Here is a 72,089-nt window from a genome sequence, read left to right as displayed (position 1 = left end):
TTAATACTATACCCTAATTCTTTCCTGTGGAACAGCTAACCTACAGTGAAAATCGCTTTTAAGGCCTTTTCACTCTAAGACATATTTTACACTAAACTGCCCTACTTTTAATTACCATGCACCCTGTCTTATTGGGCATTAAGACGTGCTTGTGAATATTTAAAAGGAGGATTTAGGCCTGTCAACAAGGAGTTAATTTGACAGATCAGATTTGCAGTTCAAACCTGCACAGCCAGGTTACTGGTGGAAGGCCTGCAGTCTGGTTTTGCATCATCACTCTAGTGGTGCCACAATGTGTGCTACAGTGCACTAGTGATGTTTTATTTACAGGCCCGGTGTACGCTTTGTACCATAAACTTTGAACTTATAGTTGAGTTAAATTTGCTAATTGTGTTATGATTTATGGGCCAGAGCAGATGCACTGGGGCCTGGTTAGCAGAGTCCCAGGGCAGAGAGTCAAAATCCAAGCAGCATCAGTCTAAAAAATGCAGGTGAAAATGCAAAAAAAGGCATTTTCCTCCAACAGTTGACACCTCAATGGGTAAACAGGGCTGACCAAAAGCCACTTTATGGATGCATACAGGACACAAGTAGGAGTTACATGGGGTGGATGATGAACACTCAGTATTTTCACAGCGTGAACAATGTCTGCCCTACCAAGAAATTGGACCCCAATGAAACATGCTGATCTTGTCCCACCAGGACACATTCAGCAGCGTCTGTGTATTTTCTGCTTTCAGTTCCAAGCAGCAACATGCAGACAGCCTGTGGAATTGTGTATTTTACATTCCATCTGTGTCTGTAACAAAGGCAGAAATTGAGGAGCCATCAGCACTACTTTTGTTCAAGTTTGACCCTGACTGGGTGCTATTTGGAGCCTCCCATCTAGATGTCAGTGCAATGGGAACCAAAGGCACACTGCCACATCACTTCATAAATATTGAAGAGAAACTATGATTTAGAGGCAAGCTGTTCACTTTGTTCACTGCCTGTATATAAAAGATATATGTATGCACAGTAAGAATGTCAGATTTGTTTGTCTGCAGTATTTACATGAATAACAATTTACATACCACAGTTTTTTTTTATTTCTTTTGTAGCACTACACATCCCAGTGTAGGCTTTACATCACTTTCACATATTATACACTGACACTAAATCATAAAGTGTGTAAATAAATGGACACCATTGTTCCGTAAGACAGTGAGGGTTACAAAGTGTTGGAGTCAAATATTGTCCTTAATAGTTCACTGTGAGATATTAGAAGGGTTGCAGTTTATGTCCTATGTTAGACCTCACAGCCTTAGGGTAGTAATCCCCAATTTCTTGTTTGCCTCCCTCTACTTTTCACTACTTTTCAGACACTGTTATTGCTGGTTTTAGGACTCTGCGCACTTTACCACTGCTAACCAGTGCTAAAGTGCATATGTTCTCTCCCTTATACATGGTAACATTGTTTTTTCCCCAATTGGCATATTTGATTTACTTATAAGTCCCTAGTAAAGTGTACTACATGTGCCCAGGGCCTGTAAATTAAATGCTACTAGTGGGCCTGCAGCACTGATTGTGCCACCCACATAAGTAGCCCCTTTAACCATGTCTCAGACCTGCCATTGCAAGGCCTGTGTGCGCAGTTTCACTGCCACTTCGACTTGGCATGCAAAAGTACTTGCCACGCCTTAAACACCCCTTTTCTACATATGACACTCCTAAAGTAGGCCCTAGGTAACCCATAGGGCAGGGTGCTATGTGGGTAAAATCCAGGACATGTACATTTGTGTTTTATATAGCCTGGTAGTGAAAAACTCCTAAATTCATTTTCCACTATTGTGAGGCCTGCTCCTTTCATAGCTTAGCATTAGGACTGACCTCGTATACTTTTTGAGTGGTAGATTCTGATCTGAAAGGGGTAACCAGGTCATATTTAGTATGGCCAGAAAGGTAATAGGAAATCTTGCTTATTGGTGAGGTTGAATTTTATATTACTATTTTAGAAAATACACTTTTAGAAAGTGAGCATTTCTCTGCACTTAAAACCATCTGTGCCTAACAGCCTGTCTCCAATCAACTGCGATGGTTGACAGCTCCCTTGTGCATTTCACCCAGACAACCACAAACACAGGACATTCAGTCACATCTGCATTCATCTGCATACTGAATGGGTCTTCCTGGGCTGAAAGGGTGGATGGCCTGACACATTTCAAAGGCCAGTGGCCTGACCCCACACAATGCTCTGATAGCCCCCCACTGGGACCCCAACAGACAGGACTGGGCTGAAAGGGCAACTTGTGCACTTCAAAACCAGTCTTTGAAGTCCCCCCACTTTGAAGGCATTTTGCGTATATAAACTGGGTCTCTAACCCCACACTTCTGGACCTGCACCCTTTGAGACAAGCTGCCTAGCTGCCCAAAGGACTCACTGGACTGCTTTGCTGCAAAAGACTACTGCCTTGCTGTTGCCCTGCTGCCCTGCTGGCCACTGACTGTGCTATACCTCTGCCAACTAAAGAACCCATTTCTAACATCTTACAAGTAACAAAAGGATCTTGGTGTTAAAAGCAGTAACCTACTTACCAATCTGCATACAATACAAATCTGTTATCCGCATGTTTCATGACATGACTTGCAGCAGACACTTTAACACTTTATGCTGTTTGAGTCTAAACTGTAACTGGACAAAAATAAGATATCTCCAGCAAATGCATTAACCAACAGAATTATCTTACCATTATTATTATTCCCTTAGATTCACTGGGCACACAAACATCTCTGCAGCAGATGCCTTAGTAATTTAAAATGCAGTCTTTTCAACCAAGTAAGCCTAAATAGATTAGTGTCACATTTCTCACTGTTGACAATGTCTTTGTGGCAGACGTTTAAAAAAATAAATATATGTTAAGGCTCAGATTTACTAAGTTTGATTTTAAAAAAGTAACACAAGGCAGCACACAGTGCTGCCTTGCGTTACCTTGTGTCAGGTAGGTGCCACAAGGGTGTCCCTATGCATCCACCTATGTATTTTGATGCAAGCCCATATTTACAAAGGCTTGTAAAAATTGGGTTTGAGGCACCTGACCATAATGCAGGTCTCCATGCACCATGACATAAGTGTGCCTGCTTTGGCACTAGGCAGTTACATGTGCTTCAGCGCTCAGAGAGAGCAGGGAGAGTAGAACTGCACACATCTTTGAAAATACAGTGCTGCTCTGCTCTCTTCCTTTCAAGAGATGTAACAGAGCAACTTTACTTGCTGCTCTGTGTTGGGTGAAATTATTGTACATCAGAGTCAAGTTACTATTATATGAATCCACCCACCATGACTCCACTCTCTTTTTGTTACCACACCTTGACCCACACTTTATGTGTTTACAGAGTAAAGTTTTTCCAGTTGCAGTACTGATGTAAGGATCACACACAGGGCAGTAGCAATGCTGGAAAATGGTATCAAGATTGCCTTTTGTCTACCCTATGATGTTTCCCAGTATGCCCTGTGCCACAAGTCTGGAAGAAATCAGCTGAAAGAATGAAGAAAAATGTCCACTTTGCTATTTTCCCAGAATACAGTGCACCAGGGAGCAAGTAGGACAACATTCATTGCACACAATTTAAAACATTCAGTAGTCAGAATCCTGGTCTTTTTTGTTACTAAGCCCTACACCTGCCTTAGCCCCCTGCGTTTTACCTTGCATTGAAGCTGGAGTACTTACTGCACATGGACGGAAGAGGAAGAAAGAAGCTCCATGAAGATTGGTGGTGGCGAGGAGTTGGCAGTATCCAAGGCTTCATTCCAGGACTTGATACGTATTACTCCCCCAGCCATACTTCACTGCCTCCCACTGCAAAATAAATACTCGGTCTTATGCTGTCCCTGTGATGCAGCATATGCTTTGCATGCGGCTGAAATCCAAGTAAATATTTCTGTCTCCAAGGAAATCATTGCAATCTCCCAGGCCCCAGCCTTGTTTTCAAACACTAGCTTCTTCAGAAGCAACGGAATGGTCCTGAGGTGCAGGTAGAGGTTGTTACAAGCCTTGGTTGCTAGGTGTGAGAAGAAGCAACCTCCATTTTTGGCTCAGCGGATCAGTGGGGTTTCTGAGAGGGAGAGGGAGGCTGAACCAAGGTCTGGTTGGTAGGTGAAGGGTCAGGCATTTGTTGATGTATGCTCGTCCTTCGTTGGGCATGACCTTGTAGCTGAGGATCAGCATCTTGAACTGGCATATCTTCTGAATCAGGATCCAGTGTAGTTTCTTGAGAGAGGGTGTGATGTAGGTCCTTCTAGGGTTTAATATGAGTCTTGCATCTGAGTTCTGTAGTGTCTGGAGTCTTTTCAGGAGGCGTGAATGTGCCCCTGTAGTACAGTCTGCTGGTGATGAGACCCTGGGTGACGGTCCTTCTAGTGTTAGCCAGGAGCCATCTGAAGATCTTGCGGATCATGCAAAGGTTATGGAAGGAGGCGGATGAGACTGTGTTGACTCATTTCTTCATGGATAGCTTGCTATCAGGATGATGCAGAGGTTGCGGGCATGGTCTGTTGGCGCGGGCGGTGAGCTGAGCTCCATGGGCCACCATGTGTCATTCCATGGCGAGGTGGTGTTCCCAAAGATGAGGACTTCCGTCTTGTCTGTGTTGAGTTTAAGATAGTTGTCCTTCATCCAGTCTGTGATGTTCCTCATTAATCTTTGTGACGGAGGGGTCTTTGGACAGTGAAAGGATGAGCTGTGTCGGCAGCATAGGAGATGATGTTGAGTCTGCCAGGGGGGTCATGTAGGTGTTGAAGAGGGTTGGGCTGAGGGCCGCTCCTTGGAGGACTCCAAAGATGGTCTTCTTGGGCTTGGAGGTGAACGATCGACAATTACTTTGGGTTCTGCTGTTGAGGTACGAGGTGATCCATTTGAGGGTGTTTCCTTGAATCTTGATGTGGTGGAGTCTGTTGATCAGGATGTGGTGGGAAAGGGTCTCAAATGTGGTGGACAGGTCCAGGAGGATGAGGGCTGCCATTTCCCAGTGGTCCAGGTATAATGTCATCAATGGCTGTGATCTCGGCTGTATCTTTACTGTGGTTAGCATGACATCTGGATTGGGAGGGGTCCTGTGGTTCTGGTCTTCTAGGTGTTGGGTGAGTTGCTGGTTGATTGCTTTCTCAAGGACGTTTGCTGGCTAGGGGAACAGAGAGATGGGCTGGTAGTTATTTAGATCGCCTGGGTTGGTGGAGGGTTTCTTCAGGAGGTGGCCTCACTGCAACATGTTTCCAGCCCTAAGGGAATGAGGCTGCAGTGATGGAGGTGTTCAGGACCTTCCTGAGCTTGTTCCCAATTGCCTTGCTCCAGAGGTTGAAGATATGGTGGGGGAATGGATCCGTGGGTGCTCCAAAGTGCACGGAGTTCATGATGGAGATAGTGTCTTGCATGTTGAGGAGATTCCAGTGGGGGAGACAGTGTTCGGGGTTTGTGTTCGTGGGTGTGAGCTGGTTGATGCTGTCATCGACTGAGGGTTGATCCCCGAAATTCGCATGGATGGCTGAGATCTTGTCATTGAAGAAGTCAGCGAGGTTGTCACACAGTTCCTGGGAGGGAGTGATGTCATTTTCTGTGGCTGCAGCATTAGTAAACTCCTTCACGATGGCAAAGAGTTCTTTGTTGGGGTTAGCGCTGGCTTTGATGAGGACTGCTAGAGAGTTCTATTTAGTTTCTTTCAGTTGGCGGTGGTACTGGTTGAGAGCGGTTCTGAAGGTGGTGCTGTCTTCCATTTTTTTGATGAGGTGCCACTTGCTTTCAAGTTTTCGGCGGTTGCATTTGGCGGAGTGCAGTTCCAGATTGCACTTTTTGTTGTTTTTTTGTCCTTGGTTGCTTTGGTGGGGCATTCTGTGATCCACTGGGAGAAGCTCTTTGCTGCTTGTTCTGGATCATGTGTAGAGTTTCAGAACCACTGTAGAGTCATATTCGATGGTACGCATGTTTGAGGTCTAGCTTTGAAAAGAATGTCCCTCCCTTTGTGCAATAAAATGAGTTTATTGATATGTGGCAACAGGAAATTATCCGTCACAATCTCTTAAATCAACACAGAATCTTAATTTACCTTTTTTTCGTAATAAACATAAGAGAGATCCAATTTTATGTCTCAATGTATTCTATCGTCCCACTCTCAAGCATTTCACCCAACACAATTTTAACCTCCTCCCTCCCCAAGATGGCCTTTCTTTTGACTTTGTTCTGCATGGGCACTGCTCCTTACTTTAATTTTATTTCATGTACATACCCCTTCAATTCTCCCATCTCCTTTCTGAAGACCTTTTTTGCCCCCAGTAGTATGTCTTCTAGTGTAGTATCCTCAACAACCATAAGCTAGACAGGTGCTTGTGGATTTATTATGCTATGGAGATTGTACAGATGAAACCATCCTAGAATTGGCGGTCCCAATTCAGCCACATAGACCTTACCTCTTATGTGCCTGGCCTTAAAAATTATGTTTGTGTTCATGTAACCAATTATGTCAATTTGTTCCAATTTGCTCTTCTTGGTACCCACCCAGGTTGATATATTTTGATTGTAAGCACACTGATGACCACTCCTTTGTAAACATTTTCTTAGGTATAACAGTGTATAATGAATTAGAATCAACCATTAATTCAACAGTTTTTCCCTTGATAGTAAATTCTGCTTTGGTTCTATAAAACCTGACAGCTAAAGCATGTTTGTCCAGCCCATCACCTACACACAAAATACTGTCTGCATTGTACTATGAGCTATAATCAACTAATCTGTCATGGCCCCAAAGTTGAGTCTCACTTCTTAACCTCATTATAAACTCATCTACAGATTCACCAGATCTTTCCTTACTTGTTACTAAATGTGGGTTCTCAACATCCACACTTGTAGAGAATCCTGTTGTATCCTACTGTGCTGGCTCTTAGTCATCACCGAAATCTTGTAATGATACCGCACAAAGGTACAGCACACGAAGGTGAAGGTTTAAGGCCTTTATTAGTAATGCCAGAGACTCTCTGCCAGTGAATGGAGCACCTGCACAGATGACAGTGCACTTGGTATGCTATGCGTTAAAGGGATTCTGATCTTTAAGGAGCAGGTAATTACATGTAAATGAAATAACAACACAGAGCAACACAATTAGTACATCCTTCCATACTTATGTGACCCACGGGTTGTCCAGGTACTCGCAACAATCTGTAATTCACCAGTTTTAAAATGTATTTAAAAATGTCTATCTTCAGGGTTCTAAATTTGAGCATTTGTAATTCTATATAATAGCAGTTTTGTCAACCTACACGTCGATTCTAGCTAATCTGTTTAATGCAATCCATACAGTCACATTTACAACTTTTTGTTATCATTAGCCTTTGTAATCAAATCTTAAAGTCATAATTTGACCTCATCCAAGTTCCTCATTTTCACTTCCCAGCCTGGACATCGTACATCCCACATTTTCTGAAAATTTTTAAAAGGAGGTTAGTTCAGAATATGATACATATTTCAGCATTGCTTTTTTTGAATGGACTTTTATGATACATTTGTAAAATTTGGGCTATACCCCAATAAGCTATGCTGACCATCTATGAATCCAAAGGGACTGACTCTATAGAGAGGGAACTTTTCACCATGAAGAAAACCTTCCCAAAATGATCTTCAACTTTGTCTAGCAACAATGAATGATACATTCTCAGTACCATAGATAAAATAATTTTTTTGTCATCCAACTGCTGCAAGGAATCTCAGCAAAACCAAATATATTGATGTAGCTTTATGCTTTTCGACAGAAGCATGTGTACTTGTAGGATGCGTTACAGTTTCAGTACATACAATAACTATTGAAGAACAACATTTTAATATGTGCGCTTTTCCAAACAATCATAGTCTTGTTTCACTCAAATTAATATGAAGATACGCCTGGAGTGAAAATCCGGGCAAAGCCATGAAATTCCTTTCAAATTGGATCAACGTCAGATAGAACAATTCCATCAGTATTTACAATAACTTGGCCATTTTTCTTCCCATCCTGAGTGGGAAGGAGCAAGACCAAGAGTGCGTTTGCCAGATATACTGAAAACACTAAGAATGTGAGCACCCATCCTGCACTGCCCCTTTTCACCAAAGTTTTAGCAAATGGCACAACTGGGTCCAATTAAGCCATGTCTGCCCTGTGCCCTCCCAGCCAGTTGCCACACAAGCTATGAAAACGTGTGAAATGGCCACCTCACCAATTTCCCATCACATGTGGATTTGTGGTAATTTTCAGGGCTATATTCATTCAATCACATATCGATTAGAAACGGAACAGATATACCACCTAAACTAAAGTTATAATAGAAATAAACCCTCTTATAGTTTGTCAAGGGCTTTTGACAGGTGCTAGCTGCAAAGACAGCTGTGAAAGGACAACAACGGCAATTTGCCTATGGTGGCAACAATTTTTGCACCAACATTGGCTGATGAAAAGCTCACTGAATACTAATGACGTGCTGCAGAAGAGGAGGAAATGAATACTGTAGGAAAGTAGCCTCTTTTTGGCATGGTTACCCCAACTTTGTGCCTAATGTCAGTAGGTTTTGACTGTGTTCACTGGGATCCTGCTAAACAGGACCCTAGTGACTGTGCTCTCTCCCTCCATATTTGGTTGTTAGGACTTCACCCCCCCCCCCACATTTGGCATACTGGTGCCCCCATATAAGTCCCTAGTATATGGCACGTAGGTACCCAGAGCATTGGGGCACAAGGGGTTCCCCATGGGCTGCAGCATGTATTATGCAACCATGGGGGCCCATATAACATGTGTCTGCAAGCATGCCATTGCAACTTCAGGTCACTGCACCTGGTCACTATAAGTCCCCCTATGGTAGGCCCTCCTAGCCCAGAGGGCAGGGTGCAGGTGCCTGTGTGAGCAGAGATGCCCCCACAAACTCTAGCTATATTTTCCTGGAATTCAGGAGTACGGGTGTAGGAAGGTAGCCTCTTTCTAGCCTTGTTACCCCCACTTTTGGCCTGTTTGTGAGTCTATGTCAAGGTGTTTTTACTGTCTCACTAGGATCCTGCTAGCCAGGGCCCCAGTGCTCATAGTGGAAACCCTATGTTGTCAGTGTGTTTGATATGTATCACTGGGATCCTGCTAGCCAGGATCCCAGTGCTCATAACTTTGTGGCCTATATGTGTTCCCTGTGTAGTGCCTAACTGTATCACTGAGTCTCTGCTAACCATAACCTCAGTGTTTATGCTCTCTCTGCTTTTAAAATTGTCACTGCAGGCTAGTGACTAATTTTACCAATTCGGATTAGCACACTGGAACACCCTTATAATTTCCTAGTATATGGTACCAGGGTATTGGGGTTCCAGGAGATCCCTATGAGCTGCAGCAATTCTTACACATGACTACCACTGCAGCCTGAGTGAAATAACGTCCACGTTATTTCACAGCCATTTTACACTGCACTTAAATAACTTATAAGTCACCTATATGTCTAACCCAACACTTAGTGAAGGTTAGGTGCAAAGTTACTAAGTGTGAGAGAACCCTGGCACTAGCCAAGGTGCCCCCACATTGTTCAGGGCAATTTCCCCGGACTTTGTGAGTGCCGGTACACCATTACACGTGTGAACTACATATAGGTCAATACCTATGTGTAGCGTCACAAAGGTAACTCCGAACATGGCCATGTAACATGTCTAAGATCATGGAATTGTTCCCCCAATACCATTCTGGTATTGGGGGACAATCCCATGCATCCCCGAGGCTCTAGCCTGGACCCCGGGTACTGCCAAACTAGCTCTCTGGGGTTTTCTCTGCAGCTACCGCTGCTGCCAACCTTCAGACAGGTTTCTGCCACCCTAGTGCCTTGGCAGCCCAGTCCCAGGAAGGCAGAAAAAAGGATTTCCTCTGAGAGAGGGTGTTACACCCTCTCTCTTTGGAAATAGGTGTTTATTTGTTAAGGGCCTGAGAGGAGTAGCCTCTCCTGGCCTCTGGAAATGCATTGAAGGGCACAGATGGTGCCCTCCCTACATACACCAGTCTACACCGGTTCAGGGATCCACCAGCCCCTGCTCTGGCACTAAACTGGACAAAGGAAAGGGGATTGGCCACTCCCCTGTCCATCACCACCCCAGGGGTGGTGCCCAGACCTCCTCCAGTGTGTCTCATCTTGAATGCAGAGGTGTGAGGGCACAATGGAGACCTCTGAGTGGCCAGTGCCAGCAGGTGACGTCAGAGACCCCTCCTGATAGGCTCTTACCTGGTTAGGTAGCCAATCCTCCTCCGATGGCTATTTAGGGTCTCTCCTGTGGGTTTCTCTTGAGATAATGAATGCAAGAGCTCACAAAAGTTCCTCTGCACTTCTCTCTTCGACTTCTGCCAAGGATCGACCGCTGACTGCTCCAGGATGCCTGCAAAACCACACCAAAGTAGCAAGACGACTACCAGCAACATTGTAGTGCCTCATCCTGCTGGCTTTCTCGACTGTTTCCTGGTGGTGCATGCTCTGAGGGCTGTCTGCCTTCACACTGCACTGGAAGCCAAGAAGAAATCTCCGGTGGGTCGATGGAATCTTCCCCCTGCTAGCGCAGGCATCAAACTTCTGCATCACCGGTCCTCTGGGTCCCCTCTCATCTTGATGAGCGTGGTCCCTGGAACACAGGAGCTGGATCCAAGTGTCCCCGACAGTCCAGTGGCCCTTCTGTCCAAATTTGGTGGAGGTAAGTCTTTGCTTCCCCACGCCAGACAGTAATTCTGTGTACTGTGTGAACTGCAGCTGCTAGGGCTTCTGTGCACTTTTGCAAGACTTCCTTTGTGCACAGCACAGCCCAGGTCCCCAGCACACCGTTCTGCATTGCCCAACTCACTGAGTTGGACTCCGACTTCGTGGGACAATCTTTTGTTGGGCTGAGATGACTGCCATGCTCAGATCTTCTGAACGCCTGTTCAGGTGCTTCTGCGGTTGCTGCCTGCTTCTGCATGGGCTCTCTTTGTTGCTGATTGCCCCCTCTGTCTCCTCCTCCAAGGGTCCTTCCTGGGCACTGGCAGCTCCCAAAATCCTTAACCACGACTCTTGCACCTAGCAAGTCTCGTTTGCGGTCTTTCTGCGTGGAAACAACTCTACATCCTCCAGCACGCCGTGGGACATCATCTGACCAAAGGAGAAGTTCCTGGCACCTTCCGTTGTTGCAGAGTCTTTGGCTTCTTCCACCCGGAGGCAGCCCTTTTGCACCTTCATCCGGGGTTTAGTGGGCTCCTGCCCCCCCTGGACACTTGCATGACTCTTGGACTTGGTCCCCTTCCTTTGCATGTCCTCAGGTCCAGAAATCCGTCTTCAGTGCTTTGCAGTCAGTTGTTGTCTTTGCAGAATCCCCTATCTCGACTTTACTGTCTTTCTGGGGTAGTAGGGTAACTGTAATCCTACTTTTCAGGGTCTTGGGGTGGGGTATCTTCGACACCCTTAGTGTTTTCTTACACTCCCAGTGACCCTCTACACACTATACTAGGCCTGGGGACCTTTCGTGGTTCGCATTCCACTTTTGGAGTATATGGTTTGTGTTGCCCCTAGGCCTATTTTCTCCTATTGCATTCTATTGTGTACTACAGTGTTTGCACTACTTTTCTAAGTGTTTTACTTACCTGATTTTGGTTTGTGTGTATATTTTGTGTATATTACTTACCTCCTAAGGGAGTATATCCTCTGAGATACTTTTGGCATATTGTCACAAAAATAAAGTACCTTTATTTTTAGTAACTCTGAGTATTGTTTTTTCTTATGATATAGTGCTATGATATGAGTGGTATAGTAGGAGATTTGCATGTCTCCTAGTTCAGCCTAAGCTGCTCTGGTATAGCTACCTCTATCAGCCTAAGCTGCTAGAACACTTCTAATCTACTAATAAGGGATAACTGGACCTGGCACAAGGTGTAACTACCACAAGGTACCCACTATAAGCCAGGCCAGCCTCCTACAATGGGGAAGCCATTTTACCTGTGTATTGGACATATGTCACTGCCTATGTCCAGCTACATAATGTTAACTCCGAACCTGGGCATGTTTGGTATCAAACATGTCAGAATCATACCCCAATACTGTTGCCAGTATTGGTTGTATGCTTTCATGCACTCTGGGGGCTCCTTAGAGGACCCTCAGCATTGCTCCTACTAGTTTTCTGGGGTTTTCCGGGAAGCCCACGCTACTGCTACTGCGCATACGGGTTTCTGCCTTCCTACTGCTTGACCAGCTCAAGGCCAGGAAGGCAGAACAAAGGATTTCCTCTGGGAGAGGGAGGTAACATCCTCTCTCTTTGGAAATGGGTGTTACATGGCTTGGGAAGGGTAGCCTCCCCAAGGCCCTGGTATGTTTTGAAGGGCACATTTGGTGCATTCCTTGCATAAACCAGTCTGCACTGTTTCAGGGACCTCCAGTCCCCGCTCTGGCATGAAACTGGACAATGGGAAGGGGAGTTACCACTCCCCTGTCCATCACCACCTCATGGGTGGTGCCCACTGCTCCTCCAGCTGGCCACTTGATTCTGCCATCTTGAATCCAAGGTGGGCAGAGGCCTCTGGGAGCATCTGAGTGGCCAGATCAGGCAGGTGACGTCACAGCTCCCTCCTGATAGGTAGTCATCTCAGATTCAACATGCAAGACTGCAGCAGGACTCCCCTGCAATGTTTACATCGATTTCTGGCCACTGGAACTGCCACTGGACTCCACAGGAACTTAAAATCTGCAGCTACAGTGACGACTCCGCTCTGCAACATTGTTTCTCTAGATCCTTCTAGCAACTGCAACATTTCCCCGGCGGTGAATCCTCTGAAGGCAACGAGTCTTCAGCCTACACAAGAAGCAAGAAGGAATCTCCCATGGAGTGAGCGTCACTCCCCTGCACCCGCAGGCACCAACTGCAACGACGACTGGCTGCATGTATCTCCTCTCCTCCAGAGCTGCGTGGATCCTGCATCAGGGTTGGTGGTCTGGAGTGGTCCCCTTGGTCCTCTCTACCGGCTGTCCAACTTAGGAGACGGTAAGCCCTTGCCTCTCCATGCAGGACAGTACCCCCATGCACCACATCTCTTGCAGCTATCAAGGCTTGTTGGCATCACCTCCAAGGGATCTTCAGGCTCTGTGTAGCCCCAGCCCCCAGCACTCTTCCCTGAAATGCACAGCCCTATGCGTGCTTCTCTCTGCGATGTGGGACTCCTTTCTAGGTATGCTGCATGGGCCTCTCTGTGACTCCTGTGCTTGTTGCCTGTGGATCACTTGTGGGGGCTGTCTCCTCTTTCTGTGACTCTCCTCACTGCTGAGGTTCACTCGGGACTCCACTCCATTGTTGAGTCCTCCTGGACCTTGCTGGTTCCCAGCAGCCCCACATTTCTTCTCCAAAGACATTTGTCTTTGCCAATGCTTGCTGGTGGATTTCCCACACCCCTGGCTGACTGTAATCCTACTTCAAGCATGAGACATCGACTGAATCACTCCAGGACCTCTTCAGCTGCTCCAGGGCTGCACTGCTGACTGTGTTCATCCATCGTCGACCTGCCTTGCATCCACAGATGGGTGGGTAGTGGCTCCTGCCACCACCGGACACTCCAACGTGAACTGGACTTTGTCCCCTTCTTCCTCTTCTGGGATCCACCTTTGGTTTCTTGCAGTCTTGCCTAGGTCTTCCAATATCCTTCTCTGTAGTCATTTTGGTGGGTTTGGGGAGAATCAGGTATTGCCTCTCTTCTCTTGGTCGCTGGGGGGCACTCTGGTATTTACCTTCTAGGTTTCCTAGTTCCTCCAGCTCCCCTCTACCAATTCCACTTCCTTGGGTGGGTGTCCAACTTCCGCATTCCACTTTCTTACAGTCTGTACATATATTATTGTGTTTTACTTACCTCCAGTTGGGGTATTGCCTAGTTAGTATTTTAGTATGTGTGTCACTAAAATAAAGTACCTTCATTTTTGTAACACTGTATGGTTCTTTCATGTGTGTAAGTGCTGCGCGGCAACAGTGGCATTGCATTATCTTTGCATGTCTCCTATATATGTCTTGGCTGCTCATCCACAGCTACCTCTAGAGAGCTCTGGCTTCCTAGACACTGCCTACACTTCACTAATGGGGGATACCTGGACCTGGTATAATGTGATAATGCCTTGGGTACTCACCACACATCAGGCCAGCTTCCTACAGATACCCATACTAAACATCAGGCTCTTGCTTATGAGGCCATGTGTCACCTCACAAATCTCGTGATTGACATCTCAAGCGTCACTTTTTTCTGCCTGTTGGGAAACCTCTATATGGAAATAAAATGTTTGCTGAATAGTTGCCAACCATAATTTTATAGCATGATGACAGTGCCAATAAATTATGGCGAGTCTTCATCACCATTCCAAGTAGATAATTGAAAAACATGTTAAGTCACAACGCTCAGAACTTTACAGTAGCCCTTCCATTGCCTTATGTCAATAAATGCACTGAAACTACAAATGTTTCTGCTGATTTTTCATATACAACGTGCCATGGCTACTGTGAAGTTCCTTACGTGTAGAAGCAATTAAATACGTGGGGGCTGCACTCCCTGTATAAAAGCCTGTTAGTAATGTGCTTATTACAGGCGACCTGTGACGTCCCTAGTCGTCTATAATAAGCAGAAAGGGGATATTTATGGCTACATGTGTATGTTTTTTTCCCACGCTTCAGGTAATTATAGGAAATATAGAATCTATGTGTGTGAATCTACACATTATGAGCTGAAGTGTTTTTTTTTTCTATTATGACTTCTATTAAACTAATTTTAAAATATTTTTGCAACACATAACTAACTTGTTTTGGTGTCTTTAATTTTCCATTAGACGATCTAATTGTTTTTTTTGTTTGTTTGTTTTTATTTCCACAAACAATGGACCTGATTACAACTTTGGAGGAGGTGTTAATCCGTCCCAAAGTGACGGATATACCACCAGCCCTATTACGAGTTCCATAGGATATAATGGACCCTTAATACGGCTGGTGGTATATCTGTCACTTTACCGTCACTTTTGGGACGGATTAACACCTCCTCCAAAGTTGTAATCAGGCCCAATATCTCTTTTCATATGAAAGATAGATCCCGGCTTTTAATGTTTTCTCTATTTTCCTGCAAAATCCCTAACGGTGCGTCATGCCCGCGATTTCGATTATGAGAGCCGCTAAAAAAATACCTTTCCAAAGAGTGTTCACCGTTTCTCCTGTTGTTGTGTCTTTTTCAGTGATTCATGTATATTGGCTTTTGGCACAAAGAGCGTCATAACTTACAAACCTGGATGATGTCGACCAAAGAGCAGTTTTGTTATTATTATTCCCTGCGGGAGCAGGTCAACGTGCAGTGTGGCATGGCTGCAGCTATGCCCATACTTACATAAGGACTCGCTTCTCCCTGTGTGCAGGCCTGGCAGGTGAGACATGGCCTCCCTCTGTTCCTCCTCCTTGCTAAATTATCAGTAGGCAGAGCATGATGACTCGGGACCTGCACCTTCTTATCAGAGTAGCATGTCTCTGTGATTTGCTGGGATAAGCTGAACACAAGGTAACTAGGGCTATTTTTCCTTAATGCGCCAGAGGTCTACTAACATCGGAGAAGTGGTCAGTGTATAAACAAAAGTATGACAGCCCTGGGCCTGAGAACACCGAAGGTGGGGGTTATACACATAACCAAAATGAAGAAAATATTCGGGAACTATTTTGTTGGCTTTTCACATACAAGTGCATGTAACCTGTAATACACACGCATGAATGGCGAAGAATTGCAGGTTACTCTTATCTATGGAAAATGCACTGCTCTGCTAGGAAAGCTCGGTTGGTTAATGCAATCACTTCAGCTATGTGTATTGAGCTATAAGGGTGCAGTCTGTGACAAAAAACAATGTGCATATACAAAAAGTATATTGCACGCAATATAGGACAGGCTGCATGCAGTATAAGATAGGCTGCCACAAAATGTCAAAAAGATTGTGTTTTAAGCTCCGTGGACGACCGGATGGCCGAAGAAGAGAAAGTGGAAGCAGGATGAGCCTAAACCAATGAGAAGCAAGGAAATAAGAGCGACATGGGAGCCAACTAATGGTAAGTAACGGTAAGTATGCGGGTGGGCTCTAAGCTTTTTTTTATTCACAATAGCTTTCACTGACAGCGCACGCACGCAGTAGGCAAATCCTAAAAGGCACTAAATTGTTGAATGAAATGCAATTTCATGTCACACAATTTCCATTTTGGTGCCACAAAATTTCCATTCTTATGTTGTAAAATCCTTGTGGTCTGGAAAGAGCACCACACCAAGGAGTTAAGGCAAAGGGTTATGGTCTGACTATGTATTATAAGGAATACTGTACCCCATGATGTACATGATAAGGATGTTGCAAGTCACGTAGAAGTTCTATGACCTTATAAAGGCTTTCTACCTTCGACCTCATGCCTCTATACATGCCTTACAATGTACATAAGGGGTACTTTATCCTATTTATATTTACCGTGCGCTGTTTCAGACGGATACACTAATACAGTGAAACGTGCAATTTGCTAGAGTCTCTTAGGCCGGAGGAGGGATAGACTTTTTGAGAGGGAGCGTTCTCGCTTAATAGAATGGAGCACTAGAAAAGCAAACTCACCTTGACGTCAAAGTCACCAGTGGCCGGCTCGGATCACCGAGTATCATTTCACGCGTGACCTTTGCAGTTGTCACATGAGATGACTTTTTCTTACCCCGTACATCGGGCTTTGCTTCTATTCCCCGGCACAGAATGCAAACCACTGTCCCAGAAGTGAAACCGAGCTCCGCATTAATCATTCCTGCTTGCCAGAGCTTACTCGCCCCTCTTCTGAAACTCTGAAAACACCAATTTAAACATGGGAGCGCGAGGCGCTTTCAGATCCCTCTACATTCTCTCCTTGACGTCCACAATGGCGAATCGCGTCAGGATGAGAGAGACAGATCTTGTTTTGGTGCAACCTAATGGCGTCTCCCGCGCTTGCAGGATTCCATTAAAGGTTTAAGCTTTTTGCGGTATGTAGAATTGATGTGGCACATGAGTCGCGCGATCAATGCCTTTGTGCTATATTGTTTCAAAATTGCTTGTCCGACAACTACTCCGTTCCACAGCGAGCAAAAAAAAAAAAAAAAAAAATAGATAAGAAACAGGCCTCGTGGATTACAGCAGGAGAAAGACTGAAGTGGCATTTCTAAAGATTATATATCTATACAAACGAAAGAGAGGAAACAAGTGAAATAACAAAAAAATGAACGACTTGCTAGAAAAACTGTCTGCTTTACGCCTTCTGGGACTCTATGTAGAGCTTGCTGTGTAGAAAGACTACATTTAAAGCACAACATTTTATAAATCATACTTCACCTTGTGTTGCATGTGAGTATTCCAATAGCATTTTGTCTTTTTTCCGTCATTATTTGCTGTAAACCAAGGAGAATCATTAGTTAGACGACCACCTACAAGACTGGGAGCATCCATTTTCAGCGCCAATCTTCCACCGCACTCGGGTTACAAGCGCGTGGAAATTCAGCACTGAAAATGTGATTATGAAGAAAACATATGTGTAATCTTCGCCATAATTATTTAGCTCCTAACAGATGGCGACCTTGAAGTCCCTCCAAAGGAGCGGTGTTGGCACACATACAGTAATTACACTGCTTTGATGAGATTTAGAGTCACTTGATTTAATTATGATTTTTTTTCGCTGTAAACCTAAGAAATAATCAATGGAGAAGAATACCAAGCGCTAATCTTCGCACGGAATCGCCTAGCGATGGTCAACCCTTACCACGTCTGAGCACAGCGTGACTGAATTATGATAAGGGGAAACAGCACCCCCGGCACCTGGACGCGCGCTGATTCAAAGCCACCTGCCAAACAACCGAGCCCAGAAAGTGACACCTATGCAGACACCTTACTCAAGCTAAACAGATCAGCAACTTCATTCCACAAGCGTCACCTCGGTAACTCATCGTTCCAGTTTTCTACAGCATGTTTGCACCATTTTGTCCAGTTACCAGTACAGCTTCTGTAGCATTATTAGATTATACGTGTAGTGAATTGGCCTCTTGGCGCTGGGGAAGACGATGAACCCAAACTATGCTTGCAACAGATAGGTTTCAGAGAGTGACAGGAGAGATGACTATTTCATTACGTATCTGACTCGAAGAGGAAGTGAGCTTAATAAAAATGTGCCACAAGCCCTGCCACTATGTTCTTATTACCACTACTGAGTACAAGGGTCTGTGAGTTTGCAGTGTGAACTTATGTGCTTTAGGAAAGCCATTCTTTGCTACCATATAACTTTATGAGAAATGCTAAATATTCTCCGCTCCACAATGTGCAAAAGCAGAGGGTGGGAAGCCCCATCTGCACAGTAGGTGGTCTGCAAGTGAGAAATAATTGATAGTCATGTGGTCCACGCATTTGCACTGCCCATCACTCATTTACTTTTCAACACTGCAGCTGATGATGCTGCAGCTCTAGGTCCCGTACCTTAAGAGCAAACAATGCACTGGCCACATTTCCTTTTGTGCTCTATTCATGGCCCACAAGTTTCATGCTTCCTTTGGTCCAGAGTAGGCTCTGTGGGCCCAATTCACAAAGGTAAACTTAAACGTTTGGTCTAAAATTTACGAGTAGTATCTTTAGGTCCGCAATCGGGTCCCCCAAAGATAGCACTCGTAAATGCACTTTGTGAATTGCCAAATTTGTAAAATTAGACATTTGGTCTATGTTTAGACCAAACATCTAAGTTTATCTTTGTGAATCAGACTGAGAGACTGGGAAATTTAGAAATTTACTTAGCTGTGACCAAGTGAATCAGAGTCACATTCAAAATATTGCTATGTTTGCTGGGTAAGGTATTTACAAGGCATTCAAAGCTCTATCTCTCACTGGCAAAGTCTCCGGCTATTCAGCACTCCATCCATCATCCTTTTGTGTTGCAAAAGTTGCCCTAAGTGGGAAAGGTATGCCCAGATGTGGGTCCCGTGCTCACTGTGCCACTAGATTCAAGCTAGCTTGGCTGATTAAGAGTGATACCCTGAAACCGGTCCCAGGATGCTTGTTTCTGGTATAGGGGGACCTGGCCTGGCAGTTCGGGCTGGACTGTTCTCATGAAGAACAGGGTCAAGACTGATTTGCATATGACTGGGTCCAAACTAGGGTGGCATGGTAAGCAAAAGAACAATGGATTAAACCCAGATCTGTGACTGGGGGTGCATGTTTGCATTGTCCAGCACTGCGTCCATCATCCTTTTCAGCTGCTAATGTTGCCCTAAGTGAGAAGGGTATGCCCAAACATGGGTAGCATGCTCACTGTGTCTCTAGATTCAAGCTAGCCTGGTTGATGAAGGGTGATACCCTGAAACCGGTCCCAGGATGCTTGTTTCTGGTCTAGGGAGGACCTGGCCTGGCAGTTCAGGCTGGACTGTTCCCATGAGGAACAAGGTCAAGACTGATTTACATATGGCTGGGTCCAAACTGGCATGGTGAGCAAAAGAACAGTGGATTAAACCCAGATCTGTGACTGAGGGTGAGTGTTTGTACTGTTCAGCACTCAGTCCATCATCCTTTTGTGTTGCTAAATAAGCCTTAAGTGGGAAGGGTATGCCCAGATGTGGGTCCTGAGCTCACTGTGGCACTAGTTTCAAGCTAACCTGGCTGATGAAGGGTGATACCCTGAAACTGGTCCCAGGATGCTTGTTTCTGGTCTTGGAGAACCTGGCCTGGCAGTTCGGGCTGGACTGTTCCAATGAGGAACAAAGTCAAGACTGATTTGCATATGGCTGGGTCCAAACTGGGGTGGCATGGTGAGCAAAGGAACAGTGGATTAAACCCAGATCTGTGACTGGGGGTGAATGTTTGATTTGTTCAGCACTCAGTCCATCATCCTTTTGTGATGCTAAAGTCTCAGGCTCCACATCAGCAACCATCACACCAACAACATTCTTTCAACCTTAAGTTGATGTAGACTTTAAATAATTTAACATTCAATTGACAGACAGAAACAATATGGGCCCCTTTTTTTCTTCCTAGGATGCATCTTCACACTTGCACATGCAACCAACATGAAAGAAATTACAAACGTAATCATTTAGGGTTGCTACTTCTCTAACCTCGGGCATCAGATGCTGAGACAACCCAACTTATCACTGCCTCCTCTATGTAGCAAAGGTGAATGAGCTGGAAAATACATGCAATACCACAAAGGAGGATGCTTTGACTAACAAAGCTTGTGCATGAGCCACCTTAATTACAATGTACATGTCCATGGCAGCCATGGGTGCTAAAGACAGGACACCTCCCACCCTCCCTAGAACAAGGCTGTAGTATGGAAAAACATGGAAAGGAAATCATGCCATGAAGGTAGTGATGATCTCCCACACACCACTAACCTATTGTAGCCCTCATGTGCTTGTACCATAGGAAACTGAATCTTTTGCATGAGTCCGGTAGTCCTATCACCTACCTTTATTTGTTAGGCAAACAGAAGTATTCTTGCTGCAAAATCTGTACTTCATAGAATGAGATGTGTACTTTTAGCACCACGACTAAGCTCTTTGGTGGGAGTAAAATAGAGTTCTCGTAGCTCAATAGCACATGATGATTTGAGAACCCCAAAACAACATGACCATTCAAAATCTTATCAGCAAGGTATACGCATGTCATAGAACAGTGATTGTAGAAGGTGCATGCTTGCTTATAAAATCTATGATTCTCCAATGTCATCTCTGTGGGCTTCAGAACAACTGATTGCCACCTTCAAGCAATGATTTGTCAGAGTGTGACCACAACTCTGTGTGTGTGTCCACATGGGCATGGGAATTTATTTCAAATGTGCTGTAGTCTTGTGCATTAGTCATTTAAAGTTACATTCAGCAGGTGCCTTGGACTGGAGTTTATGGGTGTGTATTGAACCTTTTGCACACAGAATGACCACAACACAAACTTAAGTAAAAAGTACCATAGATAAGTGATCCTTATGGGCAGATGACATTTTACTGACAACAAAAAACACTTTTGTTTCTCTACTACCCTTATGTAACTGCTGTAATTGTTCCATATATTAGCTATAATATGGTAAATGTGCTGGATGACAACTCATCACAGGGAAAGGATAGGGAGCAGGCACTCCTCACTTTTTTAGGGAGCCAAAATATTAAGGCGCTCATTATGACATTGGCGGTAAATTCCGAATACCGCCCTGGTGACTGCCGCCAACATACCGCAGCAGAGGCGAACATCTGTCTGCCAGATTATGACATACCCCCACAAAACCGACAGAAATCAGCCACAACCACAAATCCATCAGACCCAATGAACGCAACAAACTGTCGAAACTAGCACCCATACCGTTACACCACCAAAACTACGCCCTCCAAATAATGACCCACAAATCACCACAGCAGACATTAAACGGTGGTAAACCACTGGTGGTTCACACCGCCAAGACATAAATGGCCATCTAAAACAAGACCACATTGGCCAGAACACAAAAATCCAAACCTGACACAAATACACACACCCACCAACAGCACTATAAAACACACCCCACAACACCCACAAATCTTTACAAACACGAGAAGACTGCTACACCTCGTGTTGTGTTTCCGCCAAGCTTTTGGTGGTGTAGCTAACGCCCCGGAAATCCTGGTGGCCTGCTATGTCATGATATGGTGGGCAGCTCCTTGTCTTCCGCCTGCCTGGACATGGCTACCGCCGTGTTCAGTGGTTGCACGGCACTCGCGGTTGGGGTGGTACATTGGCTGTCTATGGGAGGTGTCACCACCATGGTCATAATTTGGTGGTCATTACTGCCGGCCTGGTGATGGTACTACCGCCATCACCAGCGTGGTGGTTAGCTGACCACCAATGTCATAATTACCACCTAAATACGTAGATGTTCACTTTACAGAAATGGGAAAATTTTGGAGACTATCCAGCTTGAACTGGTTGATGAAATCAGAACATGCATTGCATCATGGTATTACCTGTTGAAATCATGGATGGGAAGAGCTCCAATCCATAATAGAAATATAACAGGTTGTCATGCCTCTGTATACAGACCTCGCTAAGACTCAGGGGTGAGACTATGAGGTAAACCCTGAAAAACAGAAAACCCACAAAATCAAAAGTGCTGCCAAAAAGCCAAAGATTCATGGTGGTCTAACTTGCCAATCTATGCATAAGTACTATCAAGAGGGCATTCTTGCATTTTGAATAAATCAGTCAGTCCAAGTGCTCAAAGGATTTGGTGGCATTGACACTTTAATTAAAAAATTAAAGGTCATCATGCTGGAAAGGGACTACCTGAGTCTCTCACAGACTTAGTCCAAGGCGCTTAATAAAGCCTGCACATGAAAAGATTCTACAGTTAATAACTTCCTGGGTTTATTAAAAAATGTATTATTACAGAAAACAAAAATAATTGGTTAATAACTCAAAACAATTAGGAAGTAAACTGATATAAGGTCTGTCTGAAAAAAAAAAAGAAAGCCCAAAATATAAAAGATCACTGCTCACTGTTCTGAGGCTAGTAGTAAAATGAACAAAAAGTTGGTTGTTCCTTTAAAAGCACTTCTTTTATAGTGTTTCAACACAAAGCACAGGCATTGATAGCATGACATTACATAGAAGGGTTGGATTAAAAATGTTTCATTCATGACAACCATTAAATATATTATTTGGTACAACACCACTAGCAACTCCTACTTCCGAAAGCATCTTAATGATTAATGCTATTCATATTTAACTAAGGAGATGAAATCTACATTATGAAACATAGGAATGCAATAGTTTGTTCAACTATCAGAAGAGCTCGACTTAAACTTGTAACAGAAACACACCCTTTCCCCTTCCCTTAGGAGAGCAGAACAAAGTATTATATATTTCTTTAACGCAGAGACCATGTTGAAGGTGTGTTTTTGTTGATGTACTGAAAGAGAAAAGACACACACACATGGAATGCTCGTACACATAAAATAAACACGCACTTTTCTGCAGCATTTATTAATAATTGTCGGTGCAGCCTGGTGCAGCCTAGTTATGGTGACTGAAGTATAACTAAACTAATCATTATTTTCTAGCAAATGAAAGCTTGCCTACAATGTCACCCTCTGATAGTTATTTACGAATTATGACCCTACATTACCCTATATTACTATAACATTTCTTTCAACATTTAGTCAATTTCTTCTCATGCAGGGCCTTCAGCTCATCATACATTCTGGCTTTCATCGTATCAAGAACAATCTCCTCTTTGTGCATCCATACTTTGGTTTTCTTCTTCTTGTCTCATTATAACTAAAACCCTTAATGCAAATCACTTGTAAAAGCTTAAATATTAGAACACGCATTATAACCAGGATTATTACTACAATGATTATTTTTAATAGTATACCCTTACCAATCTCATCAAACCATGAACTTATTTTTTCCAGTATTCCAGGTTCTCCCATTGAACCACATTCACAATGTTAGATATGCTACCAAGTTATCTGTCAATACTCTCACTGTTTTCAAATGAATATGTGCAATACTGACTACCTACACATGACACACCACCTTCTCTAGCCTGAAGCATTTCTAAAGCAAGACAATTTTGGATAACCACAGATCTTATTGTAAACATCTTTTCACTAATTGCTTGTTAGCTGCTAATCTTTCTACTAAAGTAGACACATTTCTAATGTTAGCACCATTTAAAGGCTATTTGTATAGGAAGATTCAGAACACTAAACAAATCTAGTACTGGTTGACCTACTCTTTCTCTCTTCACTTTTCCATGACGTGCTTCTCTCAAACTATTCACATGACAAACTCTACGAAGCATAAAATCCAAATAATGTATCCAACCATGTGGAAGAGTAAAATAAGCAGTCTCATTGCAAAAGTAATGCATGCCTTTATACATAATATTTATACTACACTAAAATGTAGAACCTATCAATAATATACTCAAGAGCACACAATATTTTTTACTTCAATTGATTTGTCATATTCACTCATCTTCATTCACATTACACACAATGGCCCTCACTCCAACCCTGGCGGTCGGTGTTAAAGCCGCGACCATACCGCCGACAGGCTGGCGGTCCAAAAAATGGAATTCTGACCCTGGCGGTTAACGCCAACAGAGACCGCCGCTTCAACACTCCGACCGCCACGGCGGTACAAACAAACAGCCTGGCGGTCACCGCCAACAGCCCGGCGGGAGACAATGTACCGCCTACCCGATAACGACCCACCAATCCGCCACCTTTTCCGGGGCGGGAGCCCCGCCGATAAAAACACGGCGGAAACAGACTACGAACGGGAAAACGCTCACCTCCACATACTCCACGCGAGATTCCGGCAGTATGGAACCCGAGTTACAGGTCATCCCCGCACTCCTATACCTGCTCCTGTACCAGGAGCACGCCCGGCGGCGCGGAAGACATCGGTGAGTACTGCACCTACGACACAGGGGAGGGAAAAGATTACCGGCACACACCCACCCACCCACACCCACTACAACACACACATCAATGCATTCCCACAGATCACTGTCACAACCCACAAACCCCCCCCTCCGAAATAATGCAAAGACCAAAAGAAGAGATCTTAAACGGGCAGATATATTGAAAAATGGACAGCAGTAATCCAAATAAATAAATAAACTATGTACAAAATATATACATCTACTATATGTAGTCCAACCACTGTCCGTGGACCACAGGGGTCCTGAGCAAAGGGGCAAGGCCCAGTCCCACGACAAGAACTCCACGGAGAGAACACTGCAGGGGCATCAGAAAGAAAAAAGGACAGGCACCTCAGGGGGAAGGGAAGGGGGGCACCTCAGCCACTTGAGTACACGACGCCAAATCCACGAGGGGACTCCATGACCACTGGCCCATCCTGGGGAGAGCAAAGCCACAGTCCATACAATCCATACAGTGGGTGGCCTGCCCACTGGGCCATCCTGGGGAGTGCAAAGCCACAGTCCATACAGTGGGTGGCCTGCCCACTGGGCCATCCTGGGGAGAGCAAAGCCACAGTCCATACAGTCCATACAGTGGGTGGCCTGCCCACTGGGCCATCCTGGGGAGAGCAAAGCCACAGTCCATACAGTCCATACAGTGGGTGGCCTGCCCACTGGGCCATCGTGGGGAGAGCAAAGCCACAGTCCATACAGTCCATACAGTGGGTGGCCTGCCCACTGGGCCATCCTGGGGAGAGCAAAGCCACAGTCCATACAGTGGGTGGCCTGCCCACTGGGCCATCCTGGGGAGAGCAAAGCCACAGTCCATACAGTCCATACAGTGGGTGGCCTGCCCACTGGGCCATCCTGGGGAGAGCAAAGCCACAGTCCATACAGTCCATACAGTGGGTGGCCTGACCACTGGGCCATCCTGGGGAGAGCAAAGCCACAGTCCATACAGTCCATACAGTGGGTGGCCTGCCCACTGGGCCATCCTGGGGAGAGCAAAGCCACAGTCCATACAGTCCATACAGTGGGTGGCCTGCCCACTGGGCCATCCTGGGGAGAGCAAAGCCACAGTCCATACAGTCCATACAGTCCATACAGTGGGTGGCCTGCCCACTGGGCCATCCTGGGGAGTGCAAAGCCACAGTCCAAACAGTCCATAACAGACTCCACTGCCACTGGAGGAGGCATGTTGGCCAGAGGACATCCTGCAGCCCTGCCCGAGACAGATCCTGCCCTGCCACGTCTGCCAAAGGGCCAGCGGTTCTTGCCTGGAAGGGCCCAGTTCAGCGGTTCTTGCCTTGAAGGGCCCAGTTCAGCGGTTCTTGCCTTGAAGGGCCCAGTTCAGCGGTTCTTGCCTTGAAGGGCCCAGTTCAGCGGTTCTTGAGACGGCGGTCCCCAGCGGAGCGGTGCTGGAGACGGCGGCCATTCTATGGCCAACTGCTCATTGCCTGGTGGTGCCCTCCTGGGCAGCGGGGATGGTGCTCCTTCAATGCCCACCTGGGCTGTGGGTGGTGGGGCCCTCCTGGCCAGCTGGGCTGGGTCCTCCCTGGGCAGCGGCTATGGGGGTGGTGGGCTCTCCCTGGGCAGCTGTGACGGTTCCTCCCTGGGCAGCGGCTATGGGGGTGGTGGGCTCTCCCTGGGCAGCTGTGACGGTTCCTCCCTGGGCAGCGGCTATGGGGGTTGTGGGCTCCTCCTGGGCAGCTGTGACGGGTCCTCCATGGGCAGCGGCTATGGGGGTTGTGGGCTCCTCCTGGGCAGCTGTGACGGGTCCTCCATGGGCAGCAGGCCTGCTGCCTGACTTCTCCGCCTTGCTGCCCTTGCCCTCCTTAGTCGGGAGTCTGTGGCCCTTTCCTCCCTTTGGAGCTGTGGCTGTTGACGGTGGCTGGCTAGTGTCCTGGGGGGATATAGAACCCGGGCTCCTGCGGCGGCCCTTCCGCCTTCTGCTCCTCTTCCCAGGGGGTGGGCCGCCTGTCCCCTTGCTGCTGGGCGAAGATCCAGACATGCGGGCTGGTGGGCTCCAATACCCCTGCACCCTTGTCAAGGGGGCTGCAGGGCTGGTGGTGGCTGAGGTGCTCTTCTTACCCCGACGAGAAGGAGGTGGGGGGCTCAGGGTCAGGAAAGAAGTTAGCAGTAGCGAGAAAGATTTTCTTGGGACAATGGAGAGTGGTAGGTACAGTGGGAATGGGAGTGGAGGGAGAGGATGTGGTTGTAGGTGAGACACGTTTGCTGTCTTTGGGTGCAGGTGCAGGAGGGATAGGCTGTCGTGAGGTGGATGGCTGTTGGGTGGGTGGGTGGCTGCGTTTGTGTGGTGTGGAAGAGGGGGTGACAGACACAGTGGGAGAGGACACAGGGGACGTGTAAATGGCAGTGGGGGTGGTGACTGCACGTGTGCGGACTGTACTGGAGGGTGTGCTGGTGATGGAAACACTTGCTGATGGTGAGGTGAATGAAGGTGTGAGTGTAGACGTCACAGGGAGGGAGGAGGGAGACGAGGAGGTGGGGGTCACAGAGGTGGTAGTGACTGTTGGCATGTCTGCATCAGAATGTTGCTTGTGTGAATGTCTGCGTGATCTGTGGTGCTTATGTTTGGATGAGCTGCTCTTGGGTGTTGAGGTGTGTGCAGGCTGGTCTGATGGTGTGGGTGGGACAGGCAGAGGAACAGGAGACTGGGAGGAGGGAGTTAGTAGAGGGAGGCAGGAGACAGGGACAATGGCTGCCGTCAGTGCTGAGGCCAGAGCCTGGAACGATCGCTGATGGGCAGCCTGACCCGAATGAATGCCCTCCAGGTACGCATTGCTGCGATGAACCTCCCTCTCCACCCCCTGGATGGCATTCAAAAGGGTAGACTGCCCAACAATGAGCGTTCGGAGGTCAATGACCTCCTCACTGAGGGCAGCGGGGGTAACAGGGGCAGGGCCTGAGGTGCCTGGGGCGAAGGAGATGCCCGGCTTCCTGGCAGAGCGGGCACGGGGCGAACGCTGAGGGGCTGCTGGGAGGGCGGAGATGGTGCGCTGGGTGGCGGCTGTACCTGTAATGGCGGGGGGCACGGATGTTGCCGCCACCACAAGGGAGCTCCCTTCCGAGGACGTGTCCGTGTCGCTGCAGGCTCCAGTCGTCCCCGCTGTGGAGCTCCCCTCGCCCTCCGTCTCACTGGTCCAGTCAGACTCTGTGGCATGGCCCTCCTGGGCCAAGTGAGATGCAGCTCCCTCCTGCCCCGATGCCACTTCTCCTCCGCCTGATGATGCTGATGCACACAAGCACAGAAAGACAAACAAAAAGGGGGGGGGGGGGGAGAGAGAAATAAAGAGATTTTGAGTACATGGATCACCGGTACAGTTACCGGACATGACAGACACAGATGCCCCCTGCACTAAGTTGCGCACTTGGGGTCCGCTACGCATTCCGTGGAACATGCCCTACACGCCTAGAGTTGACAACTGCACCCATGGATGACACGGCCCAGGGATGGCTGTACTGGCACACTACTGAGGGTGGTGGCTGGGGACACAGGGGCTTACGGGGGTGCCCAGCCTACAGATATCGCCCTGGCCTAGGGGGACCCACAGCCCTCCTCCCCCACCCAGACACCTCCACTGCGCGACAACAGAGTAGATTATGCTTGTACTCACCCCCTTGTGTCTGCTGTGCTGCCCTCACACGCCCATCCAAATCAGGGTAGGCCACCGCCAGGATCCGGAACATCAGGGGGGTCAGTTGACGGCAGGCACCCCGCCTTCGTTGGGAGGCCATCCCCAGCAGAGACTCGGCGGTCTTCTTGGTCCCGCGGCGGATGTCCTCCCACCTCTTGCGGCAGTGGGTGCCCAGTCGATGGTGGACCCCCAGGGTCCGGACTTCCTTGGCGATGGCACGCCAAATCCCGATCTTCTCATGGGCGCGGACCTATGTGACACGTACAGGGAGGGAGAAATACCACGTTCAAGTTTGTCTGCATTTTCGTTGCCAGTGGCCCAACGCCCCCCATCCCCGCCAGGCCCCCCGCCAGGCCCCCCGCCAGGCCCAACATGCCCCCCATCCCCGCCAGGCCCCCTGCCAGGCCCAACATGCCCCCCATCCCCGCCATGCCCCCCGCCAGGCCCCCGCCAGGCCCCCCGCCAGGCCCAACATGCACCCCATCCCCGCCAGGCCCCCCGCCAGGCCCCCCGCCAGGCCCAACATGCCCCCCATCCCCGCCAGGCCCCCCGCCAGGCCCAACATGCCCCCCATCCCCGCCAGGCCCCCCGCCATGCCCCCCGCCAGGCCCAACATGCCCCCCATCCCCGCCATGCCCCCGCCAGGCCCAACATGCCCCCCATCCCCGCCAGGCCCCCTGCCAGGCCCAACATGCCCCCCATCCCCGCCAGGCCCCCTGCCAGGCCCCCCGCCAGGCCCAACATGCCCCCCATCCCCGCCAGGCCCCCCGCCAGGCCCCCCGCCAGGCCCAACATGCCCCCCATCCCCGCCAGGCCCCCCGCCAGGCCCAACATGCCCCCCATCCCCGCCAGGCCCCCGCCAGGCCCAACATGCCCCCCATCCCCGCCATGCCCCCGCCAGGCCCAACATGCCCCCCGCCATGCCCCCCGCCAGGCCCAACATGCCCCCCATCCCCAACATGCCCCCCATCCCCGCCAGGCCCCCCGCCAGGCCCAACATGCCCCCCATCCCCGCCAGGCCCCCCGCCAGGCCCAACATGCCCCCCATCCCCGCCAGGCCCCCGCCAGGCCCCCCGCCAGGCCCTACATGCCCCCCATCCCCGCCAGGCCCCCGCCATGCCCCCCGCCAGGCCCAACATGCCCCCCATCCCCGCCATGCCCCACGCCAGGCCCAACATGCCCCCCAATCCCCGCCAGGCCCCCCGCCAGGCCCAACATGCCCCCCATCCCCGCCAGGCCCCCCGCCAGGCCCAACATGCCCCCCATCCCCGCCAGGCCCCCCGCCAGGCCCAATCATTGCACAGTACTTCCAATAGGACACAGGTAACAATTCAAACATAATTTAGTAAATGTAAACTACTCTCCTGCATCTCTGCTGCCTGTCTATTTGCCCCAGTGTATGATGACTGAGTTGTGGCTTTTCCCTCCCTATTTCAGATCTGGGGTCCCCACTACGAGTCCTGTGCTTCGTTTCCCCATGGACTACAGCTTTGTGGCAGCGGTTTGTTGACTTCATTATGTACAAGGACATATTTGCACTGTCATGTCAATTACAATATTTTGAAATCACAGCCAGACTCCAGATAGTTTTGTGCAAAATAGGTGTTTATTTCAGTGCTCAAAATGGGATGGGTGGTTTCAAGTGGGTGGGGGCTATGGTGAAGGAATGTCCATGGCAGAGTCCAGAGTAACAGTCACACAGGTGCATTGTCCATAGGCCTGTGGAGAGATGGAGCATGGGCAGTTCAAGGATGGACAGGGTGACAATGTGGGACAGTGGGATGACATCAGGTGGTATCCTTTGCTGGCGGGGGTCTTGACATCCTACTCTGTCTTCTTGCGAGATCTCAGGGCCCTCTTGCGGGGTGGTTCTTCTCCTGCAGGAGGTGGGGGTCTGGTGGGCTGCTGTTGTGCGGGGGCCTCCTGTCCACTAGCGCCGGCGGAGGTGGTTGGCTGTTCTTGGTCCAGGCTAGTGGCAGGGGCCCTTTGTTGTTGTTGAGTGTCCGTCCTGGTGTTGATGAGTTCCTGCAGCAGCCCTACCATGGTAACCAGGGTGGAGGTGAGGGCTCTGATGTCCTCCCTGTACCCCCGATAGTGTTCCTCCTGCAGTACCTGGATCTCCTGGAACCTGGCCAGTACCGTTGCCATCGTCTCCTGGGAGCGGTTGTATGCTCCCATGATGGTGGTGAGGGCCTCGTGGAGAGTGGGTTCCCTGGGCCCGTCCCCCCCCTGTCGCACAGCTGCCCTCCCAGTTCCCCTGTTTCCCTGGGCCTCTGCCCCCTGGCCGGTGTGCCCACTACCACTGCCCCCAGGTCCCTGTTGTTGTTGGGGTGGTGGGTTATCCTGGGTGCCCTGTAGTGGTAGACACACCGCTGATTGACGCGCCCTGGAGACAGAGGCATGGGCCCGCTGGGTGGGAGCTGTGCTGGTGTTCCCAGAGGGGTTTGGGTCTGTAGTGGCCTGTGGCTGTCTGAGGGGAACAGACTGTCCAGAGGTCCCCGATGGTCCGGGCTGGTCATCAGTGTCCAGGTCAACAGAGCTGCTGTCATCGCTGACGGCCTCTTGGGTGGGGGGTGTGGAGAATTCTGGGCCCTCCGTGGCGGTGTGTTGGCGGTCGGGTCCTGCAGGGGTATAGAGGTATGGTTATAGTTTCAATGTGTGCCATATGGGTGTATCTGTGGGTTCCCGTGTCCCCAAGTGCTGGCATTCGTATGTGGGGGCTTTGGTGAGGGTGGCTTGGGGGGGGGATGTGTATATGCATTGGGCATGCTTTGGTGATGGGTGTCCATGCTTAGTGGACGCATGCAGGCCTAGGTTTTGGGATGTGTGGGTTGTGATGGTGAGACATTGGCAGGGAATAGGTGTGCTGGGGGTGGGGGTGAGGATGGTGGTGGGGGTGAGGATGGTGGTGGGGGTGAGGGTGGGGGTGAGGATGGGGGTGGGGGTGAGGGTGGGGTTCGAGGATGGGGGTGAGGGTTGGGGTATGATTTGGCATGCAGGTGGGGGGGAAGCAGTATTGAAGCTTCAACTTACCAGAATCCATTCCTCCGCCGACTCCTGCGAGGCCGTCAGGATGCAGGATGTTCAAGACTTCCTCCTCCCATGTTGTAAATTGTGGGGGTTGAGGTGGGGGTCCTCCGCCAGTCTTCTGCACGGCGATGTTGTGCCTGGATACCATGGAACGCACCTTCCCCCGTAGGTCGTTCCATCGCTTCCTGATGTCTTCCCGATTTCTGGGGTGCTGTCCCACAGCGTTGACCCTGTCGACAATCCTCTGCCATAGCTCCGTCCTCCGGGCAATGCTGGTGTATTGGACCTGTGTGCCGAAGAGCTGGGGCTCTACCCGAACGATTTCCTCCACCATGACCCGGAGTTCTTCGTCTGAGAAGCGGGGGTGTCTTTGGGGTGCCATGGAGTGGTGTGTATGATGTGTGGGGTGGAGTATGTGTAGTTAAGTGTGTTGAGAGTGGTGGTGTGTGTTGTTTTGTGTGTGATGGTGTAGTGTGCCTCTGTGTGATGGTGTTCTATGATCGCTGCTGTGTCTCTCAGTGCTTCTTTTTGGATTTTGGTCGAAGGGGTTTGTGGGTGATGTGGGTGTGTGTTTTATATTGTATTGTGTGTGTGGGAGTGGTGTGTGTATGTGTATCAGGTGTGTGGAATTCAAATCGTCCAATGTTGCTGAGTTTTGTTCGTTTGTGTGTATTCTGACCGCGGCGGTGTGTACCGCCAATGGAAAACCGCGTTTGAAAGACCACCGCGTGGATTCGTGGGTCAGAATGGCATGGGCGTATTTCTGTTGGCGTGACGGTGGAGGTTTGGTCACCTCCACTTTTCCGCCGACCGCTGGTCTGGCGGTCTGTTGTGGCTGTCGGATTTTCGGCGGTTTGGCTGCTGCGGGTCAGAATGACCGTGGCGGATTACCGCGACCGCGGCGGAATTATGGAGGATTTCTGACCGGCGGTAAGCGCCTTTTACCGCCGAGGTCAGAATGACCACCAATGTCTTGTTTCTCTTTCCTAATTCTACAACTAGGATGTGTCTGTGAGGTGTTTTTATCAGTATCTCTTCTTTCAAATTGAACTCCTTTCTTTTGAAACTCTCTCGGGATCTCTTCTTGTCATATTCTCGAATAAAATTCATGTTCAACTTCAGTAAGTTTACATACATTCCATACATTATTACTTTCATTGTTAGTACTATGAAATACTATAACACCAGCGTAAGGTCCAGTTGCCACAAGATTTGCAAGGACACGTAATTTATTAATTGGGAGATTATAATCTATGTTATTTTCTTCTAAATAATCCTGGCGCAGGCTGCAAACCATCTTTGCATCACACTTCCATACACAGTTTCATTTGTTTGATCTGCATTACTTTCATCTATTTCTTGATTTGCACAATTTGCAAGTGTTGCACATTGATTTCCTTTTTTTCCAGAGTTATTTTTTCTTCTTCTTCTTGTACCCAAACTTTTTGTTCTCCGTGCTCTGGATCCATGAAGAAAACTTGAGTTTGGTTTTGTGAGTTGAAGGTTTATGCCACTCTCTCCTTCTCTGCAACACACACTATTTTCATGTGAGATGTGTGGATCCAATAAGGTAAATCTCCACACTTTACAGCTGTGTTTGTCGAACAAGTTACTTACCTTCAGTAAAGCCTTATCTTTTAGAGACTCTATATAGCAGTAGATTCCTTACCGTACAATTATCCCAGGAGTCAGACTGGATCCGGAAGATGTTTTATGAGCAATACCACTTCGTGCCAGTAGGTGGTGGCATTCAGCGCCACGTGAATCTTCATGGGCATCTGCACCTGAAGTGATGTCCGCGGCATCTATGTAGGCACCACACAGGTGCTCTGACATCAGTTTCTTTTCACGACTTTCCACACCAGAAGCGTGCAGCCATGAAGAACACTGAACACTGGTGTGGATAACTAGGGTCCTGAAAAAGATACAGCCCTGTCCCTGGAAATCTGTTCGCAGAACGGGGAGGAAGGGTGGGTTGATAGGGATTCTGCAGTTAGATGTAGTCTCCACTAGATAAGGCATTACTGAAGTAAGTAACTTGTTCATCTGATAGTCTTCTAGTTGCAGATTCATTACCTTAGAATAAATACCAAGCAATACTGTCTCCGGAGGTGGGTCTGTGCACCAATTTCAGAAGAGGATGTCCTCTAGGACCGAACCAGCAAAATGCCCATTACAACGGACCTGACAATTTAGGTAGTAATATTTGGTAAACATGCGCAGGGAGGCTCAAGTGTTGCCTGGCAGATATCCAGGACTGGAAATCCACGTGCTAACACAGTGGTTGCAGCTTTGGTGGAATGAGCACGCAAGCCCTCAGGAGGTTGCTTCTTTGCCAATGCATAACAGATTTTAATGCAGAGCACAACTGTGATGCTTTGGCAGCGCTTCTTAGGAATTAGTCACACTCTAATTAGGGACTGCCCAGCAATTGGGCAGTCGCTGACAGCAACCCATCTAGAAATGGTCCTTTTCTGCACAGCACAACCCTTTTCAGGTCCGACATACCACAAGAAAAGTTGATCATCCACCCGGAATCCCCATGTGCGGTCAAGGTAGAACAACAACATTCACTTGTGGTCTAGACGTCAGAGACGCTCCTCTTGCTTGGAAGGGTGAGATGATCCATTGACGTATATCAATGGTGTGACCACCTTTGGAAGAAAGGAGGCCCGTGCGCGAAGCACCACTTTGCCAGGATGGATGGATAATTAGGGCATCTTAGATGACAATACCTGCAGCTCGCTAACCCATGGGGCAGATGTGATGACCCTAAGGAAAGCCGTTTTGATGGTGAGCAACCACGGAGGACTGTAATTAAGTGGCCCAAAAGGAGCTCACATCAAGAATGTGAGAACCAGATTCAAGTCCCACTGGGGCAAGATAAAAGGAGATGGAGGAAAAAGATGAACCAAACCTTTCAAGAATCTATGCACAATAAGAGATTTGAAAAAAGAGGGTTGATCAGGCAATCGAATAAATGCAGAGATTGCAGAAAGATAGCCCTTAGGACAGCTCAGAGCAGAGCCATGCTGGGCAAGAGATAAAATACAGAGAAGAACCTGAGAAAGCGGGGAAGAAAGGGGATTGACATTTCTGTCAGAACACCAAGCCACACATTTTTTCCAATGGCACCATCTTGGTAGACGAATGCCTGGCTGCCAAGATAACATCACCAACTTCGGGAGGAAGGTCAAAGGCTGTAAAATGTCACAGCTTAACCTGTACGCAAGAAGATGGAGACTGGACAGGTTTGGGTAGAGCACCCTCCGTTCCTGTTGTGATAGATGATCCTCCTGAAGGAGCAGTCTGATCGGAGGATCAATTGCCATACTCAGTAGCTCAGGATTCCAGACTCTCAGTGCCCAGACCACAGTCACAAGAACAACTTCGGTCCAGTCGTTCTTGATCTTCTTGAGAACTCTGAACAGGAGTGGTATGAGCAAAAGGGCGTACAGGAGGTCTCAGCTCCACTTGAAACAAAAAGCATCTCCAAGCGAGAGCCACCTTGGAAACTCCAGCAGGCAAAACTGTTGACTTTGCACATTCTCAGTGGTAGCGATTGGATCTAACCAATGCTCTCCCTACTGCTGAAAGAAACCTTGCACCACACCTCCAGATGGAGACGCCATTCATGATTCGTTAGGCATCTTCAGCTGAGTTCATCTGCCCTGGCATTCAGAGATCCTTCCAGGTGTTGGACCACTAGTGCTATGGCCTGATGTGCAAGCCATGTCCAGAGACTCAGAGCCTCTTGACAAAGGGTCCATGGCCACACCCTGCACTTTGTTGCAGTATCACATGGCGATGGTGTTGTTTGTGAACACTTGGACCAGCCTTCCCTTGATGGAGGGTAGAAAGGCTTTCAGTGCCAGTTGGATTGCTCAGCACTCCAGCATGTTCATGTGGAGTCTGGATTCCACCGGAGAACAGAGTCCTCTGATCTCCACCTCTCACAGATGATTGCCTCATCCCAGGAGTGACACATCTGTCAATACTGTGAGACCTGGCTGGTGAAGGCAGAGGGGTCTGCCCCTGATCCAATCACGATTTGTTAGCCAACACTGCAGATCTTTCACAGTTCCATCTGGGATCTGGGCCATGTTAGAAAGATTCCGCTGATGCGGTACCCATTAGAACTTCAGGTCCCATTGTAGTGCCCACTTGTGCCAACGTGCATTTGTTACCAGCAGGATACAGGAGGCCACAAACCCCAGCAGCCTCAGAGTCTGTCTCACCAAAACCCAGAATAGAGGATGAAACATCTGTATCACTGCCTGAATATTCTGGACTCGCCGCTTGGGAGGATAAGCCTAAAACTGCAGTGTGTCCAGAACAGCTGTGATGAAAGGCAGTGTCTGAGAAGGAGTCAGGTATGACTTTGGCATGTTTATAGTGAACCCAAGCAAATGCAGATGGTTTGCCGTACTCTGGAGGTGGGAGACTACAGCCTTGGGCAAGTCTACCTTCAACAGCCAGTCATTGAGATAGGGGAAAACCAACCCCGCTGATATCTGCAAATTAGGTGCAACTACAGCCATCATTTGGGTGAACACCCGGGCGCTTGTCAGGCCAAAGGGGAACATGCAAACTGGAAATGCTTGAGGCCAACCATGAACCACAGGCAACAGCTGTGAGCAGACAGGATAGGGATGTGAAAATATGCATCATGCTAGTCAAATGCTACCATCCAGTCTCCCGTGTCCAGGGCAGACAGAACCTGAATCAATGTGAGCATCTTGAATTTCTCCCTCCTGAGGAAGTAGTTGAGGGGTCGCAGTTTGAGAACAGGACATAGCCCTCCATCCGTCTTTGGCCCGAAGAAGTAGCGAGAATAACAACCACAACCTATGTCTGGCATCAGGAGCATCTCTCTATGGCCCCCCCCTTGGCCCAGAGATCCACAACATCCTTGCGGAGAAGTCTGTCTTGAGATGATGGCATGGGTGAGGGGTTGCCACAAAGGGGAGTGAGTAGCACCTTCAGACTATCTGCAAAATCCACCTGTTGATGTTAATGGCTGCTAGTGGGGCAGGTTATGGCATATCCTGCTGCCAACTGGATGCCCGTGATGATATGAGGGCAGATTAGGAGGGTTTGGAGGCTGCAGCTGCAGAGAAAGGGGGGTGGACTGACCTGACCTCTAGCTGCCTGATCCACAAGGCCTGTGGATACCATGCCCTCGACCACGCAGAGGCTGTGAAGTGTGCATGTCACGGTGGTTGGGTGGGTATTGGCACAGTAGTAGTCCCTTTCGTAGCCACGAAAGGTGGGCTGGGAGTGGATTGGGGCAGAAGATAAGCTTAAGGACCAAGTCATAACCCGACTGTCCTTAAACATTTTGAGAACCAAGTCCACTTTGTCTCTGAAGAGATGGGAGCCCACGAAAGGCATGTCCATCAAAGAAGATGTGACACCTCTCTAAAAGGCAGTATAACGAATCCAGGCATAGTGCCTAAGGGCTACTGTCAACAAAACTGCTCTGTCCAGTGAGTTGGTCATGTCGAGTCCATGGCAAATTGTGAACTGTATCTTTCCTACCTGCTACAGCTTGATGGAGCAAGTCCGGGGCCTCCTCCAAGACTGTAGGCAGCACTTGCACAACTGTGTTGCACAGAGCGTGGGAGTAATGGCCCAAAAGGCATGCAGTGTTCATGGACTGCACCAGAGAACAGAGTCCTTTGATCTCCACCTCTCACAGATGATCGTCTCATCCCAGGAGTGACACATCTGTCAATACTGTGAGATCTGGCTGGTGAAGGCAGAGGGGTCTGCCCTTGATCCAATCACGATTCGTAGAATAAAACCTCTTCTTCTGAGTGTCTCCAGCCTCTTGGATTTCCTATCTGGGGGAGCCATAGAAAACATGGCTGGGTTAACATGGGAGGTGAAAGGACCATAAAACCCTCAGAGAAGGGGTGTTGAGAGAGGAAATTTGGATCCCCTGGGGTGGGGGGGTTGTGAAAGTTGACTGTTGCAATCACAGGAGCCCCTGTGTTGGGTTTGGACCAGGTACCCAAAAGGACATCTGTGAAGGCCTCATTAAATGTAAAGAGCAGTTCATATGGGGAGACTCCCAGCTGAAGCACCTCTGTCAAGACACTGGTCTTGATCGCGACCACAGGCAACTAAAGGTTGCGGACCTTCACAGCCCTCCACACCACTATGGCAAAAGACTATCACTCCTCCATAGCCACAGTGTTGCGGGAGAAAGCATGCCAGAATTTGGGTAAATATCTAGGCCACTAGCTATACCCAGGTCCTCTCACCAGTCCATATCTTGATCATAAGGCTGGACTTCTTCAAGGTCCAGTAACCCCCCATTTCTCCCTGAGGCCAAGCCCATAGGAGTAGGGTTCAGGATGCAATCTGGTATTCATAGTTCCCAATGGAGCCAGATACAGTGTCGAGCAATGCTCCTCTGGCTCCATATCAGAGTTGGGGATTAAAATAGGGATGGCACCACCTGTGGGCGCTGGTGGCTGGAAATGTCACGACTGGCGCCAGGGAAAGTTGAGGTGGTACAACCAGCATCGATCTGGATCCAGAAGTGGATCTTTGGGGCTCCACTAGCACCAGGGCCAGGGCCACGGGCAGAGAACCAGCAGGGGCCCCTGCTGATCCCTCGGGGCCCAGAGGTCCACCTGAAGGGTTGGCCCACCCAAATATAAGGCATTTGGTACCATAGAATTACTTTAGTTGGGCAGGTGTCACTTAGTTTTTGGACAATGTTGCTAATATGAGTGCACATTACTTGGCAACCTGGTCTAATAAATTATTTCCTAATGAAATCATGTCATTCCAGCACCGAACTCAGCACATTTGACAACTACTATTTTCTTTGGTAATTTCAACACATGTAACAAAAAAGAATGCATAGAACCATTGCAAGTTGGAGTCCCAGCAGAGGTTAAGAAGCCTTGCTGTGACAACATTTGGCCAAAATCCTGTACCACTCTAAAACAATACAAACTATTCGTATACATCGTAACACTCAACTAATTGGCTATGCAGCAAGCTCTGGCAATGATAATCAATTGAGTAAATTCTGCTGAGGCTACATTACGCAAGTATGATGCCTGCACAATGTAAGTTAACATACACCCTGCATATGTTGCTCTTAAACTTCAGTAGGCATGAGCTATCCACAATTAAAATCAAATCAGCTAACTTAAGTGGTGCATTTTGAATATCTTGTCTTGGTTCAGTTAAACATTCTGTTACATCAATGCAGTCATGATCAAACTCATTTATTTCCTCATCAGTTTAATATTGTTGCAACAGTAAAATTGTAGAAGGAATCAAAATCTCACACCTTTCAAACGATATATTTTCAGGTGCCAAAGTAATTTCCTCATACTTAGTCAATGTGGTACTGGTTAAACACTGTGTTCTGAATTGAGTTAACAGTATTGCCACTGAATGAGGCACTAAATTGACAATCAAATAACACATGACTTTTTTCACTCTGCAACACGGATGCAGAGCTCCTGTGACTGGATCTAATGTGCTTGACAAATATGCAACAGGTCTCTTTGCATTGCCATGCTGCTGACAGAACAGCAAGTGAGCACCCTTCTTTTTCCAATACATAATAATTAACACAGTGCTATACACAAAGCATGTCTTAGTACCATGAAAGCTTGCATACTTTGTTCATCCAAAAATGCTGGATAATGTTATTGTTCGTGAGTCTCCGTGAGGCTTTACAAATAAGAAAAAGTTTGGAATCCACTTGTGACCGTAGCCTACCATACCCAGAAACATCCTCACGTCTCTATATTGTTGGTAGGTTCATTCTCAAAATTGCAGAGATGAGCTCTTTGGATACCTTTCTCAGTCCCTTCTAAATTTGATGTCCCAAATAAAAAAAAAATCTTTCTGACTATATAGCTTTTTGGTAGGGGAAACATTATTACAATTTTCAGCCAAATAATTCAATAATGTAATGGTACCCAACTTATATCCTTCTTTTTTTTTGCTGCAATCATCAATATATTGCATTAACATTGATTTTGAAGAGTCTGGATCTTTTTTTGAGTGTTTGGGAGAAAATGACATTCTGTATACCCTTAAGAGATTCTAGCCCAAACCAGAACACAATTTGTTAACTTAAAATACAAAAAGAATATTGACTATCTTTATAAAGAGGAATGGAGAATATTTGGAGCATAAATTACTCACTGGCAACCATTCAGCATCTACTGGAATTTACTACACCAATATCTCGTCTCACTACTCCACAAAAGCAAAACATAACACACACACCAGCACATCAAAATGTCACAAACAATTTCATAGTTCATTCCATCACAAAATAGAAATAAACACCCACTTCCACCCTTATGACTACACAAATAATACCGATTCTAAACCAACTTTACTCCCAAATTTTCTATCTTCACCAACCACAGTCCTGCTCTTTGCTGGCCAGCAGATGCAGCATGTGCTGTCCTTGTCAGTGCAGTCCTTGTCAGTGCAGCCTCTCCTTGCTGGTCCCTCGGTGCAGCATGGCAGTCCTTCTTCCAAATCAGTCAAGATCTGAGGTATGGGTGCCAGGTGTGCCACCTTCATGCTTGGAAAGTGCTCTCAGGGCATGATTCAGTTGGTAGCCAATGAGCCAATGTGCTACTAGGTTTCCTCCCACCTGGTGACCACTTCCTTTGGAGTGTGACATCTGGCTATCCCAAGATGCACGAGTCTGTCTACTCCCAAGAAGGTGAGACCCCTCTCTGTGTGTACAGACCTCCTAGCCCATCCCCAGGGTATGGCTACCTCAGGGCTACATGCCGCCGGGGAAATTGGTTTGGCAACTGGTTCCCCGCTCTGCCTCCCATGTCAGCCTGTCTACCTCAACAATGGGCTAGCTCCCCCCAGTGTTATACATCTGCCCTTCAAATGCAGCTTCACCTTTAAAGCCTGCCTTTTGGGGCTAACACCGAGTGACTTCCTGCAGGAGGGAGGTGGTACCTCCCTGGCTTGCAATCCCTCATTGTTCTCTGTCCAAGGAGTCATTAACATGTCTCTCCAGCAGGGCAGAAAGCTGTCTCGTGAGCAGGCTCCATGTGTGCCCGGGAAGGCACAGGAGCTTTAAAGGCAACAAAGTGTCAGCTGTGCAAATGCTGCTTACTGTAACAAGTTACATTAATTTAGATTTGAGATATAAGTCAGGCTTAAGGTAACAAGTTGTTTGAAACCTTGAGGTGCCCACTTCGGTTGCACCATTTAGGAGTCAGCACAGCTAAGGGGTCAGCAGGTAACCCTGCATTCACTAATTGGGTAACAAGGGCCTGATTGCTAGTCTGGCGGTCCTAAGACCGCCAGATTTGTGGTGGCTGCCAGACTGCCACTTTGAGGTTGGCAGGCAGACCAGCTAACCTACCGCCGTCCCCGCCAGGATCTCAGATCCCTACGAACTGACGGTGGTGCAGGTTGTAATCAGCTGGGGCGGTGCTGAACTCAGTGCTGCCTTGCTAATTACAAACTTGTTCTCCGCCAGCCTTTTCATGGCGGTTACACCCCCATGAAAAGGTTGGCAGAGAACAAGTGCAAGGGGCCTCAGGGGGACCCCGCACTGCCTATGGCCTGGGCAGTGCGGGATTCCTCCTGCCCAATACCCTCAATATGTGCACTGTCTGTTGTGCAGACAGTATGCATTTTGAGGAAGCTGGTGCCCCCTGCGTTGACAGCATTGCTGCCGGCTCTATTATGAGCTGATGACAATGCTGCATCACCTTTCCCACTGTGCTGACGGGTGCGAGCCTTCCTTTCCGCCCGTCAGCCCAATGGGAAAGTTGTGATAGTGCTAATGGTTAGGTCACCGGTATGGTGGTGGCCACCCCGTCAGGAGTTTGCGGAAAGGTGTTCCCATCCGCCAAACTCATAATCGGCCCCAAGTCTTTCCACAGTAAAATAGTAGTATTGCTTGTTTTACTGCCAGGACATGTAAATCACATGTCCTACCTGGGTTCCACCCTGCCTTTAGGGCTCAGTAGGCCTGCCACAGGGGTGACTTACACACATATCCAGGGGAGTGGTGACTTTGCCATTGCTTTCAATGGCAGAATCAGGCTAGCAGTGCACAACTGCTCTAACAGTGTGCAGTGGCAGACTGTGGGACTTGTTTTAAATGGGGACCTCCAGGTTGGCACAATCAGTGCTGCAAGACCTGGGGTACCCCTCTAGCTTACATGCCCTTGGTACCAGTGTACCATTTACTAGGGAATTATAGGTAAGTTAGCCATTTCCCATTAGTTACAGCCAATTCAACAAACATTTTAGGGTCAGGGACCTGGCACTGAGGTTTGGTTAGCAGGCCTCAGTGCCCTCTCCAGACCAAAAGACTAGCAGCATCAGTCAAAAAACATGGGGGTGATCATACAAAAAGAAACATTTCCTTACAAACACCTACCACAAGGACCCCAACACAACAACATTATTTGCCCACCTCTCATCTGTTGCACAATTTAGAGCTTTAAAGCATGACCACAATCACCCCTAACCAATATACCTTCCAACCTTACCAGGCGCAAACAAAATAAGCAACATACCACTCTTGACAATTTTGTATCTCCTTGTCTATCACACAACAAGGCTACTCTACAAAACAACAGACCACAAACTAACTTTCAACCACCATCTCTACCACATGCACACACAAACCCGACAAAATGCCTTACTAGTCTGCTGGATGAGGATCATAATATATACAGACAACCCTATTGCTATCCTGATACAGTTAAAGCCAACACTAATAATATACCTGCTACTAGTTCAAATAATACTACACTCTCCTCTAGAAAAGAAAATCACACCATCACCAAAACACTATCTCTAGGCTGCCTTCAAATAAATGCTAAATCACTCTCTAAAAACAAGCACCATACCTGTGTCTTACTCACTGACACACAACCTGACTTACTCTTCATAAATGAATCATGGTTGAGAGATGACATGGCTCCAGTGTTGCATGAAGCTGTTCTTCCAGGCTGTCAAACTGTCACGCAAAACCACACAGGCAAATGAGGAGGCAGACAGGCTATTATATGCAAAGAAATAATAAATCTCACCAAAGCTGACAATGCTTCCATACAATGTTGTGATGAACTCATCGCAAGATGCAACCCTACACCAACTTTCTCCTGTAACTTCTTCCATCTTTACAGACCACCATCTAGCACTGCAGCATTCCCAGGCATGTTTCTAGACACAGTTTTAATTATTTATTTTTTTATAAACCATTTTTATCAGTTTTACATAGAAAGGCCTATAAACCCAGCAGGTGACTGGTACAACCAGGACAGGTAAAATAATGCTCCATGTAGATCCAATGCGTGACACACCGATGCGCACACAAGAATCACCTCCCCACTCATTAGACTGCACACCCCCCATGCTAAAACTAGGCTCCTTGCCCCGTCCCAACTCCCCCACACCTTTGTATATTTGGCTGGGCACCTCGTGCTTCATAGACCAATTTCTCCTGCTGAGCACACCAGTCCACCACACGACGCCACTTTACAATCGCAGGGGCGGTCTCGGCCTTCCAGTTCACTGCAATGTCTCATTTGGCCACCAAGCAGGCTGCCCCCATGAATGTCCGATGTGCTCTGCTAGAAACCACCCCTTCAAGCACCCTTAGGAGAACTAGCAGTGGAGCAACTTCAACTTCCACCTAGATAACTCCCGAAATCTCTACGAGCACCGCCCTCCAATAACAGGTTATGTCAGGACAAGTCCACACCATATGAAAAAAGTCTGCATTGGGGCTAGCACAACGAGGACATTCCGCCTGGGGACATAGGCACACTCTATGTAACTTGTCAGGTGTGAGGTATGCCGTATGAAGGAAGTATGTCTGCACCACTCGGAGCCGGGAGGTCATGATTACAGACCGCGGGGCCATCTACACCTCCCTCCAGTCTCCATTAACGATCGGGCCCACCCACAGCTCCCATCGCTCTTGGAGCTTGTCAAGTGTTTGGGTTATGTTAGTAACTAATGAGCGATAGATGCATGACACTCCTCCTTTACCTACAGCGCCCATCATAATTTTGGTCTCTACAGGGCTGAATTCTGGGAGTTCTGTCCCCACCCAAATATGTGCCTGCAATGCATGCCTGAGCTGCAGATATTTGTGAAATTGGGACTTATTAAGTTCAAATTGCTCCTGGAGCTCCTGAATTGATCTCATGTGGGAGCCAGTCCTAACATCATCCAGCTGGAAACTACCTATGAGGGCCCATTTGTGGTACCACTGAAGCGCAGAGACCTCCCCCAGCCAAAGTCCCTGCAACAGCGGTGTCTGCTGGGTGAGACGGCGCCACCACCCCGTCATTCGCTACGTGTCCCTCCACCCCACCAACTCTACCCAAGTCACTTTCAGAACATTACACAGCAGGGGGTCACTGTACAGCATCCCAAGCAAGCCAGAAAAGCCCATCGTCAAGAGTTCTAACTGATACACCGGATCCGACCAGCCCCTCCCAACCAGTCATGGATGACCAATAAATGTATAGCTAAATAGTATAGGTGTAGGTTGGACAACCCCAATCTTCCTTTGTCGACATCTCCCTGACAGGTACGGAGTGCAGGCCGGGAGCGCGAACCATGCCAGAGGAACCGCTGTGCCATCGCCTCCATCTCAGTAAACCACTTCCTAGGAATATGGTGCAGAAACTTTTTAAGCACACAGAGGAGCTGAGGAAGCACCATTATTTTACAGAGCGCAATTCAACCCAGAATGTTGAGGGGGAGTGACTGCCAGCGCTGGAGGTCTTCCTTGACTCTCTGAGTCAAGGGTGCCACATTGAGGGACCAAGCCAACTCAGGCTCCCAAGGTACTGGAAACTATTACGGCGGAGGGGGATATCCGGTTGCCAATCATAGCTATCCCTGGACAGTTTCAAATCCTATGACACTACATTCCACCACATGCTTCCATGGTGACCTAAACATATGTTTGACAAACCCAATATGCCCCATCCAAGATCTATCATCACTGGCCTAGACACACTGAACCTACATCAAATCGCCCACAAACCCACACATATCACTGAACATGTCCTAGATGTCATTTTTGCAAATCAAGAACTAGTTATCCTGGATTACCCCAATCACATGGTCAAACCATCCACTGGTTGCTTTCTAACACAAAATACCACAAAACATCACACTCAAGGCCACCTTACATGCAACCACATATCGACCATGGAACAAACTCAATTTTGAATACTTATAAACGCAACTAATGTCCAACAGAGATCTAGACACAATAAACTCTTTAAAAAAAAACTCCATCAGTGGCTCCATCAAGTGTTTGATATCCTAATACCACTAAAAACAAAAACACAAGACAAAAGAAAGCAAGCACCTTGGATGAGTACAGAACGAAAAAAGATAAACCAACAAACTGCAAAGTTGCAACACACCTGGCTCAAAACAAATAACAATTAAGATAAACTTCACTTACACAAACTTAGCAGAATATACAAATCATAAATCAAAAAAGCTAGAAAATGTACTATTCAAACAGAATTCAAAACACTAAACATGCAAATAAAGAATTTTATAAAATCCTCACTGAATTGCATTAACCTAAATGCACAGAAGGAACTCCTCCCATATCTCAATTTACTGACAACCTAACCATTACACAACTAAACCAGACATGTTGGACCCCTATTTAAAACAAAGGAAAACCACCAGCCCCAACCCATTTCCAACAATCTCCTCCATGAGTAGGCTAACCCAATCTCTAAATCCCTGCAAACAACTGTCAGAAACTGAATTTATGGATCTTGTCAAAGAAAACAAGAAAGCCGGCTGCCCTTCTGACCCTTGTTCATCGCAAATCTTCAAGAACATTCTTTTAACCACCTCTGCTTCCACACCAAACAGAACTATCATTAATAATTCTTTAACTACAGTAGTCTTTTCCTAAGAATTAAAAAAGGCATACATATGACACACACTCCATTTCTATTGTTAGAAATGGGGTCTGTAGTTGGCAGAGGTAGTCCAAGTAGGGGCCCCAATCCTAGTCAGGGTAAGTCACACACAATCCAAATTATCCTGTGCCCACCCTCTGGTAGCTTGTCACTGAGCAGTCAGGCTTAACGTAGAAGGCAATGTGTAAATTGTTTGTGCAATAAATCATACAGCAACACAATGAAAACACCACAAAAATACACCACACAGGTTTAGAAAAATAAATAACATTTATCTGAATAAGGTAATATTTTGCTTTCACTAATGACCGAGCTGACAAAAATCTCTGGAATGCACTTCCCAGTTCAAAGAAGACATTTATTATTATTTCACCACAAGGTTCCTAAAAAAGGAGGTTAACAGATTGAAAGCACACGTTCAAAAATAGTCACAACAATGAAATGAAAATATACCAAAATGATTCTCAACTGGAATGTACACAGCAAATATATGTGGTTATATTATATCATAATTGCAAAGCAAAGAATAAAGTAAACATTCATCACCGTTGGGCCTGCCAAGCTCTTCATCTTTCTCATGCCAGCAAGAAGATGACCCCGTTCAACTGCGAGAAAGAGATCGCCACCCTCACGGGACAGATATGTCAGGCATTCAACGTCTAATCCGGACCGAGGTCTTGGAAATTCCACCGCTACTGAGCAGGGCCACCTTTTTATATCTTAAAGAACCGGAGAGGGCTTTCTGGAAACACCCCTCCCATAAAAAAGAAATATTCAAACATGCTGGCTAATGTACGTCAGAGTTGAAAGAAACAGGTTGGAGCTGCCCAGTCTCCCAAATTGTCTCTCTCAAGGCCAAACCGTTCCCTGCTTGCACAAAAAACAGAAGTCTGGTACATTCTTATCGTGCTGACTAACTGTTTGGTGATAATATGTCCTAGCTCTTCGGTGAGAAAGAATATGAAAACAAGCACAGTTTACAATGTGGAATATTCCTAACACATTTAACATGGCAGTGTCTGACACTACTATAAAGTCAATAGGCAGCTAAACTGAATACATCGTAATCTGCAATTGGTCAACACTAGACAACTAATCCAGGTGCAAAGCCAGTGGTCAAAAACACATATTTCACTACAGGTAAAAAAGACAAAGATTCAATAAGCACAAGTTGAAATATCACTTTTGAAAGCTTTAAAAGAGTCTTAAACCTTAGAAATCAACAGTTGACATTTTGTTACACACAGTACCTGGTATGCTTCAAAAATAATGACGTGCAGAGGCTGCAGAGGAGGAAATCCGTGGAAAAATAAAGGTGTGTATCGGATTTTCCAGAGCGGCACAGACAATGTGTTGTTTCTTTCGAACGCTACAAAGCATTTGCGCCATCTTTTGTTGTGCAGTCTTGGTTCCTCACTGCGATGCAGGGTATTTGGACGCCCAGGGATGATGTGAGGGAAAATCCTTGACGCACTGGAAGAAGGCACAGGTGCTGTGCTGATCCAGTAGGTGACACGTCAAGTTTTCCTTCGCAAGGCAGGCTCTGCGTCGAATTTCCACTCGGGAAGTCAGGCTGTGTCATTCCAGTAGGCTGTGCGGCAATTTCTCGGTCGCAATACAGGCTTAGCGTTGATGCCAGTCAGTTCATCTTGACAGGGTGCTGGTGTAGGTCCTGAAGTGTCTGAGTTGGTGGGGTCAGAGACCCAGTTTATATACCCACAAATGTCTTTGAAGAGTGGTTTTGAAGTGCACAAGTTCCCTTTTCAGTACAGTCCTGTTTGCCAGGGTCCCAGTAGGGGGTTTGGCAGTCCATTGTGTGAGGGAAGGCCAGTGGTCTTTGAAATGTAAGTGTCAGGTCCTCTACCCTTCCAACCCAGGACGACCCATTCAATATGCAGATGAGAGCAGGTGTCCTGTGTTTGTGGTTGTCTGGGTGAAATGTGCAAGGGAGCTGTCAACCAGCCCAGCCCAGACATTGATTGGAGACAGGCTGTAAGGCAAAGATGGTTTTTAAGTGCAGAGAAATGCTCAGTTTCTAAAAGTGGCATTTCTAAAATAGTAATATAAAACCGAACCTCACCAATAAACAGGATTTTCTATTACCATTCTGGCCATACTAAATATGACCTGGTTACCCCTTTCTGATCAGAATCCACCACTCAAAAAGTACATGAGGGCAGTCCTAATGCTAGTCTATGAAAGGAGCAGTCCTCATAGAAGTGGCAAATTAATTAAGGAGTTTTTCTCTGCCGAGACACATAAAACACATATGTACATGTCCTGCAATTTACTTACATAGCATCCTGCCCTATGGGTTGCCTAGAGTCTACTTTAAGGGTGACTTATATGTAGAAAAAGGGGAGTTTAAGGCTTGACAAGTACCTTTAAAGGCCAATTCGAAGTGGCAGTGAAACTGCGCACACAGGCCTCGCAATGGCAGACCTGGGACATGGTTAAGTGGCTACTTAGGTGGGTGGCACAATGAGTGCTGCAGTCCCACCAGTAGCATTTAATTTACAGGTCCTGGGCACATGTAGTGGAATTAACTAGGGACTTGTAAGTAAATCAAATATGCCAATTGGGTATGAACCAATGTTACAATTTTTAAGGGAGAAAGCATATGCCCTTTAGCACTGGTTAGAAGTGGTAAAGTGTGCTGAGTCCTAAAACCAGCAACAAGAGTGTCAGAAAAGTGGAGGGAGGCAGGCAAAATGTTGGGGTATGACCACCCATCATTAAAGAAAACAAACATGGGCCCACATCACCCTAGCTACTACACACCAATTAGAAATGGACCTTTCCTGAACAAACTCATAAAAAGGGCAGCATTTACCCAGAAGTCATAGTTGAAGACAACTTTATACTTTCTGACTTTCAAACAGGATTACATCTAGGAACAGTCAGAGACTCTGCTCTCATTGCCAGTGGGATGGCCTTAAGAGCCCAGCAGACCAGAACGGGGGTCACTGTATTACTTCTCCAGTACTTTCAGCTGCCTTTTGCACAGTTGATCATAATACTCTAATCAAAAGACTCTACAAAGCCAGCATAGAGGGAATTGCTTTCGACTAGATGACATACTACCTTTAAAACAGAACAAATGCTATACATACTTTCCCCTTTCTCATCCAAACTGTGTTTCACAAAAGCAGGGATCCCTCAAAGTTCTATAGTCTCACCCATGATTTTCAACATCTACAAGAATTCATTACTGGCAATGATCAATGAATGTCAGCTCACATGCTATAACTACGCAGATGACACACAAATACTTCTTAACTTAGAAAGCTCCAAAGATAGTGGAACCTCAAAAAACTTCACTTGCCTCACAGTCATTGATCAGTGAATGACATGGCCATCTCAAATTGAATGTGTCCCAAACTTAAATACTCACATGTGGCGATTGTAAAAATTATGAACCACTCTGAGTCTTGCCTGATGATCTGGGACCACCTCCTAAAGTATCCAAAGAAATAAGAAACCTTGGAATTACCATGGACTTAAAGCTATTGATGAATGCTCAAGTGGATAAGTTAGCCCCTACAATGCAGGCGTCAGCCACTGGCTGATGCCCACACTACCTCCCTGGTGTGGATCATAACCAGTGGCTGACACCAGGGAGAGGGTTAAAAAATCCTTGGGTGAGTGGCACAGGAGACACAGATGATCTTCCGTGGCTCCCGCCGCCCCCAACCCGCCCCTTTGTGATTTCTTTACTGTTTTGTTCTCTCCATGGGAGCAGGAAGCGGCCTTGCAACCGCTTCTTGCTCCAATGGGGGAAAACAGCCCCAAACGGACCTCCCGACGTTCGCACAGCTGCGATCGTGGGCCGGGAAAACCCACTGGACACCAGGGATTTGACTTGGAGGGTGGTTGGCCCCCACGGCTAACGAGCTGGCCCTCCCCCCAGGGACATTTTTATTTTATTTTTTTAAAGGTAGGTGTGCCCTGGGGCTAAATTTTAAAAAAAAGAAATTGACAGGGGGTCGCCCATGAGCAGGGTGACCCTCTGTGGGGGCAATCATTTTTTTAGTAGTTGTATGGTTTCCCTAGGGGCCACTATGGCCCCCAAGGAAACCATACAACTACTAAAAAATATATAGATCCATCCATATATATATATATATATATATATATATATATATATATATAGAGAGAGAGAGAGAGAGAGAGAGAGAGAGAGATCACTTTTGTAAATGCATGTGTGCTTTCCCTGGGAGCTGCGATCAGCCCCCAGGAAAACTGGACCCACATATAACTCACTTGGGTTTTAGTAGGATCAGAGACTGAGACACCAGTTACTGAGACAGCATCTGAGGGATAGGACAATGGCGCAGACTCTGGGAGTGATTTTTCAGTCGGAGGAGTACCATTCGATATCTCCTCTTCCAGTAATTATGGGGGAGGTGATGAGGAGAGTCCTGCTGTTCCTTTGCAAGCACGGACTGTGCAATGGGACAACAGTGGGTTAGCCCAACCCAGAGAGCAGGTGCACACAGCGGCAAGCACAGAGAGAGAGTGCTCTCTTGGGAGCTCCCCAATTTAGTTCAGCCCCAAATTCCACCGCCCAACTCGTATTGTGATGACATCAAAATTCTCTGTCACAAAACAAACTGGTTTTTTGAGGCAGGCACCTGTGTGTTTGGTCCTGGGCTTGGCAGCCATATAGGGAAACAAACTAAATCCAGACATTTTTGGAAACTAGACATCGGGGGAGTCCACAGAGGTGTGACTTGTGTGGATTCCCCAAAGTTTTCTTACCCAGAATACCCTGCAAAGCTGAAATGTTGAATAAAAACTCAATTTTTTCTTGCATTTCTGTCACACAAACTACAAGAATATGCTGGGATCCACAAAATTCCTACCACCCTGTGTTTCCCCACCTGTCCTTATAAAAACACTACGCCACTTGAGTGCCTGTACCAAGTGCCTGCGTCAGGAATGGATCACCCAGGGTTCGCCTCATGTAAGTACCAACATTGACCGTTGTGTGATCTATTCCTGTCGCGGGCACTAGGCCTACCCACACAAGTGAGGTACCATTTTTATTGGGCGACTTGGGGAAATGCTGGCTGTAAAGAGATTTGTGGCTCCTCTCAAATTCCAGAACTTTCTATCACCGAAATGTGAGGAAAAAGTGTTTGTTTTGCCAAATATTGAGGTTGGCAAATGATTCTGGGTAACAGAACCTGGTGAGAGCCCCACAAGCCCCCCCATCTTGGATTCCCCTAGGTGTCTAGTTTTTAAAAATGCACAGGCTTGGTAGGTTTCCCTAGGTGCCGCCTGAGCTAGAGGCCAAAATCCACAGCTAGGCACTTTGCAAAAAATAGCTCTGTTTTCTTTGGGAAAATGTAATGTGTCCACGTTGTGTTTTGGGGCATTTCCTGTCACGGGCAATAGGCCTACCCACACAAGTGAGGTACCATTGTTATCAGGAGACTTGGGGGAACACTGGGTGGAAGGAAATGTGTGGTTCCTCTCAGATTCCAGAACTTTCGGTCACCGAAATATGAGGAAAAAGTGTTTTCTTGGCCAGATTTTGAGGTTTGCAAAGGATTCTGGGTAACAGAACCTGACGAGAGCCCCACAAGTCACCCCATCTTTGATTGAACTAGGTGCCTAGTTTTAAAAAATGCACAGGTTTGGTAGGTTTCCATAGGTGCCGGCTGAGCTAGAGACCAAAATCAACAGCTAGGCACTTTGCAAAAAAACAGCTCTATTTTCTTTCGGAAAATGTGATGTGTCTATGTTGTGTTTTGGGGCATTTCCTGTCACTGGCACTAGGCCTACCCACACAAGTGAGGTACCATTTCTGTCAGGAGACTTGAGGGAACGCTGGGAGGAAGGAAATTCATGGCTCCTCTCAGATTCCAGAACTTTCTGTCACCGAAATGTGAGGCAAAAGTGTGTTTTTTTGCCAAATATTGAGGTTTGCAAAGATTTCTGGCTAACAGCACATGATGAGATCCCCACAAGTCACCCCATCTTGGATTCCCCTAGGTGTCTAGTTTTAAAAAATGTACAGGTTTGGTATGTTTCCTTAGGTCCTGGCTGAGCTAGAGGCAAAAATCCACAGCTAGGCACTTTCCCAAAAACAAGTCAGTTTTCAATGTAAAAATGTGATGTGTCCATGTTGCGTTACCTGTGCGGGCATTAGGCCTACCCGAGCAAGCGAGGTACCATTTTTTATTGGGAGACTTGGGGGAACACAGAATAGCAGAACAAGTGTCATTGCCCCTTGTCTTTCTCCACATTTTTGCTTCCAAATGTAAGCCAGTGTGTAAAAAAAGACGTCTATTTGAGAAATGCCCTGTACTTCACATGCTAGTATGGGCACCCCGGAATTCAGAGATGTGCAAATAACCACAGCTTCTCAACACCTTATTTTGTGCCCATTTTGGAAATACAAAGGTTTTTTTCTTGATACCTTTTTTTTTTACTTTTTATATTTCAGCAAATGAATTGCTGTATACCTGGTATAGAATGAAAACCCTTTGCAAGGTGCAGCTCATTTTTTGGCTCTGAGTACCTAGGGATCTTGATGAACATACAAGCCCTATGTATACCTGCAACTAGAAGAGTCCAGCAGACGTAACGGTATATTGGTTTCAAAAATCTGACATTGCAGGGAAAAGTTACAGAGTAAAACATGGAGAAAAATGGTTGTTTTTTTCAGCTCAATTTCAATATTTGTTTTTATTTCAGCTGTTATTTTCTGTAAAAAAAACCTTGTAGCATCTATACAAATGACCCCTTGCTGAATTCAGAATTTTGTCTATTTTTCAGAAATGTTTAGCTTTCTGGGATCCAGCATTGGTTTCACACCTATTTCTGTCACTAACTGGAAAGAGACTGAAAGCACAAAAAATAGTAAAAATGGGGTATGTCCCAGTAAAATGCCAAAATTGGTTCGAAAATGTGGTTTTCTGATTCAAGTCTGCCTGTTCCTGAAAGATGGGAAGAGGTGATTTTAGCACTGCACACCCTTTGTTGATGCCATTTTCAGGAAAAAACCACAAGCCTTCTTCGGCAGCCCTTTTTTCCCTTTTTAAAAAAAAAAAGAAAAACGTATTTTGGCAAATTTCTTGGTCTCCTCCAGGGGAACCCACAAACTCTGGGTACCTTTAGAATCCCTATGATGTTGGGGAAAAAAGGATGCAAATTTAGCATGGATAGCTTATGTGGATAAAACGTTATGAAGGCGTTAGTGCGAACTACCCCAAATAGCCAAAAAAGGGCTCAGCACGATGGGGGTGGGGGTTGTGAGACCCAGCAGCTAAGTGGTTAACAAGATCACTCTTCATTACTATGTAATCTCTGAGACACATCTTCCACCACCCTGGATTGCCACACAAGGTCCAAGCTATTATCTCTCTTGTACTGTCTAAACTGGATTATGCCAATGGCCTCCACCATGGATCATCCTTATCTACTATGAAAAGACTTCAGTGGATTCAGAACTATTCTGCCAGACTACTCCTACATGTAAAGCCACAAGCCCACATCTCCTCTGCCTTGAGGGCCCTACATTGGTTACCAGTTGCCAGAAGATTGCCCTTCAAGCTGCTTTGTATCACCCACAAAGCAATACATGGAACAGGAACATTTTTTATCAGGAATAAAGGAGAGGGATAGGTTTAGAACTATCACTGGGCTAAACAGGAATGGGTAGCACCTGTATCAACCAAAAGTGTTAAGGATGGCCATTCACTTCTTCTTTTAATGGACCATTTTGGACTACGTCTCGGACAGCACTAAGCATATAATCCTCCTCCCCCTCAGATACCATCCTTGTGTGATACACGGTCCATCAGGAAACCAGAGTGCAGTTGTAAATTGTGGAAAAGTGTTACTAATTTCTGATTGTTTCATTTGAGGGTGAGCTCAATGTTGCTGATATTTTACATCATGTGGCAATCCCATTACATTATTCTGCATTTGAGGTTGTAAAGCTGGAGCTGAAGGCATAGTTCATTTAAACTGCCTTGTATTCTGCATGTTCTGCACAGGAGCCAGTAGGGCTGGGCCCATTGATAAGTCATACCATTCTGTGGCATTGGAGTCATGTTTTGCTGCATGGGATTCATTAATGTATCATTTGTATTCCTTTTGCAAATTGTTTTACAGTAATAAACATCTTTTACAATAGCCATCTTTATCACAAATTCAACAAGCTCCATATTTCATCTGAACATTGTTACATTGTTATTAATACCTTGATATCTACATGGAAATAATTCCCTCAACCTCCTAGAGGAACCTGACATTGCACACCAGGAGCTTGAAAACACACTGAGCACCATTCTGAAAAAACTGAATTTGAACCAGCATCAACTTCGCTTTAGTAGAGTTCCTTTTCAACTTAACTCACAATAATTACTGCAATATTTTGCATAAAAAAGAATCTTATCCAATGATTTCACTTGCCAACACATCACATTCTACTGAATCTGTGACCTAAACTCTGGATGCAAACCTAAAACAAAAGCTGAAACAAATCCTGGTGTACCTTCCTTTGTTGCATCATTCATTCCACTGTGTTGCCTGTAAATCTGCATTAATCTCTCATAATATGCACAAACTTAGTCATCTACATTTTGAGTTTGTCTAACAATTTTACCCAATTAACCTGTTTTGTTGGAACCTTTTGTTTTAAATGCTCAATTACATGAGCACATGTTTGCTTGGCAATTGGTGAGGGCTTGTAACTAGACATCTCTATGTGCTTCTTCATCTGGCCCCAATATTCTTACACTCATTCCATAAATCCTTAGGCACGATAACTGAAAACAATGCACCCAAATCTTCCCAAGGCACTTTTGAACCAGACACAATTCTGTACACCTCTGTATACTACCTTTTCAGCTTCTGTCTACATTTTGGAAAACCCTCAGTGAATGTCCAAAATTCTGTCTACTCCAAGGGGCATGCGCATGAGCTACTCCAGTCACTCCCCTCAGTGCGAATTCTCTTTTAACTACATAACATTAAAAATCACTCATAACGTTTTTAATTTGCATTTCTGTGGCTTTTCAGTCTAGTCATCTTGGTGCCTTTTCACATTCTCTTCTTCTCTAACTAAATCTCCAATTTCTTTGAAATTTTCTTTCAAGTGTACAATAGTTTATTTTTATAATTCAGATTCTGTCATTCCATTTGATAAGATCCTCAAATTGTATTTTTAGCCAGAGCCATACCCATTTCTTCAGCCAATATTTCAAGGTTTTCACATGCATGACAAGTGTGTTTCCCTGCTTTGAAATCCAAACTCACCAATTCATCAAAAGTCACTTTTTAACAATGATAAATACATGAATCTACAAATTCTTTTAAATCTACTCTATGTTTTGAAGAGTTATTTTTCACAATGTTTGTCACACTTTCCAACGATTCACCAGCCTCTGAATCATCTTCCCTTTCACTTGATTCAATCAACTCAGCCTCTTGAATCTGAACTTGATCTTCATTATAAGGAGGCGAACATGCCCTTTTAACAGTGACGTTTTAGATTTTGCCAAAACTGCAAGTTTGAAGATCTAAACACTCTTCACAACACAAATACACAATCTGACACCATACACCTTCACATCAATATCTCAATAATTCTATAGGTCTAAACAATAAAATCTGTGTCAGTGCACAGGGACACCCAATCCAAAAAGTCTTCATATAAAATACACAATATCAAGACAAATAAACAGCAACATTTTTTAATAATACACCATCAGCAACAGATCAAAACATTCTGTGCATTAACCAATACGTTAAAATAAAAATGATGCAATCACCAAAACACAGCATACATTGCAAAACGTCACATGAAACCCTATTAAACCTCACCAAATCAAACTAATGGGCACAACATCTACAGGTATGCTGGCAATACTCCAAAACTCTCCCGGATTCTCCAACTCCTTGACAACCATACATTTCCACTAATTAGCTCAATTCTCCGTATAGTTCACTGAAAATGTTGACAATTTACTTAAGAAATTATAGACCATTATGCGGAATTTGGAACATCTGAATCTCTCAAAGACTTAGGGTATCATTATGAGTTTGGCGGATGGAAAACTCTGCCAAACTCCCCAGGGTTGCTGCCGCCTAAACTGCGACCCTCCCACTCGAGCTATTATGGGAATACTGAGGCAGCATAATCCTGAAGCCATCTCGGCCTCTTTAATCCATCTACAGCCACTCCCTGAGCTTCAGCTCACTCGTGCAGTTATCTGTTTTCTCCCTTTGTGACGCTTTTTTTATTAAAAAATAAGTGCCGGTGGCCTGCACCGCAAACCACCGGCTCAAATTATGCACTGAATTGAGGGGGAAATTTGCAGCCGGACCCTGGACAACTGTCTGCTCGCCGAGGGTGACCGTCACTAATCATTAATTTGAAGCAGCCCCATGGCATCCTTCCACTTTGCCCTCCGATTTCAAGAGTTTAACAGATTGGAATTGCAATTGTTTGTCTCAACCTATTGATACATTTCCTTACGAATCACAGTGTGGAGGGGAATGCCCATTTCATGCCCCTTCCTATTGGTAATTTGTAATCAGTCACAAAAGGCACATATCTGAATTACGTTGCCGGATTTCAGAGTACTATTGGTACAGTGCAGCACACTCGTGTACAATCACAAAGTTTTGATTGTGCAAATTGTAGGCTTTGTGACCACAAGAGGTTGGCACATCAGACCCCTATTCTTTCATTTGTAAACCTAAGAAAGCATGATTCAAAACACAAACATTTAACAAAAAACAGTTACCTAACATTTAAACTGTAGGATTTTGTTCACTATTGGAAAGGCTTAACTTACCTAATGACTAACCTTTGTGTCCATTGCAGGATATCAGGCTGTGCGTGCAAACCTGAACTTGCAACCATAATAAGAAAAAACATCTTTGGGGGTCAGTCTAGTGAGCTGTCCGTGCATGGAGGGCAAGTACAAGTTCTTCACAAGGCATGTTAAAAGAAATGTGCAGATAATTAAGGATTGAGTGAAATAGGTTTGCTCCACTAAGGCTAATTAGAATCTGCAAAAGTGAGGTTTGCTCTTCAAAATTCCACATCACCATTCATAGAATCAGAAGTAATGGAAGAGGACGATACAGGAGGTGTTATGGTAGGGTAAGCAGCAAAATGCAGTGAACACCTATAAACTGGTAACTTGGTTTGTATTAGTAATTTTTCAAGCAGTTTCCTAAACTAGAAAGGCATATAAAGTCATTTCTGTTAAAGGCTGACGCTAGTACCTCTTAAAGATGTGAAAGGAAAGGAAACACTACATTTCATGGTGGTGTTGGGCACGAGATTTCTCTATGGGGAACATTATTTTCGTTATGGAGAAACACACCTCAATAAAATGAAATATGCAAATATGCATTTTAAAAAAATTAATACATTTTTCATCGAAGAGATACCCTTGTAAATCTTTGTGTGGTCAGATATTCTGGGATTATTTTCTAATCACCAAAAGTCACACATTTACTCCAAAAATATAGTAGTAAGTATACTTTGTATTTGACTTCAGCCAGCATTTCTTTGTGAATCGGGCCTTAGAGGTTTCAACTAATCCGGTAGTGCGCATTTCATCCAAATCGAAAATATTTTTTTGTGATGAATTATTTAGATGAACCTGTAATCTGGACAAAGATGTACACTTCCATCTTGGTGTCACTTGCTTACATCTCAGTTGCTTGATTTCTTGACATTGTACTTTGCCAAGATCTATTTATTTCAACAGGATTACCATGATATTCTATTAGGTAATCTCCCCACTGTAGGGAACATATATTTCACTATACATTTGCAGAATTCAGTCTTTCCTATCAATGCTTCATAAAGAGGTGCATGGGCCTGGTGCCAGGGGAGTTACTTTTATTAAACATTACGCCTCAAAACAGACATAACAATCAAACCGCTGCCAAGTAAGGACAATGAGTTACACAATACTTATTGCTGAAAACAGAAGCAAATATTTGAGAGTCTGCAGCATGACTATAACTATTAGTTTAAAATGTCCTTTATTTCGTGCTGGGTTGTATGTTTGGATGTCCGTCCCACTGTTTGCAGGGTTAACATGTGTTAGACTTGTCAGCCTTAGGGTGGTCTTCCCACACATTTTTTGCCTGCTTGCATCCATCTTGTCTAGGTTTTTGCTCTGTTGGCCTTAGGACTCTCTGCTCTTTACCATTGCTAACCAGTGCTAAAGTGCTTGTGCTCACTTTCCTAAAACGTGGTTTGATTGTCATATACCTGATAGGCATACTTAATTTACATGTAAGTCCCTTGTAGAGTGTTATACCATATACCCAGGGCCTGTAGATTAAATGCTACCAGTGGCCTGCATCACGTACTGTGCCACCTACTTAAGTAGCACTTTAAAACATGTCCCAGGCCTGCCGTTGCAGCCTTAAGGCAGTGTCCCTCTGCCATGTTGTCTTTGTTTTCAAAAACCCTTGCTAACCTTAAGATTCCCTTTTATTACATATATGTCGCCCCTAAAGTAAGCCCTAGGTAGCCCATAGGGCAGGGTGCTGTGTAATTAAAGGTAGAACATCTACTTTTAGGTTTAAATGTCCTAGTACTGTTTCTCACTACTGTGAGGCCTACCCCGCTCATAGGATAGCATTGGGTATTCTTTGTTATATTTAATATGCTGTAATTCCTAACCCAGAGGTGGTAGATACATTGTTTGGTATCTATGAACTTGTAATGATACACCCTCTTTAATGGTAAAGTCAGATTTGTCATCACAAGTTTTAAACTGCCACTTTTAGAAAGTTGGCATTTTCTGCCCTTATCCCTCTATGCCAGCAGCCTGTCATAGGTCACATGACTGGGTGTAACTGACAGTTGAGACTTTGTAAATTCACTCCAGACAGTCACACAACAGTGAAATTAGCAGAGCCTGAATGGGCCATTTATTGACTTGACGGATGGCTGAAGCTAAGCACAGCCCCAATTGCACCTGAATAGGCTGGGCCCTGCCACCACACAATAGGCTTAACAATCCTGTCTTGTCAATGTAACAATCTAGGAGCCAGGGCAAAGGAGGTAGGAAACTCCTGGAACTTCAAAGAACCCTTCTGGAGACTTCTCCCAGCTTCTAGGAGGAGGGCACCAGGGTAAAATAATAGGCCTCTCAGACCCACTCTTCAGTTCACTACTGGACCTGCGAAAGAACTCTGTGACCAGCTGTACATTCTGCCAGACTGCTGCTGTACCCGTAAGGTCTACTTTGCTGCCTGGAGCCTGCCTTGAACCTTCAGAGGTCAGCCCCGCTGTGGAACCCTGGATCTTCACCTGCACCCATGACTTCAGAAATGACTCCAAGGGCTAGTTTAGCTAGCCTCCTGTTCAGAGCCACATGTACATAACAGGCTCCTTCAATCTTGAACCCACACCTGGACCCAGCCCGAGTGGGTCTTGAGCCCCCAAGAGGCCTCCATCCACTCCTGGACCCTTGTTTGTGGTGCCAAATGTGCCCAGGTTGCCAAGTGGTGCAAAATTGAGCACTTGCTATTTTGAACTTTAAACTTTAAAAATTCATAGCTCTGGTTCTACTAATTGGATTTTGATGGTTTTGATGTCAAATAATTTATTAAACATTTCTCTATTTTCTAAACTGGTTTGGGATTTTTATTGTGTTGTGTTTTCTCTGTTTAGCGGTTTGTGTGCTGCATAATCAATTAACACATTGCCTCTAAGTTCAGCCTGGCTGCTATTTGTGCCATGCTACCCAGGGTTAAGCACAGGTTAAATTAGTGACTCTTTGTGGTTCACCCTGCAAAGGATTGCGTCTGTTGCTTGACTAGGGCTCACACCCCAGTCAACCAACAACCCAATTTCTCACAACATTTTTATAATCTGAATAGCAAGGTGTGCTATTTGGTAATTTACAACAAACTAGGTGATACATTGCCAGTGATTAATATAGTTTTCTTAAGTCACTGGGACATCATACTGATTCCTACAGGAAATGGCTGAACACCAACATTTTAAACTTTTCACAAACAGACTTTAGTGCTCCTACGAAACCATAAGGAGGATGAAATACTTTATATGTCAAAATAAATCAGCCTATTTCATATCACTATTTATCTATTGATTTAAGGATCTCTGCTGTTCTATATGGTGGCTCCAAGTTTCCTTCATGCCTCAAAAATGTACAATTTAGCCAGAAGCACATTTTAACATTTGGCACAATTGAGCATGAAGGTCTGGAACTTCAATGAGTACCAGTGAATCACAAGCAGTGAGTATTCTGCTTAAAGCAAAGGCTTGACATCAAACACTTATGATCAGTGGGTTTTGCCAAGATGGACATGATCAAAACAGTGGGACTGCAATGCTGTTAAATCCATAAGGAGGCATGCAGTCATAAGCACGATTGTGATGATGAAGCCCATGATCACTGGCTGCCTGCCGTAGATCCCATGCATGTTATCAGATTTGTGTTGTATTTCAGCATGTCTGTGAACAGAATGAAGAATGTACATGAACACCTGCTGCTAAAATGGCTAAACCCTATTGTATAGATCTCCATCATTCCAACGGGCCCTTCACTCTGGTCTCACTTGGTGCTGTTCTTCACACAAAGTTAAACAATAAAACAATGTCTACATCATCACGGTATTAATCAAACCAAACTCATGTGCAAAAGATGCTTCATCTGCTGCATACCTTTATTTAGAAATCATTTAGCTAGGGATTGCTCACTATTGCAGTATTGCATTATGCAAGAACGCCGGTATTATTTGGTTTGTATGAAATCAGATGTTTATCTGCATTCTATACCACAACAACTGCAATTTATTTTTGAGATATAGTAAAGGACATGCCTTGGATAAACTGAAACCAGTATTATGTGTAGTCTCATATAAGTTCTTAATGACGGAACCCTTTTGGCTCCTGATAGTCTGTAGAACTGGGATGTAAGTGTTGGAGGGTGGTGAAGTGAATGAATGTTTAGAATGTTGAGTTTGCAGTTATATACAGACGAATAAAGATGTGTAATACACAGCTCTGTGTGTGGAGTATTCATCGGCTGTGGAAGATCCTACAACTGGTGATGAGATAGGGGATAAGTAACCTGAAGATTGACAGTACTCTCTCAGAATGCTTCCGTGGTTAAAGCAAACTGCTTGTGCTTTCTATGTGTGCCTCTGTCAATGTGAAGAATTGACATTTGGCGGATATAGAGTCAAAGTGGAACTCCAGTCAGTGAGAAGCATTTAAAGATAAAGAAAACTTCACTCAGAAGCATACACATAGTCAGCTAAGAACCTGCTGTAAAGCTGTAAAAATAGCTACTGCACTACAATGTGACGCGCGGGTTCTATCTTCCTCTCCTGGAGACACAGAGTAGAAGGTTCTCCCTTTATGAAGCACCTGTAAGCTCCGCCCGCTGAGCCACGCCCCGTCCACCCTCGAAGTAGGTAAGGAATTCCCGCCTCTTGCCAGGATGACGGACAGCTTTCCAAAACGAGCCCACTGCGTTTTTACCGCCGATTCCGGTGATGTGTTGTTGATGCGCAGAAGCACGAGGACATCTCCACAAAGACGCACTAGTAACAATAACATTGCCAAAGGCACACAAGGTTGCTGGAGACGTTTACCCCGTGGCCCATCACGTACCCCTAATGTACAAAATAAACAGGGTATATAAAACATGCTAGGTAACGCTTACTGACATACTCGTAGAAAATACTCCGGTTGTGTAGGCCACGATGCTCATTTTACAGAAACTAAACCTCAAAGGAAGCACTTACCAATATAAACGTAGCAGGTGCCGCAGTCGAAGCTCAGCTTCTGGAAAGGACAAGCCACCCTAACTCTCGGGCTTGGCAAAGATAAAGCAAGGCTGTGCGCTCAGAGATCCCATAGCAGAGGAAGATCCAGAATCCTTCCTGGAGGTGAACTGATGATGTACTGGAGCGTAATCTGTATCTGACTGTGACGCGCGGTTTCTATCTTCCTCTCCTGGAGACACAGAGTAGAAGTTTCTCCCTTTATGAAACACCTGTAAGCTCCGCCCGCTGAGCCACGCCACGTCAACCCTCGAAGTAGGTAGGGGAATTCCCACCTCTTGCCAGAATGATGGACAGCTTTCCAAGGCGACCCCACTGCGTTTGCCGCCGACTAGCGTGGTGCGTCGCTGATGCTCAGGGGCGCGAGGAACTCTCCGCGGGGACGCACTAGTGGCAATGACATTGCCGGGGGCACACAAGGTTGCTGAAGACCTTTTGCCCCCGTGGCCCATCACGTACCCTAGTGTACAATGTGGACGCGGCAGATGCCGTGTTTGAAGCTCACCTTCTGGAAAGGACGGCCCACCCTGGCTCTTGGGCTTAGCAGGGATGGGGCGGGGCTGTGCGCTCAGAGATCCCATGGCGGAGGGGATCTGGAATCCTTCCTGGAGGTGAGCTGATGATGTGCTGGAGCGTGGTCTGTGTCTGACTGGGACGCGCGGTTTCTGTCTTCCTCTGCTGGAGACACAGAGTGGAGGGTTTCTCCCCTTGTGGAGCACCTGTGGGCTCCGCCCGCTGAGCCACGCCCCGTCCACCCTCGAGGTAGGTAGGGGAGTTCCCGCCTTTTTTACCAGGATGATGGATGGACGACTAAGTATTTTTTACCCATGTTTCTAATTATGTATTGTATGTGCAGATGTGTGTGTATAAGTCATGTGTGTGTGTGTGTATAAATATATATATATATGTATATATGTTGTTTCTGTGCCTGGCATGTTTCTATGAATTTCTGCTCTCTTTTTATCACACTTATCTACTCATCGCTCTTATGTCATGTCTCTATCAAACTATCCTCCATTCTCACTCGGACTCATCCCAAATCCCTTCGACCACTTCCATCTCCTAAATATCTCTGCCTAAGCTCATCCCTCCACACCCACATCTAACTCACCAAACCTCACTCTACCTCTGTGACCTCCCACACAACCCTACTAAATTCTCCTGCATTCATCTCACCCTGCTACTATGCTCTCCCTAACCCTTCCACATCCTCTTTCCCCTCCGCCCCCCTTTTATTCATCTCAAGCCTTTGGATTGATCAAATGAAGGATAAACTCCCAATTAACACTTCTGGATTTCTTTCCTCCTCCACCCCTCCATTACTCCAGTCAATCTAACTAACAAACTCTCATATCCGCAACTCAAATTAACTCATAATAATACTAAAACTGTACTCCTTATTAAATTATACTAATCCATCACTAATTCTTGTTGGGTACCGGAGTAGCGTGCTACTCATCGAAAAGCGCTTCGACGCCTCGCCAGGGGTAGTAAGCGCTATATAAATACGATTACAATTACAATTACAATTACAATGCAACATAAATTTATACATCATATGGCGAGATAACGCTAAAGGCGAACACAAACGGATACAGAAAAGCTGCTCTCAAAACTACCATAGTCAGATGTGAGTAAAACACATAAAAGCGCTAGCTGACAGAATAACTGACAATAAAGCATACTGTTGTAACACTTATCAGAGCCTCAATATGTGACCCCAGTAGCAGGCGACGAGAACCAGAAAGAAGCGGGGGTGCTTAATGAGCTGTCCAATACCTGAAGCAGCACACCACCAAAGCTGCCAGGTGCCACCCTCAGGGACCTCTCATCAAATGCACACACTGCTGCCATCACAGGCTGTGTGTCATGGTGCTGACAAAAATAAAAACACAACCTGTCACACATTTCTCTGTGCTAGGTCCTCTACCACTGCATGTGATATTTGTAAGTCATCCCTATAGCAAGCCTGCAACTCTAAGGCATGGTGCATAATATCACATGTGAGTACATATCTGCATGAGCAGATATGCCCCTGCTATGTCTTTGTCAATTCTTAGACATAGTAAGTGGGCAGGGGGCCATTTTAAGTACATGGTTGGACACTGGTCAATACGAGTTCCCCAGCAACATGATGGCTTCTCTGAGCATAGTATGTCATAATATCAAACATCTCAGATTAAAAAACTGGACTGAATGCAGTAATGGATTAATTAATACATGCACCCAGAGGGCACCTTAGAGGTGCCCCCTGAAAACCTACCTGACTGCTATTGTGTTGACTGACTGGTCTAAACCAGCATTGCCACCCTAGACAGATTTCTGACATCCTGAGGTGACAGCCAGTGCTCTCAGAGGCCAGAAACAAAGCCTGCTCTGGGCAGAGGTGTTATCAGCTTTTCCAGGCAATATGTACATTCAAGGGTGGGAAGCTTCAAATGACCAACCACCTTCGTTTTGCGACCCAGGTCTCTCCAGATGGAGAAGTCTACTCACTTGTCCTGACCCCACATCTTGGTGGCACAACAGGTAGGGAAATTAGTAAGATTAGGAGGTGTGCCCAGTTCATAGCAGTCCCACCCCTAAGGTACACCAGCTGAAGTGGACACCACTTTTCAAATTCCTCCATCTTGTTTTGGATAGAAGTAGTATTCTAGGGACAGGCTTCTGCCCACTTCCCGGTGGAAGTGGTCATATAGAGAGTGTAGTCACCCCAAAGGTAAGCAACCCATTGGCTGCTGCCTGGCACTCCCTGTAATGCCCCTAAATTGAGTACGTAGGTGCAACACTTGAACCCAAGAACTCAGATTCAACCGATCAAGAGAAGAAGCATGTCATTGCCTGGTGAGAACAGCAGAACAGCTGTGAACTTTTTGGTGCAAAACCCTGCCTGCCTGCACCTCTCTCAACAATCACAATAGATTGACTCGTCCTGCAATCCTGGAGTATTACCAAAACTTTGGGTAGCAGGCCAGCATCTCGCAAATTGCCACCAGTATCCCTTTAAGTAAAGGAGCTACTTCCCTGCAGTCAGCATGCACCAAAAAGCAGAGTCCGGTCTACTGACTTGCAGTTCCCTGGTCCCTACTGATGCCACAGGTGACCAGGAGGAGGTACTTGTGCTCTGGAGGACTAGGACTGTCTCCCCACTGAGTGAGATGACACCAGGACCAACTGGAGCTGTGCGGCACCAGTCCCCAGGGGAACTGGGTGCCTTGCACCAAGCACCAGCAGTGAGAGTCCATTCCGAATTCCCACTGCACCAGGACTAAGCAGCCGTTGAGGGACGCCAGAACCACTGAGACCCAGCAGGCCCAACAGTCTTGATTTTGCCCCTGCCAGCTGTTGGCCCCTAACCATGAGAAGCATCTTTGTGCATAGAGCCCAGTGGCCCTATCCACTCTGCATCTGACCCGCCAAGCCCAAATCCTAAAGAACCGGTTGTGCCACCTTGCTCTAGGACCCCCAACGCCCAGTTTGGGAGTTCTAGGACTTGTCCCCAAGTCCCCCTTTGCAGCTTATTTCCCGGGCCCCCTTCTCCGTAGCGTACTTAGCTGCAGCCTCACCAGCACCCTGATCCCGAGGGCCTTCTCTGGACCTTGGGCCCCTACATCCCTAAACCCAGAAGGTGAACCACTGAAACTGACTGTACTTATCTTTATGCATTGTTTACTTTTCCTTCCATAAGACTGCATCATGCGTAAAGGTGTGAACCCTTAACTTACCAGTAAGAAATAATAACAAAAGCAGTACTTATTCTTTTACAAAGTTCTTGGTTTCAAATTAAATTAATAAAAAGTGTTATTTTTGTAATTGGTCTTGAATTTATTCTTTGAGTGTGTGTCTCATTTATTGCGCCTGTGAGTAGAAGAGTACAAAAAATGCTTTGCACTGGCCTCTGAAAAACCTTACTGCTCGCCCACACTACCACAAAAGATTAGTATTATCTACTTTTGCCTCTGTCAACCAATCCGAGATCCACTTTACTTTCTGCAAGGTGCACTTCTTTTTAGTGCACCACATTGAGGGTGAGCCTCCTGCACTGTCAAATTAAAGAAGCCTTGAATCTGAAGATCAATCCAGTGCCGAATGGTGATTACCAAAGGTGCATTTTCAGTCAAGAACAACAAAGAGTTGGTGAAACCATTGACAAATTTGTTGAGAGACTGGATACGCTCAAACACTGTAAGTTCAATGGATTTAATGATGAAAAAGCAAAATGTCTCATAATTATTGATGGATGCCTGTCAGATTCATTCAGATGACAAATGCTGAGAGAAATTCTTAATCTGGAAGGAGTTCTCATGGCCGCCAGAGCTGAAGAGCATGTGGATCAACAAACTGCTGACATGGAGCTTGAAGGTGCCCAAAATGGGTCATTCATTGACATGAAAAGCAAGCAGAAGCACAAGGCTGAAGAACACAAAGTGATGTCTCCACAGAAAAAGAAGTTGTATTCCAGGTGTAGATTGTTGCTTCCACACAAAGGTAAATGTAAGGGATTGCACTGAAAGTAAACAGTTGTTCCATACCTTTCAATAGTGGCAGTGGTACATCAATAAACATTATGCCTGAGGAAACATGAGCTATTCTATTGCCACAACTGATGTCATTGAAAACTAAAGTATTTACATAGACTGTATTGACGCAATTGAAAAGACAAGGTTCATTCGTAGCAACCATGAAACACAAAAAGACAAAAGTGTAAGCGCCCATTCATGTGCTTCAAGGAAAGGTGTCAAGTACCTGTTTACTCAGTTTCAGCATGGCTACTGATATGGGGCTGAACTTAGTGAACTACAACATGAATGCTCATCATGAAGTAGTAAGTCAGTTGCCTTTGTTGTTTCATTGCTTAGAAGAGCTTAAAAATATGAAAGTACAATTGCATATTAATGAGAATGTCCTTCATGTTGCTCAAAGACACAGATGAATTCCATTTCATGTGTAGGAAGCTGTTGAAAAGGAACTCAAATTATTACTCAAACATGATATAATTGAGCGTTCTTTTGATTGAACGCCATGGGTTTTTCCCCATAGTGGTAGTACCTGAAAAGGACAGCGAATTAGCTGAACACAACTGTGTGGATATGCTGTTTTACTTTCACTAATGACCGAGCTGACAAAAATCTCTGGAATGCACTTCTCAGTTCAAAGAAGACATCTATTATTATTTCACCACGAGGTTCCTAAAAAAAGAGGTTAGCATGTTAAAAGTACATGTTTAAAAATAGGCACAGCATAGAAAGGAAAACATACTAAAATGATTCTCAACTGCAATGCACACAGCAAATATATGTAATTATGATTATGCAAAGAATAAAGTGAAAATTCATCACCGTAGGACCTGCCAAGCTCTTCATCTTTCTCATGCCAGCAAGAAGATGACCCTGTTCAACTGTGAGAAAGAGATATCTACCCTCTCAGGACAAGTGTCAGACATTTGACGTCTAATCCTGACCGAGGCCTCGGAATTCCACAGCTACTGAGCAGGGCCACTTTTTTATATCTAAAGAACCGGAGAAGGGCTTTCTGGAAAAAACCTTCCCATAAAAAAGAAATATTCAAACATGCTGGCTAATGTAGGTCAGAGTTGAAAGATACAGGTTGGAACTGGCCAGTCTCCCAAAGTGTCTCTCCCAAGCCCAAACCGTTCCCTGCTTGCACTGAAAAACATCAGTCTGGTACATTCTTATCGTGCTGGCTGCCTACCTCCTCCATATTATGTACTAGCTGTTCGGTGATAACATGTTATGGCTCTTCGGTGAGAAAGAATACGAAAACAAGCACAGTTTACACTGTGGAATAATACTAACACATTTACCTTGGTAGTGTCTAACGCTACGATAAAGTCAATAGCAAGCTAAACTTTATACAAAATGTAATCTGCAACTATTCAACACTAGACACCTAATCCAGGTGCAAATTGGTGAAACACAAAGTCAGTGGTCAAAAACACATATTTCACTACATATGCGTCAAGCAAACAAGGCAATTGAAAGAGAAAGACATCCAGGTCCACACACTGCTGGCATAATAACACAATTGAGTTGTGCAAAAGTCTTCCCTAACCTTGATTTAAACAATGCACATCATCTGTTGGAACTCGAGGGGAATTGCAGGTACATTACAACTTTTTCTACACATATTGGTCGATTTTGATATAAAAGAGTATGATTCAGTGTGTCATCATCTGCAGGGATCTTTTAAGATGTCATTTGACGTATCATACAGCCTGCCATGAATGCTTTCAACTATAGTGATGACATATTAGTTTTCCAAGCCACACAGAATGAGCGTGATGAAGCTCTCAAGCAAGTGTGTCATTTACTAGTTGATACCGGTTTAACTTTGAATGCTGAGAAATGGGAATTCAATAAGACAAAGATAAAGTTCTGTTGCTATATCTTTTCTGATGGGGGTCTGACACCTGATCCAGCTAAGGTGCAAGTGTTGTCACCTGCCAGTCCCCCACAAGATGTTTCCATGTTACATTCATTTTTTGGCATGGCCAATTACTGTTCCTGATACATATGAGACTTGGCCACTGTGTGTGCTCCATTAAGAAACATGATGAACACAAATGTTCCATCTCATTAGTCACATGAATATGAGCAAAGCTTTAAGAGAATCAAACAAGCCATTGAAAATGCAACTGAAATGGCATACTTTAATCCAAAGCTTCATATTGAAGTTGAAAGAAGAGTGGCCAGGGCACACCAGTATCATAGATCCTGAAAATGTTCAAGAATTTTACTTCAAGTCAGTTCTTGAAAGAAGATGTGTAGGAGTTTATTAAAGATGAGGGTGTAACGTAGAAGTCTCAATCAAACAGACTGCGTAGTACAAAACGACCATGTGTCCGGAGCAGCCTGAAGATGATCAATGTTCAGAGTTACAATAGTGTGTTGAAATGTAACAAAAAGTCCATACAGCAAAACAGCCAACACGTGTTTCGTCTTCAAGACTTTGTCAAGGCTTAAAATGTAAACAACGTATATATAAACGTGCAAGGTGCATGTATCAAACTGCTGGTAGTCATGAATCTTTAGTTGAAGTCCAAAAGGTTTGAGAACACTCTGCCAAAACCCGGATGCGACCGCACGGGTCTCTTGCTACTCTAATTTAAGGCTTATCATGGCCATTACCTGCCAGTACTTTTGGACTTCAACTAAAGATTCATGACTACCAGCAGTTTGATACATGCACCCTCTACGTTCCACCCTCATCTTTAATAAACTCCTACACATCTTCTTCCAAGAACTGACTTGAAGTAAAATTCTTGAACATTTTCAGGATCTATGATACTGGTGTGCCCTGGCCACTCTTCTTTCAATATATAGGTAACCACCCACTCCTCAGTGTGTGGCCCTCTGACATCTGTGGTGGCAGGTGTCTTGGATAGCCCGGCACCCAACACCATATTGTTTGAACTTGTGACTTTGCTCTGTTCTTACAGTTGATATACTCTTTGCAGATGTGCAAGCACCTCTTGGCATTCGCCACCTTCCTCGCCTGACTTATTTTTCATATTGAAGTTGTTGACAGTAGCCCAGTTGGTTTAGGCGCAATCCTTGCACAGCACAACATACACCCAAATGCTAGAAGACACATTGTGGGATATGCAAGCGAAGGTTTGTCCCAACCTGAACATGCCTATTCACAACCTGAGAAAGAAAGTTGAGCATAAGTGTGTGTGTTTGTGAATATTTCCACATGTTGTTATACAGAAAGCCTTTTATGTTTGTGACAGATCATCAAGCATTGTTGAGGATCTTTGGCAGTCTAAAGGCCAAGATGCCTTTTTGCATGGAATGGTACGGATAGGATTACAAGAATACAACCACACAATTGTGCACCATCCAGAAAAAGATCAAAACCCTGCCAACTACTTCTCCTGAGTGCCTATAGTGTCATGGTACCCCTTCCAAGATGGCTGAAACCTACATAAATGTAATTGTGAAATCAAACACACTAGCTGCCACTTCGTTGGAGCAAATTGTCACTGCCATGAGTCAAGATAGTGACATGTTAAAACCGAAAGACAATATTACACATCAGTCTTGGAACCAGCGTGCTTGACCTCTTGCCAATGACAGTGAATACCAGAAGTTCAAGAATGTCGAAGATGAACTGTCCGTGTCTCAAGAAGACATTATCCTGAGGGGTTTGAGAATTCCTATTCTGGAGAGACTGCGACAACAGATAATTGAAGTGGCCTATGAAGGACATCATGCAATTGTTGCCACAAAACAAGCTCACCAAGTCTGATTTCCTCATCTCGATGAAAGAATAGAAGAGAGTTGAAAGCCTGTCATCAATGCAACTGTCTGTCATTGAAAACCACTCATCACCGCTTAAGCATGTCAAATCTGCCAAGGCATGTATGGTAAAGAACTGCAGTTACTTTTTCAGTCCTCTTGATACTGAACATCACATGATGTGATTGTCACTCCTGTTTTCCATTGATAGATCTCTCATCTGTCACTCAAGAGAAAGTTATTGAGAGACTAGATGGCATCTTTGCAACATTGGACATTCCTATGATCTTAAAATCTGACAATGGCCCATCTTTGAGGAGCCAAGAATTCAGAGACTTTCTAAGACATCCTAACGTAAAGCACCAGAAAAGCACACCTCTTTGGTCACAGGATAGTGGCCTTGCAGAATGTTTCATGAGTACAGTAAAGAAAGCTGTTCAGCAGGCTGCCTTGGAAAAGAGGTGAAAGCCCTGGAGCTTTGATGTTCAGGAGAGCAATGACAACCAAGTTACCTCAATAAACAAACACAAGATCGAAAACTGAAGAAGAAACCGGTATCAAAGACTTGGATCATAAAAGGAAAATCAAGGCCTATGCCTACGTGCAAAAGACACTGTCTTCAGTAAAGGAGATTGAATCCTTGCCCATCAGCTGAGAAAAAGTAAGTCTCATGCTCCATTCGATGCTGAGCCATTCATTGTGGCAACCAGCAAAGGACGCATGGCAACTGCCCAAGATCCTGGTAAGTTCATTATGTGAGATTCCACACATTTTGGGTTACCAATGGCAACTGAGAGACTGGTTCTGAAAGGACCATCGAAAAACCCCTAACTGCTGTTGCTCCTGCATCGCCAACACAGATCATGGACACTCACACTGCTGGATCCCAGTTTCCAAAGACACAATCGGGGTGAGTAATAAGAGCACCACAAAAGCTCATCAAAGAACTTTGATTCTATATATATTTGCAAATTTTTTGTTATTTTTTAATTAACAGAGAAGGGGAAATGTAGTGTTATATGAGTTCTGAATGATGGAACCCTTTTGGCCCCAGATAGACTCCGTAGAACAGTGATGTAAGTGGCAGAGTGTGATGAAGTGAGGGCAGTTACAAGCAGACAAATAAAGATGTGTAATACACAGCTTCATGTGTGGCGTTTTCATTGGCAGGTACTCAGGCTGGAGAAAATGCTACAAATGCAATCATTAAAAGAGATCTGACTTGCTGAGGCTGAATATACTGCTTCATGCCAAGCCATTACTAACGTTGCTATACTTCTCTAATATCATATCATGTTGTGATTTTTATCATATCATATTTTTATATTTCCATAAGCGGGTGGTAGATGTTTCTGAGAAATATTGAGCAGAAGATGTTGCACTCAGGATATCACTATAAGGAAACATAATTTAATCTATGAAGATAACACTGTTTTGCTTTGGACTCAAGTTTTTGGACCTCTGCTGATGCATGAGACTTTTAGTGGAGTCTCACAGACTATAAGCTCTTGTCAAAATGGCTTTTATCTGTAACATCCCATTGGCCACCTTTTAAAATAAGGTCTGCTATTCTGCAGGTGGGGTAAGTGGCTCTGTGCCCATTGCAAATGAATACATGTGCATGCTAAGCAAGAAAAAAGATGTGACTCAGCTTGGCAACTACAAAAGGAACAAGTGATGGACGGAATGCTGAACAATGTCAAAAGAATTGATGGATTAAACCCAGATCTGTGACTGGGGGTGAATGTTTGATTGGTTCCGCATTCTGTCCATCATTTGTGTTTTGCTTTTCTTTTGCCGCCATAAGTGTCCCGGGTATGCCCAGACGTGGGTCCCGGGCTCACTATTCCACTGGATTCAAGCTAGCCTGGCTGATGAAGGGTGAAACGCTGAAACTGGTCCCAGGATGCTCGTTTCCGGTCCAGGGAGGACCTGGCCTGGCAGTTCGAGTTGGACTGTTCCCATGAGGAACAGGGTCAAGGCTGATTTGCATACCGCTGGGTTCAAACTGGGGTGGCATGGTGAGCAAAATAATTGATGGATTAAACCCAGATCTGTGACTGGGGGTGAATGTTTGATTGGTTCCGCATTCCGTCCATCATTTGTGTTTTGCTCAGCTTGGCAACTGCACACAGGTAGAACTTTTACAGGTGGGGGCACACTAAAATTAATATCATTTTATTTGAGGCCAAAATGTACTGTGTCATCCCAATATGAATACAGTATAATAAGTCATACTTTTTATTGTATATTATGTGTAAAATAAAATTATAGTTAACTTCGGATTGGCTTACAGTACACAGGTCAGAGTCACTGCCTTGTTCTCTGTGCTAGCCCTAATGAGATTCATGCTTTGTTTTATAGGGCTCTAGGGTAGCCACTCTTGGAAGGTCAAGAAAATATCAAATTATAGAGCAGGATCTGGTGTGCTGAGACAGAGTTGTAGGCAGGGATGTACACTAGAAAGGATAAGGCATAAACAAGGTGAGGGACTGGAACAGAACAGAGATGTCAGCTCTAATATGTACAAGCTGAGAAAGAGAACCAATTACTGGATGAACACCCTCGGTTTCCAATAGAGTTGTAAACAGGTGAGGCTCCCAATGGGAAAATTCAACATATCTGTTCAGATTCCCCTTACATATATTCACTCTGCAAACCTCATAGAAAGTGGGGCAGCAGATGTGAGGTTGTGTCTGGACTTGAGGGTACAAATAAGGACTGTGCATACATAAAAGAGACAAGACGTTATGGATTCATCTAGAAACGCAGTAGTGGTTCCTAAGAAAATAATACTACACAATCACAGTTAAGGCATTTGGGACCACATGTACTACAAAGTTGGGTCAGGTATTACCTCATGGAATCTGGGAGCTAAGCCCTGTACGAAATGAATACAAGCACATTTAAAGCACAAACAGTTCA

This window comes from Pleurodeles waltl, chromosome 8, assembly GCF_031143425.1.
Source record: "Pleurodeles waltl isolate 20211129_DDA chromosome 8, aPleWal1.hap1.20221129, whole genome shotgun sequence".
NCBI lineage: Eukaryota > Metazoa > Chordata > Amphibia > Caudata > Salamandridae > Pleurodeles > Pleurodeles waltl.
This window is presented reverse-complemented; position numbering follows the sequence as displayed.